A 71,738-nucleotide genomic window follows, 5' to 3' on the forward strand; every position below is an offset into this window, starting at 1 on the left:
AATATTTTTGTGTAATGTTTTTAATAAATGCATATTTTGAACAATATTTTTGCCATAGTGTATTATCACTTTTTTTTACTGAGCGAAGGTCAGAGACCACCCTTCAATTATTTCATTTCATTAATTAATTCATTTATTCATTATTTAATTTAATTAAAGTTATTCACATTCTAGATGACATTTCTGAAAAGATATAAGATAATCCACCTGAATAATGAACGGGAAAGTCAAAGGGAAAGTAAAAACACGTGGGTTTCCAACATTAAACTTCATAAAGTTTATACGTTTGTTAATAGATATAAAGAAAGTGGGACTCCTAACCACCATGCAAGACCATGGTCTCCATCAGATAAACTCTTGCTGTAGATCTAAAAACCCTTTCTTTCCCTCCTTCCACTCCGAGAAGACAGTGCTATGGGTCTAAAAGGACATGTAGCTGTCAAGAAGCCTCACTGAGAAAACTGCTGAATCACATCACCATATCACCTCTCCTGTAAATTATACATAAAAAACATTATAGCTGCTACTGTAATGACTCTCACTGTGCACTTTACGCTGTAATACTGCTGCTTTCTGCCTAATTTATGTCTATTTCTATTTTTTACCTGTGTATATATAAGTTTATGTGCAATTATGTCTTGCTACAAAAACAATTTCCCTTTGGTATCCTATCTATCTATCTATCTATCTATCTATCTATCTATCTATCTATCTATCTATCTATCTATCTATCTATCTATCTATACTCTACAGTACAACTATCTATACTATACAGTACAACTATCTATCTATACTATACAGTACATCTATCTATCTATCTATCTATCTATCTATCTATCTATCTATCTATCTATCTATCTATCTATACTATACAGTACACCTATCTATCTATCTATACTATACAGTACACCTATCTATCTATCTATCTATCTATCTATCTATCTATCTATCTATCTATACTATACAGTACACCTATCTATCTATACTATACAGTACACCTATCTATCTATATATCTATCTGTCTATCTATACTATACAGTACATCTATCTATCTATCTATCTATCTATCTATCTATCTATCTATACTGTACAGTACAACTATCTATCTATCTATCTATACTATACAGTCTATCTATCTATCTATCTATCTATCTATCTATCTATACTATACAGTATATCTATCTATCTATCTATCTATCTATCTATCTGTCTGTCTGTCTGTCTGTCTGTCTGTCTGTCTGTCTGTCTGTCTGTCTGTCTATACTATACAGTACACCTATCTATCTATCTATCTATCTATCTATACTATACTATATCTATCTATATATCTATCTATCTATACTATACAGTACATCTATCTATCTATCTATCTATCTATCTATCTATCTATCTATCTATCTATCTATCTATCTATACTGTACAGTACAACTATCTATCTATCTATCTATCTATACTATACAGTCTATCTATCTATCTATTTATACTATACAGTCTATCTATCTATCTATCTATCTATCTATCTATCTATCTATACTATACAGTACATCTATCTATCTATCTATCTATCTATCTATCTATCTATCTGTCTGTCTGTCTGTCTGTCTGTCTGTCTGTCTATACTATACACCTATCTATCTATCTATACTATACAGTACATCTATCTATCTATCTATCTATCTATCTATCTATCTATCTATCTATCTATCTATACTGTACAGTACAACTATCTATCTATCTATCTATACTATACAGTCTATCTATCTATCTATCTATCTATCTATCTATCTATCTATCTATCAATCTATACTATACAGTCTATCTATCTATCTATCTATCTATCTATCTATCTATCTATCTGTCTGTCTGTCTGTCTGTCTGTCTGTCTGTCTGTCTGTGTCTGTCTATACTATACAGTACATCTATCTATCTATCTATCTGTCTATACTATACAGTACATCTATCTATCTATCTATCTATCTATCTATCTCTATCTATCTGTCTGTCTGTCTGTCTGTCTGTCTGTCTGTCTGTCTGTCTGTCTATACTATACACCTATCTATCTATCTATACTATACAGTATATCTATCTATCTATCTATCTATCTATCTATCTATCTATCTATCTCTATCTATCTGTCTGTCTGTCTGTCTGTCTGTCTGTCTGTCTGTCTGTCTATACTATACACCTATCTATCTATCTATACTATACAGTATATCTATCTATCTATCTATCTATCTATCTATCTATCTATCTATCTATCTATCTAAGAGGAAATAAGGGTGAGGAGATGAACTTCTGCAAATTCAACAAAAGTTGCTGGTGTCCTCTGATCAGTGGACTGGCCACCCCAGAGTCCAGACCTCAACATCACTGAATGTGATCGGAATGGCTTGGATTGTGGTTAGCAGTGCAGACAGTTTTAAAGACGGAAGTGCCTTTCTCCCCCATGTTGAAAAGTGAATTACTTGTACTTAATGCCTTTAAATGGCCACTGATTTTCACACAGCACAGTAGTTTAAATGCTAACTTCATCTCCCATCAGGCTCTAAGATTATTCCATTGTATTTCAGTTCATATGAACGTGTGCACGTCAGTGCTGCCACAGTGTAAGTGTCTGGAAGACGTGCCTCCCTCTCCCCCAGTCCATTTCCACCTGCATTATGCATTCAGCTGTCAGCATACAGAAAGATCCTGGTCTTAATAAGACAACCGCGCTGTTCCATGCAAAACATGCAGCTGTCAGGAAGAAACAATGAAGTGCCAGTTTGCCATCAAGGCTTTGCCTCACAAGTTGTCATGCACGTTTGTGTGCGGGAGGCATCATGAAGACTCGGACACGTCTTGTGTTTTGACTGGGCTGCTTTGTTTTGACAGATTGTCATTGCTTTGTTGGCTGTCCACAAGGGGGCAAGAAGGCCTACTGCGAAACAAAGCTGGTTTTTGGTGATGACATCATTGTTCTGTCAGCATGTAATGTAGGCCTGTGCATAAGAATATATAGGTGTAATTAAGACATTTTGGTGTTTATTCCTATGGTGTAATTCTATTGTATAGGGGCGTTTTTTTCCCTTTTTCTGATAAATATCACTTTTGTGTGGTTTTATGTACCAGAAATTCATTTTTGACTTCTTGTAATTCATTTTTGTAATTCATTTGAGTTTGAAATACACTATATGGCCAAAGGTATGTGGACACCTGACCAAAACACCTGTATAATGCTGCTGTTGGAAGAAAACCTCTCCATTTTTGTTGTTTTTCATTTTTTACATAGTTTAATAAAACCTGTTACTCTTTACATCGTGTGTAAATTTAATGATGAATGGACCAAACGAAACAGCCCAAAGGTACTTGGAAAAACGTCTGGTTCCATTGACTTACATTAGAAGTAAAGTAGGTTTTTTCCTTCTCCTGTAAAGTTACCGTTTTGGAGAAAATAAGGTATTGTTCTAACAACAGCGATAAGCTTGTTGAACAACCTATTCCAAAAACCATAGGTGTTGATGTGGAGTTTCTCCATCCTTCGCAGCAATAACAGCATTCATTTCTCCTTGGATTTTGGAGTCTGTCTGGGAAACGGTGAGGTCAGGTACTGATATGGGACTCGAATGCCTATAAATATTTCATTTCATTTCAAAGGTGTTTTGTGGGGTTCAGCAGACCCCTGGAGTTCCTCCACACCAAACTCTCAAACCATGCCTTTATTGAGCTCACTTTATGCACAGTCATGCTTGAAGAGGAAATCATCACCTTCCCCAAACTGTTGCCACAAAGTTGCTTCTAGAAGCTGTAATGATTGATGCAACAGACCATAGAAAATTTCGACACACTATGGGCCTCATTCTCAGTGAGTTTGTGTGGTCTGCTGCTTCGTGGCTGAGCTGTTGTTGCTCCTAGAAGCTTCCATTTCACTTTAATAGCACTTACTGTTGACTAGGGCAGATCTTGCAGGGTATACATTTCATAAGCTTTCTTGTGCCTGGCAGAAACACCTGAACTCAATCATTTTTAGCTGTTAAGTGCCATTTACTCCCATTCATTGAGGACTCCCTCACAGGCGCCCTCTGCTGTTTACCCGTCTAGTTTTTGATATAACGGGAGGACTAGGACGTGGCCAGGCTCTTCATAAACTGGCTCTGGCACTCTGTGTAACAAACTGTTATTTTGTATAGTGACATTGGAAAAGTAAACTTTAGGCTGTTCAGATCTTCTGGACATTATGACCCACATCTTCAACTCCAATAACTCTGCTACAGTTGCTGTCTCTAGTAACAACACTCCATACAGGAGCCCAAGTCCTGTAGTCTGAATGGGTGATCATATGTAAATGTGCTCATGGTTCTGACATCACAACAATGATGAATTCAAAATGGGCTGTTTTTGCAGCTTCCTTTCCGTTTATGGACTAAGAAGAGCCCTGGAAATCTTTTATTAAATAAAGCAAAGAAAATGAGACAAGTTCACAATACATGACACCTTTATGGTGTCTAAGAATAAACACATTCACTGGAAACACTTTCATTAGTTTAGATTTTAATTAGCAATCTTTCCTTTCGATTCACAGCCAAGAACAGACACAGTGTTGACACAGTGTTTATATATTCTCTTGCCCTTTTTTGACTCGCGGGTTTAGAACTGAATAGTGTCCGGTTGCAGAAAGTGCATTAGTAAAGGTAAAAGCAGGGGTATCTACATCAGCAGAGGTAGATATCAGAAAATCATGCACACAATGTTAGGGCATATGATTCCATCAAGTTAGGAATTTGAAGCTTGCATTTCACTTTTCAGGAGTTTGTTCTGGTTTATAAACATTCTCTACTGAATTTTCCATTAAAGCATCAGCGAAAGATCCACCCATCCCATACCCACTATAAGAAGTTTGATTGCATATTCACTCTCCGCATCAGATTCCTAAGTGCACAAATCTAAGCTCAAGTTGGTCCCAGAACAGAAAGCATTGGCCGTAAATTGTCTAGCATCTACTCAAGACTAGCGTTCAGAAGGTTTGACGCCCTGTCTTTCTCGACTCTTTTGCAGGAGACTTTTAGAGCTCTATAGTGATGGAGCTGCCAGTAACTCTCACTCCATACCAGCCGTCCCAGAATTTGGTGTCCTGACCGCCGTGCTCAAATGTGATGAAGCGCAGGCCTGGGCCATATTCAGAAAACGTGTGGGAGATCTGTGAAGAGGGAACTGTTATCATAATTTTGATTTCATCAAAACACCCAACTGTCCACAATATCATTTCAATTACAATCATTTCAATTTTAAAAGTATAGTATCATACAAAACAGGGCGTGTTAACTTATTTTCACTTAGAAAATCAACAAAATGTCATTTGTCCAGGGGTCTTCACAATTTGAATATAATCAGTCAACCTTTATTTAATCTCGGAGAACACTGAGGGTGACCCTCTTTTACAGTGTTGCCGAGTATGTACAGAGCAAGGGACTAATAATGTGTAAAAACATATCGAATAATAAAAGTAAATTAAAAAAAGACTCAAATCAGGTAAGTATAAAAAAGTGAAACATTAAAAATAAAATACATGAAAATACAATAAAACATATAAAACAATTGAAACAGCTAAAGTGTAAAGGTTAATAAAATCAGATCAACTCAAAATAAAGAGGAGGATCAGATCAAAAAGTAAACAAAAATGTATTAAAATGTCAAATTGTAGTAAAATAATCATAATTGAAATAAGAATAAATAACAAATAAATAAGTCAATAATGAAAGTAAGACAATAATAGTAAAAAATCAGGTAAGACAGTGTCAGGCAGGGTGGAGGTGCTTAGAGAGTAAGAGTTTAAAGTGACAGAGTGACCCAGCGAGCTGAGCTGTAGTGGTTCCTGTAGTGAGGGTCCAGCTCGCTGGTGCTCTGAACTAAAGGCAGATTTTCCCAGTTCAGTAAAAACCCTCGGTACCTCGCATGTGATCTAACCACTGATAAATACTGATAAATACCCTAACAATCAGAGAATTTAATAAGGGTGCAAATCTTCAACATTACATTCACTCTATTTGATTATTTTAATTTTATATAATTTTTAAAGAAATGCTACAATGTATCATGTAATCTGCCAAACCTCAAATACCAAAATATTTTCTCATTATTAGGATTGAAACTAGACTGAGCATTTTTTTTGTGCAAAAAATAAGTGCATGCTTTTTTAAAACTTTTTTTAATCAATATTACATATCGCTGCTGTCGGAACAAATATTCGTATCTCCATTTTTGTGGATTTTCAGTTTTTGTCATAATCTGAAAATACCTGTTGTTCTTTACATTGTCTGTAAATTTCAGATCAAATTGACCAAGCTAAATGGTCAATTCAAAACCAAAAGTTTGGTTCCACTGACTTATATTAAGGGTAGGTTTTTTCCTTCTCCTGTAAAGTTCTGATTTTGGAGATATGAGGTTTTGTTCCAACAACAGCAATATTCAAGAAAACGTGAGGGAAATCTGTGGAAACTATTTTCAGTAAGCAACCAAACACCCAGCACCCAATCGGACATGAATTACTTTCAATTATAATCACTCAAATTTAAAAAATATTTCATAGGGGTGTCAATTAATAACAGTTGATTGAAACAATTCAATGGATCATTTATCACAATTCAATGCAGTAGTAGACTGTAGCCAATAAACGCTACGTTCACATTTGAAAATTCTTGGAATTTCATTCTGCACAAGAAATAAGCACAGGTTTTGTTGAATATTACTATAACTGATTACTATAATTCCAACGTTCCTCTTGCAATCTAATGGTCCAGTCACAATTAGAGGCAGCAGTATCAGGCAAATATCAGTAGAAAGTGCTGGATTGGATATTGCCAAGGAAACCAGAATAAATCCTAATCAATGCTGTAACAAATCTTTCCTGAAATAACCAACCTGCACACTGCCCACTATTCACCAAAGTTAGCTATGGTCAAATCTGATCAGGAAATGATTTCAATCATGCAGACCCAAAGAGTGTGATTCCAAAAAAATATAAACACACAGACTTTCCAACACGGGGGAAAAAACACACTAGACCATGTTTACACCACCCTGAAAGAAGCTTACAAGGCCATTCCCTTCCCCCACCTTGGTGCCTCTGACCACATCACTGTTATGATAATGCCAGCATACAGACCACTGGTTAAAGTCAACAAATCAGTTCAGAAGCAGGTACGAGCGTGGCTTCAGAGACACTTCAAGACTGCTGACACAGTCACTGGCTACATCTCTAAGTGCATTGAGGATGTAACTGTTCTCAAGACCATCACAGTTCGGGCCAATCAGAAGCCATGGCTGACAGGAGAGGTCTACAGGCTACTGGAGGCTAGGAATGCTGCCTTCTCAGCACCAGATGAGGTGGGACTGAGGGCAGCTAGGACCAACCTGTCCCGCAGCATCAGAAAGGCAAAGAGGCAGTACTCCAGGAGGATAGCCCTTCGCTTCAGTGACAGCAGAGATACACGGAGCCTGTGGCGGGGGATACAGACCATCACAGACTACAAGCCCTCTCTGATGAATGAGCTTAACAACTTCTTTACCCGGTTTGAGGCAGACAACAACATGCCTGCACAGAAGATCCCACCCCTGCCTGGAGACCAGGTGCTGATGCTGTGCTCAGTCAATGTGAGGAGATCATTCAGCAAGATCAACGCTTCAAAAGCTCCTGGTCCTGACAACATACCCAGTCATGTGCTGAGAGACTGTGCTGGGGAGCTCACAGATGTCTTTATGATATCTTTAACATCTCGCTGAGTCAGGCTGTTGTTTCCATATGTCTGAAAGCCACCACCATCATCCCTGTCCCAAAGAAAGCATCACCCTCCTGTTTCAATGACTACCGTCTGGTTGCACTCACTCCCATCCTCATGAAGCGCTACGAATGGCTGGTCATGCAACACATCAAGACTATCCTTCCCCCTTTCCTGGACCCCTTCCAGTTTGCATATCGGCATAATCGCTCGGTTGATAATGCCATGCCCACCGCCCTCCACTCAGCTCTCACACATCTGGACAAAAAAGACTCTTATGTCAGAATGCTACTCATAGATTTCAGCTCCGCATTTAACACCATCATCCACCTGCAGCTCGTTCTCAAACTGGACAGGCAGAGGCTGAACACTTTACTGTGCAACTGGCTGCTAGACTTCTTGACAAGAAGACCACAGGCAGTACGGGCCAGCAACAACACATCCCACACCATCACACTTAACACAGGGGCCCCCCAAGGATGTGTACTGAGCCCCCTCCTATTCACTGTAATGTCCCACGACTGCACACCGTCACACAGCTCCAACCTTTTCATCAAGTTCGCGGACAACACGACTATGGTGGGTCTCATCAGCAACAACGATGAGACAAACTACAGGAGCAAGGTCAGCCGCCTGGCCTTGTGCTGTAGACACAACAATCTTCATCGGAACACTGAGAAGATGAAGGAGGCCATTGTGGACTTCAGGAGAATGTGCACCCATCATGCTCCTCTGACTATCAACGGTGTTGATGTGGAGAGGGTGAACAGCACCAAGTTCCTGGGCGTGCACGTCACAAAGGACCTCTCCTGGGCCAACAACACAGCATCACTGGCCAGAAGGGCTCATCAGTGCCTCTACGTCCTCCGCAAACTGAGAAGAGCCAGAGCCCCAGCCCCCATCATGTGCACCTTCTACAGAGGTACCATCAAGAGCATCCTGACCAGCTGCATCACTGTATGGCGCCTGCACCGTGTCCTGCCACAAGACACTCCAGCGCATCGTGAGAGCTGCTGAGAAGATCATTGGCACCTCCCTCCCTTCTCTCCAAGAAAGCCCTCTGCATGGCAGGTGATCACACTCACCCACTACACAGCTTCTTCAGCCTGCTGCCATCAGGGAGAAGACTGCGGATTCTCCAGACCAGGACCAGCAGACTTGGGGACAACTTCATCCACCAGGCTGTCAGGATGCTCAACTAAGTTCCTGACCCCCAATTCTGAACTCTGACATTCTTAGGGACTGTTACGCACTCATCACTTTAACTGCTCCATAAGCTCATTCTAACCGCACTACTGTTTATATTTGCACTACTTATACCCACAGACCTTAATCTGTATGTGCCTTATGTCACTTTAGTGTTCATTTCAGGACCTTCTTATATTTATATTATTTTTATTATTCTATTTTTCTACAATTAATGTTTATTTTTACAATTAGTGTTGTGTTTTTTAGTGTCTATTTAAATTCACACTTTTCCTTTTTACCGTCTATTTAATGTTATTGCTACACCACGGGGTCTGAGAGTAACGCAGGTTCAGTGCACTGCATGTCCTGTACATATTGTAGTATTGACAATAAAGCTGACTTGACTTGACACTTTTCACAGTTAGCAATCCTATTTTATACAACCACGCAAGCTGATTGGTTGAGAGTCATTCTAACCACGCTGTTATTTTGCCATAACATCACAGGCTTTCACAAACACTGCATCACTCCGCTGAGACGCCGTTGCTAAGCGACGACTTTGACAGCTGTAGGAGACGCTCAAACCATTTGAACGTTTTTACTTCTCACTTTGCCACAAACAGAAAACAGACACTGTTAAGATCACATTTGATCCACAGCCAATTTGGTCCAACTCTGAAGATGAGACGGGACTAAATTCCAAACTGTCAGTCGGTCTGTGTGGAGATGGAGAACGAACTGCTGGCTGAGCAGCGAGTGAGCGGAGTTTGTTACTCTGACGTAGGAACAAGCTAGCCAATTTGGAGGAAGGAACTGCCGACTTCAAAACACATTAAGTGACGCGTTCACAACTTAATTTATTTATTTATTACTTCATTTATTTAACTGTTGTATAAAAGCAATAGAACACTCGAGGAACATGTTACTGCGAACATCATCACGGCTATGATTTGGTTGCAGGCATGAGCCAAAGGCGAGAAACAGAGAGTAAAGTTATACTGGCAGTCTGCAGCTCCGTTAGGGGGACGACTGTTTATCACTTGGCCATTACCATTAGCTAAAGTTCTCTAAAGGCCAGCATTGTTCACATCTGTATTAATTAGCTGATGTCGTTTCCCTCCTATGATAAAGAGTTTTTCTCCTCTTTATGCAACAGAATGGGATCCTTTACCCACCCTGGCATGAAGAGCTGGTGGGCTTCTTTGCTTTTAGATGCTTTGAGAGACTCAGAATAGGGGGAGGGGCTGAGTCTGAGATAAATATAAATGTCAGGGAAACTTTGATAGCTTTCCAGCAGTTTCAGTGGGGTCAAGAGTTCAGTGGGAAAATGTATAAAGATCGCAGCCTATTTTATTGACTTTGTCGATGTAAGATTTTTTCTCTTACAATGTAAAAAGAGTCATTTTAGCCATCTTTCATCTCTAGTCACGCCAGAAATTCAGTCCCAAATATGACGGCCACAACTGAAAAAGCACGTGACTGAAACCCTAGGATACACACAGCTAAACAACGTTTTTATATCAAATTCTAACCTTAATAAAACACAAATCTGGCATGGACTGAAAGTTTAGAATCTGCACCTTCAGCAGAATTACCACTTGTTCTATGCTTTTGGTGTCTCCAGTCTTAACTGTGACTCTTATGGTTAACACTGTAGAATATGGCTATTACTAAAACAGGCTAAAGCTCTTCTCTCACCTGTCTCCATGAGCAGTCATCAGTGTCAGGGTCGAGACTCACACCGTCCTGCACAAAGTCCTGCATCACCTCCTGATTCTCATCAAGCAGACACACTCTCAGCTGGTAAATACACCCGCAGTCTGTACGACTACAGTACCTAGAACACACACACGCACACACGGCTACATTCACATTAAAGCCTTGTTGCTCAAATCCGATTTTTTGCTACATCCGATCTCTCTGACACGACGATTCACACTCGTTTAGGTAAGTGATTCAAATCTGTCATTAATGTGATGAACTGGCTCCTGAACTGACCCTCGTGAGCTCCTCCTACTCAGTAACATCACGTGACTGAATCACTGCATCATCAGCACAAACTAACGAGCAGAACGAGCTTCGCTGAGAAGATCATTAACTCTGATCAGCTCTCAGCTTCATCATTAGAGCCAGACGAAGGAGAAAAAGGTGAGATTTGTTTCGTTTCCACCGCTTACAGGCTTTAACTTCTGTTCAGTGCTGCTGCCATGGTAACACTGAATGATGGTCACGCGCAGTGGAAAAAAAGCACATGAATTCCGATGTGAGCGTCACGTTAAGGTCGCATGGCCAGAGAACTTGTAGAGAGGAAATGGTTTCTCAAACGCTAGAGAGCACACCTGAGTGAGTCCAAAATGAACGGGTTAAAATGGAGCATTACAGTAAAATCATAGTTTATAAATGCTTAAACATTTTTAATGTAAAATAATGTGTTCATTTCCTGAACACTGAAACATTTTAAACATTTTTTAAAGCTTTTGAACTCAACTTATAGGAGTGTAAAATGGTGCTTCAAGTACGTCCATGATGTCTGTGAGCGCGAACAGCCAATGAGCTGCTGTTTTTGATATAACAGGGGAAATAGGAAGTGGCTAGGCTCCTCATAAGCCGGCTCTGGCATGGCATAGAATCTGATACCTATCCAACCTAGGACCATATACGAAAAGCTACGTTCACATTACGTGCCTCATTGCTCAAATGGCACACATGCAGTCCACACAGCCCTGAAAACGTCTGAGTCACATTAGAGCAAAAAATCAGATTTGTGCAAGCGCAGGACCAATAAGATCATTAGTACCAATAAGGTCATTATTTTTTGGAGCACAGAAACACAGTGATTACCAGTCCTCCACAGTGACAGGTGGCTGAGTGTCCAGGTCCTCAGGGGTGTAGCCTTCTGCCAGCAGGTCAACCACCTGTCTTTTAAGACACAGCCTAAAGTAATGGACAGTGACAGAGGTTAACATCTCAGTAGCAGTAACTCAAAAAAAAGTAATCAATTACTACTTATATCTTATAACTGTAATGGGACTCCTTTACTGATTACTTCCTAGAAAAGGAAATCTAATTACTCAAGCTGTGTGAGTCTGTAAAACCTAAACAAATAGGAAAAAACGGGAAAGTACAAGGAAAAACCAAACCAGTCTGAGTAAACATCATCAAGGCCTGTCATTGCCGCCTCCGAGCAGGACACAGCCAGCTCTGCATGATTAAAGTTATGAGCGGCTGATTCTGTTTAAATTCTTAGAAACTAGCCACTGAAACTGTCCAAAAGCAGCTGGCGCGAAACAAAATACTGTAAAGCTCACAGAGCTGTTTGTCAATGAAAATCGATTCCGGCCTGTTTTTTAACAGATCGCTCCTGTGCCTGCATCCGCTGCCCACATTCATAAAGTCATGCAGTTTACAAGGAGATTTACAATTTAGATGCATCACATTAATCTTACTGTGACTGAAACTGAGTGTAAAGACTAATGCTTTACTTCATTACTGGAAAAAGTCCTCATATTACTGTGACACATTCATTTGTACTGCGATACCACCAACACGGCTTCCTCTCTCTCTCTCTCTCTCTCTCTCTCTCTCTCTCTCTCTGTCTTTTTCCCTTCATTCTTTGACTTTCTTTTTCTCTTTCATTCCCTCCCTCACTTTCTCTCCCCCCCCCCATTTCTCTTTCTCCCATATTTCTCTTGCTCTCTTTCTCTCCTCCCCATCTGTATCTCTCCCTCTCTCATTTTCCGTCTCTCTCCCACTCTGCCCCTCTCTGTCTCCATTTCCTTCTAATGCTCTCCCTCCTCTCTCTTTCATTTTCTCTTTTTATCATCTCTTTTTATTCCTCTCTCTCTCTGTCTGTTTCTCTTCTCCATCTCTCTCCCTCTCTCTCTTTCTCCCCCTCTATCCTCTGTTTCTTTCCCCATCGCTCTCTCTCTCTTCCCTGTCAGTATCTCTCCCTTTTAACCTTTCTTTCACTTCCTTTCTCTCTTTCCCTTTCTCTCTTCCGCCCTCGCTTCCCCATCTGTATCTCTCCCTTTTAACCTTTCTTTCACTTCCTTTCTCTCTCTTTCCCTTTCTCTACCCCGTCTCTCTCTCTCTCTCTCTCCCTCTCTATCTCTTATTTTCTGTCTTCCTCTCTGCCCCCTTTCTCTTTCTCTCTCTGCCCCTCTCTTTTTCTCCCCCTCTCTTAGTCTCTTTCCCTCTTACTGTCTCTCTCTCTTTCTCTCTCCCCCACCTCTGTGCTGTTTCTCTTCTCCATCGCTCTCCCTCTATCCTCTGTTTCTTTCCCCATCTCTCTCTGTCTTCCCCATCAGTATCTCTCCCTTTTTTACCTTTTTTCACTTTCTCTCCCTCTCTCCCCCTCTCTTTATCTACCCCCCCTCTCTCTCTGGTTCTTTCTGTTTACAGTCAACATAATGAAACTAAGTAAATTCCTTCACTGTTCTTCCCTGTTCCACCCAGTGATCGGGCTGAGAAGGTGGTGGGGGTTGGTGTTCAGAGTGCAGTGAAACCAGTTAAACCAAAAAATCTAACTGACAACTGAACAAGGAAGCTAACACCTTCAGCAGCAGCGAGCAACTCAAAGCCTGAACTACACTTTTGTCCATTTTTGAAGATAAAAGTATGTCAAGCAGTGTCAGAAACCACATAATCAAATGTACTGATGAGATCACTGAACAACTGCATGTGGTTTGAATAAAGTGAAGCCTGCAGTTTGCATGATGCTAACTGGTTGGCATACACTTTATTACTTGTTAGTTACTTTAGCCTCATAACTCACACACACACACACACACATACAGGTTTGGCATCCGCTGTGAGGACCATGACATACTACCAGCCTGTGAGGGCCCCCTGTTCCAGACCTCTGAGCAAAAAAGTACTAACGCAGTTCGCCACTAGATGTCCGTAGGAACTGCAACCCGATTTGTATTTAGCTGCAACTCAACTTTTAAGAACAAGTAGAACGCTAATCGTGCGAGGACCGGCCACTGATTGGTGGATGCTAATTCGCTTTCTCTGATTGGACAGCTGGCAGCTGAGCGCTGCGGAGGGTGGGCGTGGCCAGAATGTAGGCATGACACCGCGGCTACATGGGAAATGTTGTTTTTTAAGCGTGTTGCGTTGAAATACGTCGTTACGTTACGCTACGTGTTACGTTGAAAGTCGTTTTTGAGCCGTTATTTCAAAAAGTGACCGCTCCGTTTTACACAGCGGCTGCAGCGCGCGAGTCACAGCGGAGCTTCCGGGTCTAAATTCCGAAACATTTCATTAAAGCCCCGAATCTTAATCTCGTGTCAGTCAGCTCGCGGGGGTGGGGGGGGGGGGGGGGGGCTGTTTATTGTTTGTTTTTTTTCATGCTCTTTGTATTTTATGCTTTGTTGAACATTATTAGTGAATTCATATATGAATTCAGTTGTAAAGAGCTGTACAAATACGTTTTAGCACCCTGTATTTTGGCCAAAAGTTTGTGGACGGTGCTCTGTTATCCAAATAAAGCATATATTTACATATTAATATTTTAAGTATAAACCTGTAATTTGCAGTCAGCAGTCATTCAATTACATTTTAGCTTCAACACAGCCGTCTGAAACTCACAACAGACGCACAAGATATTTAATAAGAACGACTTCATCTCCAACAAGCTGGTGAGCTCTGTTGAGCTAAGGCTAATGCGGGCAGTACAGCAGTCACTGAGAGCGTCCACTCACACGGTGATGACCTGCTCATTATTTATACAGACAGCTTTACAGTAAACATATACACACTTATACACACTGCTCAGCTCCTCATACACAACACATTCACCACAACAATAACTGCTCACTTCAGCTCCAGTGCTCAACACACACAACACCATTCTATTCATTAACCAACAAACTCAATGTAGTTCTACATTAACAGTAGTGAACAGTCACCTGAACAGTTGTGTAGAGGTAGTTCTACATTAACAGTAGTGTACAGTCACCTGAGCAGTTGTGTAGAGGTAATTCTACATTAACAGTAGTGAACAGTCACCTGAACAGTTGTGTAGAGCTGCACCTCTACATTAACAGTAGTGAACAGTCACCTGAACTGTTGTGTTGAGGTAGTTCTACATTAACAGTAGTGAACAGTCACCTGAACAGTTCTACATTAACAGTAGTGTACAGTCACCTGAACAGTTGTGTTGAGGTAGTTCTACATTAACAGTAGTGTACAGTCACCTGAACAGTTGTGTTGAGGTAGTTCTACATTAACAGTAGTGTACAGTCACCTGAACTGTTGTGTAGAGCTGCACTTCTACATTAACAGTAGTGTACAGTCACCTGAGCAGTTGTGAAGAGGTAGTTCTACATTAACAGTAGTGAACAGTCACCTGAACAGTTGTGTAGAGCTGCACTTCTACATTAACAGTAGTGAACAGTCACCTGAACTGTTGTGTTGAGGTAGTTCTACATTAACAGTAGTGTACAGTCACCTGAACAGTTGTGTAGAGGTAGTTCTACATTAACAGTAGTGTACAGTCACCTGAACAGTTGTGTTGAGGTAGTTCTACATTAACAGTAGTGAACAGTCACCTGAACAGTTGTGTAGAGCTGCACTTCTACATTAACAGTAGTGAACAGTCACCTGAACTGTTGTGTTGAGGTAGTTCTACATTAACAGTAGTGAACCGTCACCTGAACAGTTGTGTTGAGGTAGTTCTACATTAACAGTAGTGTACAGTCACCTGAACAGTTGTGTTGAGGTAGTTCTACATTAACAGTAGTGTACAGTCACCTGAACAGTTGTGTTGAGGTAGTTCTACATTAACAGTAGTGTACAGTCACCTGAACAGTTGTGTAGAGGTAGTTCTACATGAACAGTAGTGAACAGTCACCTGAACAGTTCTACATTAACAGTAGTGTACAGTCACCTGAACAGTTGTGTAGAGCTGCACTTCTACATTAACAGTAGTGTACAGTCACCTGAACAGTTGTGTAGAGCTGCACTTCTACATTAACAGTAGTGTACAGTCACCTGAACAGTTGTGTAGAGGTAGTTCTACATGAACAGTAGTGAACAGTCACCTGAACAGTTCTACATTAACAGTAGTGAACAGTCACCTGAACAGTTGTGTTGAGGTAGTTCTACATTAACAGTAGTGAACCGTCACCTGAACAGTTGTGTTGAGGTAGTTCTACATTAACAGTAGTGTACAGTCACCTGAACAGTTGTGTTGAGGTAGTTCTACATGAACAGTAGTGAACCGTCACCTGAACAGTTGTGTTGAGGTAATTCTACATTAACAGTAGTGTACAGTCACCTGAACTGTTGTGTTGAGGTAGTTCTACATTAACAGTAGTGAACAGTCACCTGAACAGTTCTACATTAACAGTAGTGTACAGTCACCTGAACAGTTGTGTTGAGGTAGTTCTACATTAACAGTAGTGTACAGTCACCTGAACAGTTGTGTTGAGGTAGTTCTACATTAACAGTAGTGTACAGTCACCTGAACAGTTGTGTAGAGCTGCACTTCTACATTAACAGTAGTGTACAGTCACCTGAACAGTTGTGTAGAGCTGCACTTCTACATTAACAGTAGTGTACAGTCACCTGAACAGTTGTGTAGAGCTGCACTTCTACATTAACAGTAGTGTACAGTCACCTGAACTGTTGTGTTGAGGTAGTTCTACATTAACAGTAGTGTACAGTCACCTGAACAGTTGTGTAGAGGTAGTTCTACATTAACAGTAGTGTACAGTCACCTGAACAGTTGTGTAGAGCTGCACTTCTACATTAACAGTAGTGTACAGTCACCTGAACAGTTGTGTAGAGCTGCACTTCTACATTAACAGTAGTGAACAGTCACCTGAACAGTTGTGTTGAGGTAGTTCTACATTAACAGTAGTGAACAGTCACCTGAACAGTTGTGTTGAGGTAGTTCTACATTAACAGTAGTGTACAGTCACCTGAACAGTTGTGTTGAGGTAGTTCTACATTAACAGTAGTGTACAGTCACCTGAACAGTTGTGTTGAGGTAGTTCTACATTAACAGTAGTGTACAGTCACCTGAACAGTTGTGTAGAGGTAGTTCTACATGAACAGTAGTGAACAGTCACCTGAACAGTTCTACATTAACAGTAGTGTACAGTCACCTGAACAGTTGTGTAGAGCTGCACTTCTACATTAACAGTAGTGAACAGTCACCTGAACAGTTGTGTTGAGGTAGTTCTACATTAACAGTAGTGTACAGTCACCTGAACAGTTGTGTAGAGGTAGTTCTACATGAACAGTAGTGTACAGTCACCTGAACAGTTCTACATTAACAGTAGTGAACAGTCACCTGAACAGTTGTGTTGAGGTAGTTCTACATTAACAGTAGTGAACCGTCACCTGAACAGTTGTGTTGAGGTAGTTCTACATTAACAGTAGTGTACAGTCACCTGAACAGTTGTGTTGAGGTAGTTCTACATGAACAGTAGTGAACCGTCACCTGAACAGTTGTGTTGAGGTAATTCTACATTAACAGTAGTGTACAGTCACCTGAACTGTTGTGTTGAGGTAGTTCTACATTAACAGTAGTGAACAGTCACCTGAACAGTTCTACATTAACAGTAGTGTACAGTCACCTGAACAGTTGTGTTGAGGTAGTTCTACATTAACAGTAGTGTACAGTCACCTGAACAGTTGTGTTGAGGTAGTTCTACATTAACAGTAGTGTACAGTCACCTGAACAGTTGTGTAGAGCTGCACTTCTACATTAACAGTAGTGTACAGTCACCTGAACAGTTGTGTAGAGGTAGTTCTACATTAACAGTAGTGTACAGTCACCTGAACAGTTGTGTAGAGCTGCACTTCTACATTAACAGTAGTGTACAGTCACCTGAACTGTTGTGTTGAGGTAGTTCTACATTAACAGTAGTGTACAGTCACCTGAACAGTTGTGTAGAGGTAGTTCTACATTAACAGTAGTGTACAGTCACCTGAACAGTTGTGTTGAGGTAGTTCTACATTAACAGTAGTGTACAGTCACCTGAACAGTTGTGTAGAGCTGCACTTCTACATTAACAGTAGTGTACAGTCACCTGAACAGTTGTGTTGAGGTAGTTCTACATTAACAGTAGTGTACAGTCACCTGAACAGTTGTGTCGAGGTAGTTCTACATTAACAGTAGTGTACAGTCACCTGAACAGTTGTGTTGAGGTAGTTCTACATTAACAGTAGTGAACCGTCACCTGAACAGTTGTGTTGAGGTAGTTCTACATTAACAGTAGTGTACAGTCACCTGAACAGTTGTGTAGAGGTAGTTCTACATGAACAGTAGTGAACAGTCACCTGAACAGTTCTACATTAACAGTAGTGTACAGTCACCTGAACAGTTGTGTAGAGCTGCACTTCTACATTAACAGTAGTGTACAGTCACCTGAACAGTTGTGTTGAGGTAGTTCTACATTAACAGTAGTGTACAGTCACCTGAACAGTTGTGTTGAGGTAGTTCTACATTAACAGTAGTGAACAGTCACCTGAACAGTTCTACATTAACAGTAGTGAACAGTCACCTGAACAGTTGTGTTGAGGTAGTTCTACATTAACAGTAGTGAACCGTCACCTGAACAGTTGTGTTGAGGTAGTTCTACATTAACAGTAGTGTACAGTCACCTGAACAGTTGTGTTGAGGTAGTTCTACATTAACAGTAGTGAACCGTCACCTGAACAGTTGTGTTGAGGTAATTCTACATTAACAGTAGTGTACAGTCACCTGAACTGTTGTGTTGAGGTAGTTCTACATTAACAGTAGTGAACAGTCACCTGAACAGTTCTACATTAACAGTAGTGTACAATCACCTGAACAGTTGTGTTGAGGTAGTTCTACATTACAGTAGTGTACAGTCACCTGAACAGTTCTACATTAACAGTAGTGAACAGTCACCTGAACAGTTGTGTTGAGGTAGTTCTACATTACAGTAGTGTACAGTCACCTGAACAGTTGTGTTGAGGTAGTTCTACATTAACAGTAGTGAACAGTCACCTGAACAGTTGTGTAGAGGTAGTTCTACATTAACAGTAGTGTACAGTCACCTGAACTGTAGTGTGGAGCTGCAGGGTTAACTGGAACAGTGGTGTGCAGCTGCACTGATCTGAACTGTAACTGTACTGTAAAGTGCAAAGTACCTTAAACAGATCTACTGTCTAGGTTTTTGTAATGAGAGAAGCAGCCTTTCGCTTTTCTGTTGTAATACTATTGTAAACAAAATTTTTGATGTCTTTCCATGTTCTTGTCTTCAAAGCAAGCTCTGCTTGGATGCACCGAAGGCAGTCCGCTTTTACTGGAACTTTCTTTAGGGCACGATACTTTGTCAGGTGACGCCACACTGCCTCCTTCTCTCTGTCGGTCCATGGTCGCCTGGGCTGGACTGTGTGTTTACGATCTGAAACAAAAAGCACAGACAGATGCAATGAATTTTAGTTTTTAAAATAAGGTTAATAAATAAAATAGAGGGCATTTTCTCCAGTATTGCAGATACAAAGGATGTCCATACCATGCCAAGCAGATACATATTTACATATCTATCTACAGGTCGACACTCAGTTACAGTGAGATACTCGGTAGAGAGGACTGATAACCTGTGCAGCACGACATGAATGACAGCGAGTACATATATAGCAACGCAGCACACCCACAGTCATATATAAATAAATGGTTTCACTTTACTTGGATGGTTCATTGTAGATGCATCACCGTTGCTCAACTAACATTCAAATGACATTCAACAGAATTTCTATTAAATGCGTCTGAACGCTAAGCTGAACGTAAATAACTCTCTATTGAATATAACCCTAAACTTAACCATACCCCTAACCTCAATCTTTCATGAGTAAGAGCTATGGTTGGGTTTCATTTTAGGTTAAGTAAAAGATTCTGTTTAGGTTTTAGGGTTGATTCAAGGTCAAGGCCTGGGCACTATGGTAAAAATATTAAATCATGATATTTACACATAGTGTTACAGTGAGATTTTGACACACAGATCATTAGTCGCAGCAGATTCTTACAAACTACTACTCAAATACTCTCCCATACTCAGTACGATGAGTAAATATTTAAAATTTGTTGCACTTTTTCCCATTAAACAGCACTAATTACACTCTCTAATGAAACATGCAGTTGGCCAGTGTTTTATGCACTGATGATATCCATATGATTAGAAAAGTATATCATCTATATTGAGAACAAATTTATCATGACACCATAAAATGTCATATTGCCCAGCTCCATTGCCAAGCTTAGGTGTAGGCTTTAGACTTGATTCCAGGTTAAGTTTAGGGTTAGGTATAGTTTGAGATTCTATGGACCATCATTTACATTCAACTTGTATTTAATAACTATTCAGTTGAATGTCACTTGAGCATCTACAATGGACCATCCCAGTAACGTGATCCCAAACAAAAAAGGTTTGTAAGTCAGGTTAACTTGACCAGATGCTAATGATGAGACTACTTTTGAGAATCTGCCCAAGGCCTTTATAAAAAAAGCCAAAGTTGCCTGTTCCACACAACTGTAGATGGACATGATGAAGCTACAATATAGGTGCTTCTAATAAACCAGACACTTGGAAAGGAAATCTCAAAGGGGTTAATTGTTGTAACTTACCTGATTTTCTTGTCTCTACATCTTCAACAAGGTCTGCATTTTGAGTCCTGGAGGAAGGCCTCTTCTTTTGGACAGGGGAACGAACGTTCTCTGGAAAACAAAATAAAAACTGTGTACTGCAAGTCTATACAAAATCATTTTGATCTTGAGTTTGGGTGGTCAAATACACTGGACAGCAGTCACATTAAATTATGTGGTGCCCTCACACCACAAACCCCATCAACATTCTTCATAAAAGCCACAACAACAGGCTTGAGCATTTGAGGCATGGCCTCCACAAGACTTCTAAGTGTTTTATGGTATCTGGCACCAAGACTAACGTTAGCAGCAGATCCTTTAAGCAAGTCCTGCAAGTTGTTAGGTGGGGTCTCCATGGATCAAACTTGTTTGTCCAAAATATTCCCCAGATACTGGATTGGATCAAAACATTGAGCTTGAACTCATTGTTGTGTTCCTAGAACCATTCTGGAATCATCTGCATTGTGGCAGTGTGCACCTTCCTTGGAGAATCTTTGGTAGGTACTGACAGGTATTCACAGCGCTTCAGTTTTTTTCACATTTTATGGTCTTATTCCAAAATGGATTAAATTCATTTATTCCCTCAAAATTCTACATACAGTAGTACCCCATAATGACAAAGTGAAAAAAGTTTGTTTTAATTTATTGCAAATTTATTAAAAATAAAAAACAAAAAACTAAAATCCCATGTACATAAGTATCACAGCCTTTGCTCAATACTTTGTAGAAGCACCTTTGGCAGCAATTACAGCCTCACGTCTTTTTGAGTATGATGCTACAACCTGTGTTTGAGCAGTTTCTCCCATTCTTGAGAGGCAGAACCTCTCAAGCTCCATCAGGTTGGATGGGGAGCGTCGGTGCACAGCCATTTTCAGATCTCTCCAGAGATGTTAAATCAGGTTCAAGTCTGGGCTCTGGATGGGCCAATCCAGAACATTCACAGAGTCGTCCCGAAGCCACTCCTTTGTTATCTTGGCTGTGTGTTTAGGGTTGTTATCCTGTTGGAAGATGAATCTTCGCCCCAGTCTGAGATCCAGAGCACTCTGGAGCAGGTTTTCTTCAAGGATGTCTCTGTACATTTCTGCATTCATCTTTCCCTCGACACTGACTAGTCTCCCAGTTTATGCTGCCAAAAAACAACCCTACATGATACTGCCACCACCATGCTTCACCGTAGGGATCGTATTGGCCAGGTGATGAGCAGTGCCTGGTTTCCTCCAGACATGATGCTTGGCATTCAGGAGTTCAGCTGTGATACTTATGTACATGTGATTTTATTGTTTTTTATTTTAAATAAATTTGCAAAAAATTCAAACAAACTTTTTTCACTTTGTCATTGTGGAGTATTGTGTGTAGAACTTTGAGGGAAAATTTGAATTTTGAATTAGACTGTAACATAACAGAATGTGGAAAAAGTGAAGCGCGGTAAATACTTTCTGAATGCACTGCACAGTGTTGATTCTATTACAACTATACTGCACACTGCAAATTGCACATTGGAAAGCTGAAAACATGACTCTGCTACAATGACATACCTGATTGTTGTTCTGCAGAAGTATCCTTGTCACTTGTCTCCAAATGATCTTCTTGGGATGACGCTCCAGAGGACATCTTTTGCTTCTTTTTGACTGGCGAACATTCACGGTCTGGAATAAAACAAAATATAACAGTTACTAGGAGTCCGATAGAACACATCTGACACATGGCAGAACGGGAGAATCACAGCAAAAAAGTTTTCCTGAAAAATCAGCAGGAGCTGGATATTCCTATCTATATATCTATATGGAAGAAGAAAGTCTGAAGGCAGAGCTGCTAATTTTGAACTGAACTGCATGTCACTGATCTGAACTGTTGGAAAACTGAAAATGTGTCTCTGTACTACTTTCACATACTTGATTTTTCTTCTCCACAAGAATCCTCTTCACATGTTGCTAACTTATCTTTCGGGGATGAAGCCTTTGAGGACCTCTTTTCCTTCTTTTTGCCTGGCAGACATTCACCATCTGGAATAACACAAATAACCAAACACAACATATCAGTTACTAGATCTGAGTCAGACAGAATACAACATTTAACAGAAATGCATTGCGCACACTGGAAAACACTACTCTGATACACTGACATACCTGATTGTTGTTCTCCACAAGAACCCTCGACACCCGTCTCCAAATGATCCTGAGGGGGTGGAGCTCTCGAGGATGTCGTTTGCTTCTTTTCGCCTGGCGGACATTCACCATCTGAAATAAATCAAAACATTGGAAATACAGTTCATCCAGTACATTGGGCAATCGTCTTCATAAGGTCCAGGCTTGTGAGGCCGTTTGCTATATACTGCCCATTGCAGTCACACCACAATGACGTGGCGCCCGATGTCATGGTGTGGTAGGGGTTAGAAAGCTTATTAGCTAACATGTATTTATACTGTTCAGCTAAAACCTACCAATTTGCACAATAAATATTTCTAATTACTTTAATTCAGTTCATATTACAGTTTGAACACATCACATACAAAGTCCCTGTACAAGACAACCATCAAATATACGCCGATACGCTGATATAAACGTGTCCTGACAATCCGTTTGGGAATCACTGTACTACTGACAGTAGGTAACATACCTGATTTTTCTCCATCCAGCTCCAGCTCCTCTAGAGACCGTCCCAGATAAGTGTGATTTCCTTTCTCTATGGCAATCAACAGTTTGCTAATTTTAGCAAGCTGAATGGTGTTTTCAGAGAGTCTGTAATATTCACGGTGGACACGTATATCGTGACCCATGAACTTTGCCACCTGATCCATTTCTGAATTTTTCAAGTTCATCATTTGGCAAAGAGTGTTGGCAAAGAAGCTATGTGCTTCCTTAATCTGGTGGATCTTAAACACTCTGGATGTTTGGCCTGGCATTCCAATGAAAATTGGCGGAGGCAGTCTGACCCTCTCATACGGCTGGTTCCTGAAATTCGGGCAAACACAAAAGGGTTTTCACTGCAGATACCTACTGCAGTTCGGTTGCTTATCAGAATGTCTATCGATGCCTCCATGTCATGTGTGAGGAGCAATGGGACTTTTCGCTCTCTCTTCCCTCGTATCTCCAGTCACGTGAAGTTGTTGACAAGTGACTTTTCAAGTTTGGAAAGGCTCTCGTACACTTCTGGGTGAGCTGGAGCTCTGTTCCGTGTTTGGTATGTTGCCAGGAGTAATTTTGAGGCTTCTCCTTCCCTCCTTCTATTGAAGAGGATTATCTGTGTGAGAAGGCTCTGACAAAGTTTCTTCCAGTCTGAAACACTGGGTGCAACCGAGAGTCCATGCACTGCATCTTTTTCCAGTGCTTTAAGATGTTTCTGCAATTTCATGATATCTTCAGTCAGGGGAATCATTTCATCTTTGTTCCACTTGGCTGTTTTTAGAGTGTTAAGGGCACGTCCTGACACATAGGTGTTCCACTGTGTCTCCATCACCTCAATGAACTTCTTTGCATCCCTCTCTGTTCTAGTGTTTCCACTTATTAGGCACTCCCCTACCAGTATTTCCGCTGCTCTCTTGAGCGAATATCCAATTTTACATGCTAGAGAAGGTGTTCTGTACTCGTTCTGTGAAGCCATAAAGCCACTGACTGTTCTTGTCGCTTCCACAACAGTTTGGAATTTTCCTGGCACAAGGACATCTTGGAGCATACATACATTATCATGGTTATCAATCTCTCTGGCGGCTATCAAAAACCTCCCTAGCTCTCGCATTTTCTGAGCGATGTAGGAATGCTGAAATTTGTTATGTCCGTGTTTTTCAAATAAAACATCTCCAAATTTACAAATGAGAGGGTCATTTCTGACACAAATGCTGATCTCATCTTGATGCATACTATGTAACACATCCTTGCAGCCTGAAGAAACTGAAGATGACACTGGAACTAGGTGGGATGCACGTGACTGAATCCTTTTTGTCTTCTTTAAGTTCTTTGCTTGCCTTACCCTACAGGAAATCTCGTGCTTCCACAGATCTGTTTTAACAAAAAATCCCCAACACTGGGGACATGGCAGGTAATTGTTTGGACTTGCGTTGGCCTTGGGTTGTCGCCAGGTGATCAGCTGCCCATCACCATTCTCAAGAACGTCTATATTGTGCTCAAAGTCCCCTTTGTTTCGAATTTCCTCAAGCAAAGCTGCTCTTCGCTTGGAGCCTTTAGGAAAACTTAGAGCTTGGGCAACCTCCGTTTCTTCACCATGTTTTCTTTCCAAGTGGCGAGCTATTTTACTATTTGGTTTTTTACAGTACAGACAAAAATGTTTCTTGTTCCAGATCCGTTTGCCATTGTCAGTTTTTGTGCTGCATTTTACTGTAATCTTTGATTTTTTTTGTTTTGTTGACATGGACGTACCGTTTTCAACTTCCTTGGACAGGACCGAGCTGGAAGACAGCTGGGTTGAAAGGGAGAGACAACTTTCAGAGTCAGACTCGCTGCCATCAGGTTCATATTCCGAATGTGATGACACCAGATCCTCTTCAGACAAATTAATGGACTCGTCACTCTCTTCCTGCTCAGCCTGTCACAGAAACATTAAAAAACAAGAATAATTAAACAGTCAAATTAAACTGGATTAACTTAAACATAAAAATCTGCCAAAGACACATTTGGAGTCTAAAATTTGCTTCTTGAGTTTAGAACTGCAGCTGTGAGGACTACATCCCATTAGTCCACCAAACAGCCCCAACTGCATTCAATAAAAATCAATCTACAACCCTTTTCTCAACTCATTATAAGTTATAACAATGATCCCACAGACTAGTGGCTGTGCCTCTGGATACAGTAGATACTGAACTAAAAAAAACTTCTGAACTTAACTGGTAAATCAGAGGACTGATCTCAGATCAGACTCTTCCCTATTTACGATCATGGTCACTAAAGCAGATACTAGATCAGCACTCTTACTGGGCAGCGTTTTTGACAACTCATTTCATTTTTATTAACTTTTATGGCCTTAACTAACAAATAGATGCACTTGGAGAAGTTTTGATGATTTTTACACAGTAAAAAGGCCTCGCAGCCTAGATCAACTATAACGAAGCAAAATTCTGACTTCAAACATGTCTCAGCCATCTAGGTTTTATTTTATGCTAAATTATTCCTTAAAATATTCATTTGATGAAAGCTATGCTACATACCTTCTTGTTTGGCCTCACTCGGCCAACAGGCTTTGTGTTCTCCATGCTCTGAAAAGAGAAACAAATCACCACATCATCCATCTACTAAGACACATTTGCAATTCATCAGTAAAGTACTGTAATTATTCTAAGTACAAAGCTTTGCTGTTCAGAGATACTTGTACTACAGCTGTTACACAAAAGGAAATCAACTTCTACTGCACTTCACATTTTGTTGGGTGTAACATGAAATCTCTTCTATCTGAGAGACCAACGCAGCAGGAAACAGCTCGAGCTGGTTAAGCAGTTTAGATCCTGTGTTTTTATGAGTTTAATGGTTTATCTGGTCTACTTGCATGATCGAGCTGACCGAGACAGACCACCAGTATGACCGTGCTTGATTATGCAAGACCGAGCTGGTTGACCAGTATGACCAAATCAAATGTACACCAGTGTTTTTCAGTCCTGGTCCTGGTGTCCCAGCTCCCATCACAACTGATCCAACTAATCAGCTCATTAACAGCCGTCACTGAGTTAAAGTGGCTGTGTTAAACAGGAAGAGCTCTGAAATATGAAGGGCAGTGGGTCCACAGGGCCATGTTTGAAAAGCACTGGACTGTACTATGCTGGTCAGAAGCTACTTAACCAGCTTGCTAATTAGCAAAGGGTATGATTTTACAAGCTGAAACCAGCAACCAGTAAAACTAGTCCTGATCTGGATTTTTCAGCAGGGCATATAAAATACTGGTCTCACCGTTTCATACTATTACAATATCTGGCAACCATTTAAAATATCTAGACCTTTAAACTTGTAGTAGAGATCACTTCCTGCACCCCTACTGCGAATAACTCGTATGAGGAGCTGCTGTTCTGTATCTGAGCTGTGCTGGAATTGAAGAGTAGTTTAATCTTAAAGCGAGTTTGTAACCGGGTCTGTATGTACAGCGGCGGTGGGACTGACCCCTCCGCAGCGAAGCACCAGCTCTGTACTGAACTCAACACGAGATCAACATCTACCACTAAACTCCACCAACCACACACACCAGCTCTGTACTGAACTCAACACGAGAATAACATCTACCACTAAACTCCACCAACCACACACACCAGCTCTGTACTGAACTCAACACGAGATCAACATCTACCACTAAACTCCACCAACCACACACACCAGCTCTGTGCTGAACTCAACACGAGATCAACATCTACCACTAAACTCCACCAACCACACACACCAGCTCTGTACTGAACTCAACACGAGAATAACATCTACCACTAAACTCCACCACCGACACACACCGGCTCTGTACTGAACTCAACACGAGAATAACATCTACCACTAAACTCCACCAACCACACACACCAGCTCTGTACTGAACTCAACACGAGAATAACATCTACCACTAAACTCCACCAACCACACACACCAGCTCTGTACTGAACTCAACACGAGATCAACATCTACCACTAAACTCCACCAACCACACACACCAGCTCTGTACTGAACTCAACACGAGATCAACATCTACCACTAAACTCCACCAACCACACACACCAGCTCTGTACTGAACTCAACACGAGAATAACATCTACCACTAAACTCCACCAACCACACACACCAGCTCTGTACTGAACTCAACACGAGAATAACATCTACCACTAAACTCCACCAACCACACACACCAGCTCTGTGCTGAACTCAACACGAGATCAACATCTACCACTAAACTCCACCAACCACACACACCAGCTCTGTACTGAACTCAACATGAGATCAACATCTACCACTAAACTCCACCAACCACACACACCAGCTCTGTGCTGAACTCAACACCAGCTCTGTACTGAACTCAACACGAGATCAACATCTACCACTAAACTCCACCAACCACACACACCAGCTCTGTGCTGAACTCAACACGAGATCAACATCTACCACTAAACTCCACCAACCACACACACCAGCTCTGTGCTGAACTCAACACGAGATCAACATCTACCACTAAACTCCACCAACCACACACACACCGGCTCTGTACTGAACTCAACACGAGATCAACATCTACCACTAAACTCCACCAACCACACACACCAGCTCTGTGCTGAACTCAACACCAGCTCTGTACTGAACTCAACACGAGATCAACATCTACCACTAAACTCCACCAACCACACACACCAGCTCTGTGCTGAACTCAACACGAGATCAACATCTACCACTAAACTCCACCAACCACACACACCAGCTCTGTGCTGAACTCAACACGAGATCAACATCTACCACTAAACTCCACCAACCACACACACCAGCTCTGTGCTGAACTCAACACGAGATCAACATCTACCACTAAACTCCACCAACCACACACACCAGCTCTGTACTGAACTCAACACCAACACCAGCTCTGTACTGAACTCAACACCAACACCAGTTCTGTACTGAACTCAACACCAACACCAGCTCTGTACTGAACTCAACACCAGCTCTGTACTGAACTCAACACCAGCTCTGTACTGAACTCAACACCAGCTCTGTACTGAACTCAACACGAGATCAACATCTACCACTAAACTCCACCAACCACACACACCAGCTCTGTGCTGAACTCAACACGAGATCAACATCTACCACTAAACTCCACCAACCACACACACACCGGCTCTGTACTGAACTCAACACGAGATCAACATCTACCACTAAACTCCACCAACCACACACACCAGCTCTGTGCTGAACTCAACACCAGCTCTGTACTGAACTCAACACGAGATCAACATCTACCACTAAACTCCACCAACCACACACACCAGCTCTGTGCTGAACTCAACACGAGATCAACATCTACCACTAAACTCCACCAACCACACACACCAGCTCTGTGCTGAACTCAACACGAGATCAACATCTACCACTAAACTCCACCAACCACACACACCAGCTCTGTGCTGAACTCAACACGAGATCAACATCTACCACTAAACTCCACCAACCACACACACCAGCTCTGTGCTGAACTCAACACGAGATCAACATCTACCACTAAACTCCACCAACCACACACACCAGCTCTGTACTGAACTCAACACCAACACCAGCTCTGTACTGAACTCAACACCAACACCAGCTCTGTACTGAACTCAACACCAACACCAGCTCTGTACTGAACTCAACACCAACACCAGCTCTGTACTGAACTCAACACCAGCTCTGTACTGAACTCAACACGAGATCAACATCTACCACTAAACTCCACCAACCACACACACCAGCTCTGTGCTGAACTCAACACCAGCTCTGTGCTGAACTCAACACGAGATCAACATCTACCACTTAACTCCACCAACCACACACACCAGCTCTGTGCTGAACTCAACACGAGATCAACATCTACCACTAAACTCCACCAACCACACACACCAGCTCTGTACTGAACTCAACACGAGATCAACATCTACCACTAAACTCCACCAACCACACACACCAGCTCTGTGCTGAACTCAACACGAGATCAACATCTACCACTAAACTCCACCAACCACACACACCAGCTCTGTACTGAACTCAACACGAGATCAACATCTACCACTAAACTCCACCACCGACACACACCAGCTCTGTACTGAACTCAACACGAGATCAACATCTACCACTAAACTCCACCACCGACACACACCAGCTCTGTACTGAACTCAACACGAGATCAACATCTACCACTAAACTCCACCACCGACACACACCAGCTCTGTACTGAACTCAACACGAGATCAACATCTACCACTAAACTCCACCAACCACACACACCAGCTCTGTACTGAACTCAACACGAGATCAACATCTACCACTAAACTCCACCACCGACACACACCAGCTCTGTACTGAACTCAACACGAGATCAACATCTACCACTAAACTCCACCACCGACACACACCAGCTCTGTACTGAACTCAACACGAGATCAACATCTACCACTAAACTCCACCACCGACACACACGGCGCTGAATAATCACCGAATATAAACCAACATATAAACGAGCTGCTGTACCAGAGACGCTCCGGCCGGACAGTCAACGCTATAGCAGCTAGCGCTAGCTAACTAGCTCACTACTGCTAGCTAACTAACTTTCTCCTCATTCCACTCAAACCGCACATTTCCCCCGAAATCCGCCCCACAGAGACCCGGTTCCTCAGCAGAAGCTGCTTACACTGTCAGATACATGTACAGATGTTTGTACTTACACCACGCGTGTGCGACTGCAGTGCCGAGCCGAGCCGAACCGAACCGCTGAACTGTGAACGCGCACGAGCCGAACAGCCGTTAGATACACGAGCACGAGCTGCTGAACCGACACGCGCTGAACCGGCACGTGCTGTATGGCGTCTGAGCGGTTTAATGAACTGAAGTGTTTAAATTGTGAAATAAATAAAGCGAGTTAAAGAGCGACTCTCTGCTCTAACACTGAACTTCATCCACTACAGTTAAACAGTATAACCGAGTCACGCGACTCATCTAAATATCAGCTACTTATTTCAGACATGGAGCCCAAGTAGGTTCATTAGAAGGTTTACCTGAGATTCTCTTACCTTGTTCAGCAGCTCTAAAGTCTTCTGCTGCTCCTTTTCCTGCTGGTTGAGGATGTGCTGATACTTCTCCTCCTGCTTCTTGTGATGCTCACGAAGTTTCTTTAATCGCGTTATAAAACGATCCATTCAGAAACAGAGTGACTGTAGGCCTTGTGTACTGTTCACCCCTCACACTGAGAATTACTGACCTTAAAGCCGTTCTGCAGAATCTTTACTGCCAGTGTCTACTACACAATCATTACATCACGTTTATCTGTACTGAGAAGAGAACAGGAGACGCTTAACATAGAAACCAACAGGCCTTTACAGAAACTCCTGCCCTTTAAATATTATTATAGATTTTAAAGTAGACTGAACTGTTGTTAAATAGTATATGTACACTTTTTACACTTACTACTGTTTCTATACTCAAAACAAACAGTTAATGCACCAAAACCTTTCACGACCAGAACGACCAGCAGTGGGTTTATATTAAAGTAGGGAAGAGAACTAGTTTGGCGTTGAGAAGTGTCAGCAGGTGCGGTCACAGGGAGATTCATAGAATAGATTTACACAATAAGCTAATAGATCACCCACACACAATCAAATGGACCTGCTTACACCAAGCCACTTCATGTAATTAGCATCTGGACTGTATCCTGATCAGGATAGACATGGATCTTTATTAGAACTTCAAACATAACTCAGACCTTCTTGTTCCTCTGCCTGGTCAGGGATTCAACCCTGTATCCACAGAGCCTTAAACTGTAGAGCGCAGATTTAAATTAAGGTACCACAGAAAAGTATTTACACATAACACTGGACTACTCACAGCATGGTTCTAGCATGGTTTCTTGTGATTTGTGTACAACTGAACACTCTGATGGTGGGCCTCATGAACATGATTTGTGAGTCACTCACGCACCTTAATACAAAGCTTTGGTAGCAATGTTGGACAAATGCCTGTAGATGCCAAGCTATCACTGAGGTAGTGATGTTGGATGAGGCTGAGAGCTGACATGCCATCACTACAAATATTGACACATATTAATGCCATGGTATGTCTTATCACTTCCCTTTACAGTAATATTTACAGGAAGGAGACACAACATCAGCTACCCTAAGATTACATCTCTTCTCGGGAGCACAGATACTTGTCATCCATGGCTGTGCATCAGGTTTTAGTCACATGCATGTATACGGGGAAGTGACATGCATCTCCAGTTATGTAGACTGGAATCCAGTCACTGTGTGGGGCAGAATATGTATATTCCCTCATTGTGAGGCCATTATAACTGGTGTTCTGGTTGTACATGGGGGGCTGTTGAATGTGTCTTGGATATACTACTTGCCACACAATATTAAGCGTCAGATGGAGTGCCATAAAGCACACTGCAACTGGAGCAGTACAAATTGTTTTCTGGTATGATGAATCATTGCCTAACCAGCCGACAGTCTGATGGACAAATATGGATTTGGCGCTAGCCAGTAAAATGCGTCTTCACTGAATACGCTCTGCCAAGACTAAAGTTTGATGAAGGACAAATAACAGTCTGGGACACGTGCATAGAAACAACAAATATATACTTCAAACTTTGTGTCAACATATTTGTTATGACTGTTTCCTGCGCACAAAGCAAGCTCCATAAAGACCGCTCTGACTGACCTGCACAGGGCCCCGACCTCAGCCACTTCCTGTACTTGTGGAATGAACTGAATCACTAAATGAGAAAGAGGCCTTGTTCCCACACATAAACATCTGTCCCCACAACTGAGCATTTCAGTCTCTACCATTAAGACAAAGAAAAACAACAGGAGATGTGAAGCATGTCACCTGAAACATTAGCATGTCTTGTAGTCACTGCCTGATTTATGAAGGTCAACAACTGTTTGTCTCACTTCATTCTTTGATCTTAGCCAATTAATAATGCATATGTGAGTGTCTAGTCTGCATACCTCCTCATATGGATAGGACAGTGAAACAGAAAGGCGTAAACTATTGCTTGCTGTGTTTAAACATGTAGCTGAAATAAGAACAACCACATACAGACGGCTAACAGCGAGACCAGGCAGTCCAGGTTTTGCTGCACCACCATCGGCTACGTAGAATCATTAATGGCATTTCAACAACTGGAAGTTTGAGACTGACGTATCTTTTTTAGAACTTCAAACATAACTCAGACCTTCTTGTTCCTCTGCCTGGTCAGGGATTCAACCCTGTATCCACAGAGCCTTAAACTGTAGAGCGCAGATTTAAATTAAGGTACCACAGAAAAGTATTTACACATAACACTGGACTACTCACAGCATGGTTCTAGCATGATTTCTTGTGATTTGTGTACAACTGAACACTCTGATGGTGGGCCTCATGAACATGATTTGTGAGTCACTCATGCACCTTAATACAAAGCTTTGGTAGCAATGTTGGACAAATGCCTGTAGATGCCAAGATATCACTGAGGTAGTGATGTTGGATGAGGCTGAGAGCTGACATGCCATCACTACAAATATTGACACATATTAATGCCATGGTATGTCTTATCACTTCCCTTTACAGTAATATTTACAGGAAGGAGACACAACATCAGCTACCCTAAGATTACATCTCTTCTCGGGAGCACAGATACTTGTCATCCATAGCTGTGCATGTGCATTTCAACAAAAGTGATCAGTCAGTCAGTAAGAGAACACAAAGTCTTTGGGAGGCACTGAATCACCCCAGCAGCCAGAGCACATGTGATATTCAAGTGATATTCAGTTTAGATTTTTTTGGATCTATGCATTGACCTATTCTATGAACTGGAGATATGACGGTGGTAGAGATAGACAATATACACTGCTCAAAAAAATAAAGGGAACACTTAAACAACACAATATAACAAAACTAAATCAAACTTCTGTGAAATCAAACTGTCCACTTAGGAAGCAACACTGACTGACAATCAGTTTCACAGCTGTTGTGCAAATGGAACAGACAACAGGTGGAAATTACTGGTGATTAGCAAGACATGCTCAATAAAGGAGTGGTCCTGCAGGTGGGACCACAGACCACTTCTCAGTACCTTTCTGCTTTCTGGCTGATGTTTTGGTCACTTTTGAATGTTGGTGGTGTTTTCACACTCATGGTAGCAGGAGACGGACTCTACAACCCACACAAGTGGCTCAGGTAGTGCAGCTCATCCAGGATGGCACATCAACGCGAGCTGTGGCAAGAAGGTTTGCTGTGTCTGTCAGCATAGTGTCCAGAGGCTGGAGGCGCCACCAGGAGACAGGCCAGTACACCAGGAGACGTGTAGGAGGCCGTAGGAGGGCAACACCCAGCAGCAGGACCACTACCTCCGCCTTTGTGATAGGAGGGGCAGGAGGAGCCAGAGCCCTGCAGAATGACCTCCAGCAGGCCACAAACGTGCATGTGTCTGCACAAACGGTTAGAAACCGACTCCATGAGGATGGTATGAGGGCCCGACGTCCACAGATGGGGGTTGTGCTCACAGCCCAACACCGTGCAGGACGCTTGGCATTTGCCAGAGAACACCAGGATTGGCAAATTGGCCACTGGCACCCTGTGATCTTCACAGATGAAAGCAGGTTTACACTGAGCACATGTGACAGACGTGACAGAGTCTGGAGACGCTGTGGAGAGCGATCTGCTGCCTGCCACATCCTTCAGCATGACAAGTTTGGCAGTGGGTCAGTAATATTGTGGGGTGGCATTTCTTTGGAGGGCCGCTCAGCCCTCCATGTGCTCGCCAGAGGTAGCCTGACTGCCATTAGGTACCGAGATGAGATCCTCAGACCCCTTGTGAGATCATATGCTGGTGCAGTTGGCCCTGGGTTCCTCCTAATGCAGGACAATGCTAGACCTCATGTGGGTGGAGTGTGTCAGCAGTTCCTGCAAGATGAAGGCATTGAAGCTATGGACTGGCCCACCCGTTCCCCAGACCTGAATCCGATTGAGCACATCTGAGACATCATGTCTCGCTCCATCCACCAACACCATGTTGCACTGTCCAGGAGTTGGCGGATGCTTTAGTCCAGGTCTGGGAGGAGATACCTCAGGAGACCATGCGCCACCTCATCAGGAGCTGCCCAGGCATTGTAGGGAGGTCATACAGGCACGTGGAGGCCACACACAATACTGAGCCTAATTTTGACCTGTTTTAAGGACATTACATCAAAGTTGGATCAGCCTGTCGTGTGTTTTTCCACTTTAATTTTGTGTGTGACTCCAAATCCAGGCCTCCATTGGTGAATAAATTTGATTTCCAATGATGATTTTTGTGTGATTTTGTTGTCAGCACATTCAACTTTGTACAGAACAAAGTGTTCAATGAGAATATTCCATTCACTCAGATCTAGGATGTGTTATTTGAGTGTTCCCTTTATTTTTTTGAGCAGTGTACATATTAATAAGTACAAAGTCCAGTAGATGTTCAACTGGACTGATATCTGGTGATTAAGAAGGCCATAGCATGTGGTTTACACATCATTTCATCTTTACTCAACCATTCAGTGATGCTTCTTTTCAGAATAAAAATTTATTGAAAGCATGCATGGAATGCATATGCTACATTGCAGAAGACTGTTATAAAGATAAATGACCATCAGAGTGGTCAGTTGTATCCAAATCACAAGAAACCATGCTTGAACCATCCAGTGAGAAGTCCAGTGATTCCCTTTAGAGGGAAGGGACACTGCAGAACAGTACAAAGAGCAGATGTATCAGCTTTGGTTAGATTAAAATGAACCCTAGTGAACCTGTTAGTGTGGTTCCTTAGCGTAAGTGTGAACACTGCCCACTGAACTGAGCAAGTGGGTCTCAATAGTTAATTTGTTCATTTGAATTTTGGACACAACAATACAAACCAAAGTTATCTAAACACACCAAGCAGAGCTGTGCAAGGGCACAGGGTCACTCCTGCCCGCAAAACCTAGTATCAACCCTGCCTGCTCCGCCAACATCATTCCCTCTGCATCTCCATGAGGATGGTATGAGGGCCCGACGTCCACAGATGGGGGTTGTGCTCACAGCCCAACACCGTGCAGGACGCTTGGCATTTGCCAGAGAACACCAGGATTGGCAAATTGGCCACTGGCGCCCTGTGATCTTCACAGATGAAAGCAGGTTCACACTGAGCACATGTGACAGACGTGACAGAGTCTGGAGACGCCGTGGAGAGCGATCTGCTGCCTGCAACATCCTTCAGCATGACAAGTTTGGCAGTGGTCAGTAATGGTGTGGGGTGGCATTTCTTTGGAGGGCTGCACAGCCCTCCATGTGCTCGCCAGAGGTAGCCTGACTGCCATTAGGTACCGAGATGAGATCCTCAGACCCCTTGTGAGACCATATGCTGGTGCAGTTGGCCCTGGGTTCCTCCTAATGCAGGACAGTGCTAGACCTCATGTGGCTGGAGTGTGTCAGCAGTTCCTGCAAGATGAAGGCATTGAAGCTATGGACTGGCCCGCCCGTTCTCCAGACCTGAATCCGATTGAGCACATCTGAGACATCATGTCTCCTCTATATGCATGCTTGTGTCACATATACGTCACTAAGTGTAGCTACGTAATGATTTACTCCAGTGAGGTCATGTCGGCCTTATGGCCTTATATCCCTTTCTCTGTGTTAATGTAGTGAAATCTCTGTCAGTGTGAACTGGACCTGCAGTACAGGCTGAACACAGCGCTGTGTATTTTATATGGAGAACTCTCTCTGAGAGGCTGCAGGACTCAGTTTCTTACTCTGAGAGCCGCTCAGGTTAAAAGTTCAGCTCAACTAGTTAACTGTTCACCCCTCCCCCACACCCCCAACATCATTCCCTCTGCATCTCCTCTATATGCATGCTTGTGTCACGTATACATCACTAAGTGTAGCTATGTAATGATTTACTCCAGTGAGGTCATGTTGGCCTTATATCCCTTCCTCTGTGTTACTGTAGTGAAATCTCTGTCAGTGTGAACTGGACCAGCAGTACAGGCTGAACACCACGCTGTGTATTTTATATGGAGAACTCTCTCTGAGAGGCTGCAGGACTCAGTTTGTTACTCTGAGAGCCGCTCAGGTTAAAAGTTCAGCTCAACTAGTTAACTGTTCACCCCTCCCCCACCCCCCCACTGAGGGGCACCTCTGCTGCGCCTTTAAGAACAGACTCCACCCACAGCGCCAATATTCAATAAGCAGGCGTTCTCTGCGAACCAATAGAAAACAGGCACTAAAGCAGTGGAGTGTGTCCACCAGGGGCAGTAAGGAGCACGCCGAAAACACAGATTTCTAAATTTTCTATTCCAGTGAGGACCACCACGAAACTCGCTCAGCTGATGTCACATGACCTTTGGGGGCCGTTACTAGCAAAATCAAGTGAGGACCGGGATTTTGGTCCTCACTCGCCAAAATGTCCTCACAAGAAGGCCGTTTATCTTATGGTGGTCCTCACAAGAATAGCAAGACAAGTACACACACACACACACACACACACACACACACACACACACACACACAAATGTTCTATGCCGCTTAGCCTCCTGGGTCATTGGTGGTGCTGGATCTTATCCCAGAGGTCACTGGGTGAATTGCCGGCAGGGAATAATTATTTTATAACTGTGTGTATTCATTTTTAACTGCACTATCACTTTAACTGACTTACTGAGAGGCACAGTGAACCAAAGTTTGTCCTTCCCTTAACACAGTTTACACACACACACACACACACACACACACACACACACACACACACACACACACACATTAAGCAACTGTCTCACTCAAAAGAGGTGGCGAAGTATTTGCTTGCGGCCCCATCACTGAAGTTATGTCCACAATCTCCAGGCATGTCCTCCACCCGCCACTGGCTGCCTCCGTTCTCCGTCAACTCCCAGAATTCCATGTCCTCTGGCATAGAAACAAGCAAAACTCTGCTGTTCAGAAGCCTGTATTAGTCCACATTTCAGTTCCCTACTCTTATTACTACATAACATACAGTAGTTACTGAATAATATATAGTAGTTACTGGATAAAAAGTCTTAGGATTAGTAACTGTACAATACAGTCACATGCAAAAGTTTGTTCACCCTTGGTCAAATGCCTTCTAACCAGCGCTATCACAATATTTGCATACAACTGTAAGCCTGCAGTTTAAGAAGTTAAGGTATTTTAGCATTTGTGGAATTTTATTAGATATCAAACACAGAGAAATATTGGCCTTACCGTCTCCATTTGGATTTTTCAGAAGATTCCTCATTGCCATTTTATCTTTTATGAACAGTCACCTTCACCTGAAAACAGGGCAAAAAGCAAAAAGGATGTGATAAGAAAAAGACCATCAGATCTAGAACTCCCTTCCTCATGATAAAATCACTGCGCTGCACGGCCTCGAGTGGCTTATTGCTTTTATAAAAGTACACATGAAAGTACACAATATTTTAGATAATTGTTGTATCTGCCAAGATGTTGCCCTGACCCTACCACCTCACCTAATGAGAGAACATATGTATTTTTATAGTTTGTATAATTACTAGATTCTTATTTTCCTTTTTTAAAGTGAATTTGAAGTATTTTAATAGTACAATATAATAACATTACAAAAAAATACATTTTTAAAAACTCACCTACCTGCCTACTTGACTTGTGTACTATTTTGTGTTTTTCACCCTCGGCTCTTTGGAAATATTACACTTTGACCCCAAAAACTTTGAGCACCCCTTTCTAAGACGATGTGTCAGATGTCTGGTGCCCTTGAACACTCTGCATAGCACAGAGAACGGGCAGGCTTACGGCAATGTCAGCCTGATGTGGCCTAGATTCGGAGACCATTCATCACCCAACAACCCCTCTTAAAAGCATGCATAAATTACAGGCTCTACTGTAAATGACTGTGTTTACACAATGTATCAGATACCCTTACAAAGTACTGGTTAGACTGCTATGCCCATAAAGCAACTGTAACTGTACAAATCAGAAGGGTCACTCCACATTAACAACGCTGTTGTCTCTGTTTCCTGCTCTCGGTGTACAGCTCAGTCTGCATACTGTGTTTTATTATTCATTTCTTTATACAACAGTTAGTTCACACACATAAAATCCATCCATCCATCCATCCATCCATCATCTAAGCCGCTTCTCCGTCAGGGTCGCGGGGGGATGCTGGAGCCTATCCCAGCAGTCTTCGGGCGGAAGGCAGGATACACCCTGGACAGGCCGCCAGTCCATCGCAGGGCACACATAAAATCATACAATTTTATTCTAATTACCCACCGTTCTGTTCTAACACATCCAGAATATGGCCTTGTGTTCTCATGTTAAAATAAAGATGGGTATTTCTGATAAAGATGGGATCTAGAAGTCAGCATATGTTCCTTCAAAATGTGCTTTCACAAATTTTGTCAAAAAACTTTCACAGATGTGCAAGATATCCTAACATCACCCCCCAACCATGACAAACCCTGGCTTTTGAACTTTACACTGGTAACAATCTGGATTGTCCTTTTCTTCTTTGGCCCAAAGAACAAAACCTCCATATTTTACATACAATCGATCAGAAGCAAATCCTTGTAAATATTTAAAATCTGAATATTTAATATTTAAGGTCTGAATATTTTTTTTTGGGACAACAGTTTGAACTTACTGGGCAGAAGAGTCTGTATAAGGTGAGCTACTGCTAAGACAAACTTGAGAGTGACTCTTCAGTAAAGCTAAATCTGATTCTGATACACTTCTATTTCCTCTGCTTCCCAACGTTTAGTGAAAATGTCTGGGCTTTCTGAGCTCTGCCGGAGCGGATATTGCCTTCGTAGTAAAAAAAAAAAGCCTCTCACTGCAGGAGGCTGCCAAATGGAAGCTGCAGACACAGCAGCAGGACACATGCTTTCTCGGACTGGACCGGGCCAGCTGCTGTAGAAAACTGCACACATATTGATTTGTGAGCCTCCCTGCAGCAAACACAGTCATCCTTCTCTCCGCTGAACTGAAATGAACTGGATGTGTATTTAATCCACATGCTGTGTGTTCATATTAAGCCACAGACCAACTTTTCACTGGTTGTAGAGATCCATGTCTATGCTATGTGCTCTTTCCCCTCTGCACAGTTTCAGCCTGGGAGCTGCCATGCTAACACTACTTTAGCTGAAACAGCAGCCTTGTTTTCTTCACTGGAATACAGAACATGGACATGGCAGGACATTCAGTGCAATGAATTAATCACTGTACACATACGAGACAGAAATAGCAGACAACGTAAAGCTCAGTACTTACAGAGAGAAGAGCTGCACAGCTGAGTCACTCTCCTAGGTCTTTCAGTGGTATGTGTGTGTGTGTGTGTGTGTGTGTGTGAGTGTGTGTGTGATCTCACTGACACATGATCTTCCTGTACCCATGTGGTCTAACAAGCACACAATGGGCAGTATCACGTAAGCTCTCTCTCTCTCTCTCTTTCTATCTCTACCTGTCTCTCTCTGTCTCTCTCACTCTGTTGCTGTTTGTTTTATGAAGTACAGTAATAATACAGTAACCTTCAGCAGTAATGTCATTCAATATATTCCAAGACAGAAGAATAAAAAGGGAAAAGATGACGCCACAGAGAAAGGAACTGATACAGAAACCATCAAGCAATTGATCAGCAGGTTTAAACTGGACATTCACCAGTATTCGTGGTACATATGGTGGCGATCTGATATTGGGTATCAGTATCAGGCCAATATCAGGTGAAAGTGGATATTGGAGGGATAAAAACAACAAATCCAACTCAGTTTATAGTCTGAATAAATGGATGTTAAAGCTTACAGGGGGAAGTCTGTCTGAAAGTATTTTTGTTTATATTATATTAGATACTGAGACTCATTTTCAAGCAGATTAAAATGTTACACTGATAAAATGGATATAAAATGCTGTGGCTCCCAAGGTAGTTTGACTTTTGCTGGAATGGGGCAAAATGGCTCTTCCTGACATCTGGGTTGCCGCCCCCTGGCCTAGACGACGCATTACTCCACCTATTTTTTATTTCGCTGAAATTAGTTTGAGAAAATCCGATAAAACGACCTTTCAAACTCTCCAATTTTTGTGAAAAGACAAAAAAAAACTTAAACCTGCAAGGGATCCATGCACAGAGACTATCTTTGCTGCTTGTCAGCTTGATAGTACTGTTGTACATGCCTTTTGTATTTTTATTTTTATTCATTCTATCTATATCTTATATTTGCATAGAGTATTTATTATGTGGACTTAATTTTGCATGCCTATTACTACTTGTTTTTATGTTGCACCTTCATGCCGAAACAAATTCCTAGTCTGTGAATCCTGTTCATTGACAATGGCAATAAAACTTCTTCAAACTTCAAACTTCAAAAACTTGATATCACACTGAGATTATGAGAAGTGGGTGCCTTCTTTTGGAGAGATGAATAAAACGCGTCAGGCTGTTGACACCTGCTTCGACTTTGGCAATTTCACTTCAAATTTACAAAATAAAGTATTTTGAGCAGCGCAAAAAGAAAAGGCTTCAACAGTAGATATGCAAAGCATCTGCCGCGGTCCTAAGCGCAGCCGAATGAGGTGAAGATTAGCGATTGTGACGCTCGCCGCGGTCTGGGACTCGTCGACTGTGACGTCGCGACGCAGAGCGGTAGATGCTTCTCTTCGTCGTCTTGGCTCTTTTTTTTTCCCCTCTTGCGGGACCCGCTCGGTTTTTAGTTCAGAAACAAGTGAGAGAATTTGTCTTTCCGCTAAATCGCGTGTATAAAAAGCGGCCTGTCTTTCGGTTAATAAACGTGCTTGGGCTTCCGAGTTTGTCGTTAGTTTTGCAGCGTGTTTGGTTTGCAGTTGCTCAGCGTGTCCCGACTGTCACGTCCATCCCTATGACAAGTTGCATATAACATTAGGAGCTCACTGCTGCTTTATCGCCACCTCGTCAAAGGTAAGAATACAAGACGAATCTTTTCGAGGTGTAACTTTTTTTTAAACCCGCGGGCTAACCTAGCGGTCGCTATCTGGCTGAACAGCAAGCAGCAACCTCCGTCGCTAATGCTAACGCTCCGTGCTAACCTCTGGTTACGACCACGTAAATTAACTAGCAGTTTGGCGAGTACGTTGACCTTGTAGACGGTTTTTCTAAACGCGTCTGAAGCGCAGCGGTTGTCCTTTTTGCACAAACGCGCTGTCAACGGCGTGTTTAGCGACATTGCTCTGCTATCGGCGTTTGCCGTACGTAAACACTAACGTTACTAACTAGCCTAGCCACCGCGAAACACCCCGCATCTTCACTCGGGAATAAAGTTCAGTTAGCTAGCGCTGTCCGGCTCCGTGCGAGCCGGGGATTCGCGCTGTTCAACCTTAAATCTTCGTTTCTTTGCACTGCCTGTCTGGTAACGCGACTCAAAGGGCAGCTTATTGAATTAAGCCGAAGTTAGTCCGTCGTTCGCGGCGCATCACTTGACGGAAAAGCTGTTTGGGTTAGCATTAGCGTTAGCTGATGTGGCTACACTGGCGTGTTGGGTCTGGCTGCTTAGCGTTAACTAACATCGCCCAGCTGACAATAATACCACGCAGTCAGGCTACAAGACGAGATTAAACTGTCTAACTTTATATAATCTTTTTTTAAAAAATAACGTCTAATTACCACAGCCAAGCTAACCCAAGTTGGCTAACAGTTGAACGTGAGCAGCTAAGCTAACGCTAACTACGTTGTTATTAACGCTTAATAAACGCAGTTTATCGACCGTTGTTTTTGCGATAACGTTAGCTGCTTTGATGGCTGTCGGCGTGCGTTTGTGGCTGATGTGGATAACCAAGAGCGTCGTTTGTGCAGATGTGACAGCATGTGTGTGGGTTTTTTTTGTGTCATTGCTGTGATATGAGTCCATCCCCCCGCCGCGGACTGCAGCGCTCAGCTACTAACCACTTCTTTCCCTTCACAGAAATGGACAACGGCAACGTCACGACAACGTCCGCGTTTGGTTCGCAGGTAAAAGGCTTCTTTTTCCACACTCCTAAACAGATAAATGTGCCCACTGACGAGATGTGAAACGTGTGTTTTTTATACGTCACTCTTAGCCGTGTGTCCAGCTGCACCCCCCCCCCTTAAGTTAGCCAGCTGGCTAATGTTAAATAACCGCCACCGGGTTTAACGCGAGCAAGACCGCTGTCTTGTGTCGTGGCGTGCGCGAAAGCGTGTTCACTCGATGCCCAGTGGGGTATTTAACACTAACGGGTTGTATAGGAGGGGGGGGGTCCGCACAAACTTCGACAGCGCGTCTGATCGCGGTCACAGCCACAGCCACAACACAAAACGTCTAGCGTTGGCTTCTGCCAGTGTTTGCCTCAGCGGCCGGCCGCGGATTCGCTGACGTTCATTCAGCCTGCAGCGTCTTGCGCTTCGGAAAACGCTCATGTTGTTTGTTGTCGTGTAGTTTAATCGACCGGCCGGGTGGGCTTTCCCCAAGCGAGCCAGCCGTGGACGCGTTTGCTGCGCTTTTGTGACCCAGCTGTCGAGTGGGTGTCAGCTGGGTTCAGGTGACCCGCGTTAGCCGCCTCCTCGCTCCCTGACTCGGCGCCAGAGCGCGGCCAAGTTATTTGTTTTAATCAGCGCCCCGGATTTCTGTGTAACTTTCTGCGAGGGGTTAACATGAAAAAAGGCAAATGTGGTTTGTGTTTGGAGGTCAAACTCTGCCTTGTCGTCGACCGTTTAGCACCTTTGACAGGTTTACTCTCTAAGGGCGGGGGCGGGCCATCAGAATCCTTTATTGATCCCAGAGGGACATTGCAGTTGTTACAGTTGCAACCATTTATGTAAAAGAGTAAAGACTTTAATAATTTAAAACAAAGATAAAGAGAAATTTGCAATATGTACACGAGATTTAAGTGCTTATGAATATAGTAAAGTGGCGGTGCCTGTGATAGTAAATATGAAACCTCTAGTATAAGGCAGTTCAAATTATTTAAATTATTGTCCCTCTGAGTTTTTGCACACAATTATTATTGTTACACATATAAACTGTTAGGTATTGAGTTTTGCACAGATGTACCATGCTTAGTGAATCATACGCTGAGGGAGGAGTTATAGTTTGATGGCCACAGGTAAGAATGACCTCCTGTGGCACTCTGTGGTCATTTTGGTAAATGAGTCTTGCACTGAATGAGCTGCTGTGCCTCATCACCGTGTCGCAGAGTGGGTGGGAGCCATTGTCCATAATGGCCTGCAGCTTAGACAGCATCCCTCTCCAACACGGCCGTCAGCGAGTCCAGCTCTACACCCACAACATCACCGGACTTGCGGTTCAGTTTGTTGAGTCTGTTGGCGTCTGCCACCCTCAGCCTGATTCCCCACCATGCAACAGCATAGAGGATCGCACTCGCCACCACCGACTCATAGAAGATCTTGAGCATAGTCCAGCAGATGTTGAAGGACCTCAGGCGCCTCAGAAAATAGACGACCTTGGCCCTTCCTGTAGAGGGCGTCATTGTTCTTATCCCAGTCCAGTTTGTCAATATACACACCCAGATATTTGTAATCCTCCACAGTGTCCACACTGACCCACCCCGATGGACACAGGGGTCACCGGTGCCTTGTCCCTCCTCAGGTCCACCACCAGTTCCTTTGTCTTTGTCACACTGAGCTGCAGGTGCTTCCGCTCGCACCATACGACAAAGTCCTTCATCCAGTAAATGTGGAAAGTGAAGCCCTGGATTCAACACTTTATATTTAAACCCTTCCAACTTTACATAAGAGCATGTAAATGCGCTGATCAAAATACTGACAAAATCTGATTTTCTCCAGTTATTGGATTAAGTGCATGTAAACACTCACACACACACATATATATATATATATATATATATATATATATATATATATATATATATATATATATATATATATATATATAATCTCAGAAGGAAAGTTTGATGAGCAGGTGTGTACAAACGTGGATATGTAGTATACTTCTGAATGGATTGGACTCAGAACATCTGAACAGAAGTGCATGTAAACACTCACACACACACACATATATATATATATATATATATATATATATATATAAAATCTCAGAAGGAAAGTTTGATGAGCAGGTGTGTACAAACGTGGATATGTAGTATACTTCTGAATGGATTGGACTCAGAACATCTGAACAGAAGTTATGTCATTTGGGCTAGTTTAAGTGTTTAAAATACACTGTTCTTAGAAAAACATTTTTTTTCTTGGAATGAAAGATTTTACAACCAACTCACGAGTGCAAACTCTTTCTTGATTGGCAGGGCTATAGTCCAACCTACAAAAGGAAAAGGACGGTGGAAGATTTCAACAAGTTTTGCACATTTGTGCTGGCATACGCAGGTTATATTCCATATCCCCAGGAGGTGAGTGAGAATTCAATTTTTTCTGTGTAAAGTGTGTGTGTGAGTGGAATAAACCTTCACATGTCTTGTAGGATGTACTGTTAAACAATTCCAACCCCACTGTGTAGTATCAGACCTGTCTTCACTACCCATTCAGTATGATGTGCTCTGTGGTTTGGGAATTTTTGGAATGCCACCAGATGTATTAACTCCAGAGTACCTTTGCACACAGTCTGACCCACTTGTTTTCACCGTCTCTCCTCAGGGACTTGAGGGATTTCTCTCACACACGCACATACACACACACACACACGCACGCACGTACACACACACACACACACACACCTCCTGAGGTTTACTTTCACATCACTTGCCCAGCACTGAGTGGTGTTGGAGTCTGTGTTTGGGTCTCATTCCTTTCTCGCCCTGTGAGCTACTTTGCTTGCTGATGCTCTGTTTGATCCACAGAATTGGTGGTGGCTCTGTGGGCAGCTGTTCTGTTGCATTTCCCCCCATGCTGCCCTGCCACTGAGGGACCCCCTCCCCAAAAAACCTCAGCCCTCCCTTCCAGGGTAAGAGGGCAACTCCAGTCTCCTCCATGCTCATCTCAGACCCTGTCTTTTAATGCCATACATCACTGCAGCAGTGCACATCAAAACGCTTTCGTTTCAGGTTCTCCGTTCGGCGGAACCTCAGAGCACATCGAGGCTAGACCATGGCCTGGGCACCTTGTATGCTTATATGGTCTTGTGGGGGTAGGGATAGAGTTGTTGGGTGGGGTTAGAGGTCAGCCTTATAATTTAAAGCCTGGTCATTTGTGAATGTCTGTGCTTATTGTGAGTGAGACTGCACAATTTAACCAATGTTACGCATCAATCACAGTTTTTACCTCTGCAGTTATCTAATCATGAACGGTTGCGGTTAAAGCAGTTGGTATAATATCCCTGCATCATATTCAGGCATTTCTAATTTCAAAGTGGGCTTATCAAGCTTTCACCACACTAACCAACGTCCGTTGGTCCTTTGGAGAATTGTGAACGTTGTGGCAAATCACATCTGTTTGTGTGGGTCGCACCCTGACTGTGTACAATTAAAATGTGTTTTTCTTGACTATTCATTTTTATAAAATATATATATAATACATCAGCTGCCAAAGAAATCAATCATAACCACACACCCCTAATTTTTAGTGTTTATTTTGATTAGGAAGATTTTTCTTTGTGGATCATAATTTTCTGTCAAACATCAGTTAGGACAAAAATCAAGTAGCCCGAAAGCAAATGTCAGCAAGGTTAGATGGGTTCTTCCACAGATCTCTTTGGTCAGTGAATACCTTTGCTTTCTGAAACCACAGTGTATCTCCTGCACCCTGGGAAAACCTCCAAAAATTTATTTTCAGACGAAAATGGCTCCCAGAAACATTTAAATTAGTCCGAGGAATAGGAATAGGGTAAAATGGTGCTTAAAGCGGATCATGTTTTGGCAGTTTTCCCCCTGTGGTTTATCCTCACACCCAGCAATTTCATCTGGTTTCTACCAGTTAAGCTGAGATTCTTGGATTTCTGCTGTCCTTTTAAGTTTTGTAAGCTTTCTTACAACTGCACCCTGTTTTAGATCCTCACATCAGAGTTGCTTAGTTTGTCTTGGGCATCCAGGTTACTTGGTTTGTCTTTGTCTTTATGAAGCTGCTTAAGAAGTGCCTTCATTTGATGTTAGACATTCTCATCATGCTCCAGTGTGGTCTGCATTTGTTGTGATAAATATTGTTCCATACACAGCAGGTTTTATGGGAGATTAAACTGTTCTGTTCATTCACGCCATCATCAGTCAGCACACAATTTGCAGTGAGTCACGTAACTTATTGATGAAGCTGTTTAAAACAGCAACGTCGAGCCCATTCGTAAACGAGATTCTGAAGCCAGTTCTGAAAGTCTTGGTAAAGGGGGTGTAAATATGTAATTCCACAATTTGATATGATCAAAAGAATTTTAGAAACCTTAGATTTCATTACGATTCAGTTTTTAAATATTTAAAAAATAAAATTATATGAAAAAATGCAACTGATTAGAAAAAACCTTCCCCAGTAGTTTGTTGAATATATACAGAAAAGTTAATACACTAAGGTATTGAGGATTAAGCTGTTTGAAAATGGCCCCTGTGCATGCTTTACCTAATATTACAGTACCATTTAAAAATGATCTGGTTTAATGTGTTCCCTTCAGATCAGTGTATCAATGCATTTTTTTTTTTTTTACATTCCTTGGTGGTAGAAAACCGATGAGCAGGTGAGTTTAGGTGTGCCCAAGTGAACATGTTGATTTAAACCCTGGTCCATCCTTGTCTGCAGGAGACACCCCTGAGGAGTAGCTCCAGTCCACCTAACAGCACAGGCAGCACTGCGGACAGCGATGGATGGGACAGTTCGCGCCTTGGCTGTGGCCTTCCCTCACCAGACGAGCCTCCGCCGAAAAGCCGCAAGAGTTTCACCGGGTTCAAGAGGCCGGCGGTCGAGGAACCTGAGCTCCAGAAATGGCCCAAATCAGCGGGCCTCCTCCTCGAGGGATGCAAGAAAGCTGACAAGGTCAAGAAGAAGAAAAAGAAGCCAGGGAAAAGCAAGGGTGACGAATCCGAGAACTTGTTCCCACCATTTCCTTCTGGCGCCGGAGTAGAAATGTCCGGCATTGGCCGGCCCATCAAGGAGGAGCCGGAGGATTACCTCAGCATCCCCACGCCGTCTCTGTACATGGACATCAAGCGCTCAGCTCATTCCGCCGTAAGCCGTCCGCCAGGTTCAAGCTCACAGGGCACCGTGCCCTGCAAAGAGGAGCCAGAGGCGGAGCACCCCTGCTGGCATTCGCCTGACAGCTCAGGTGCAGAGTTCAGGAGCGAAAGCAGGGAAAGGTCAGTGGTCCCTGAGGGCGAGGCAGTGGTGATGAAGCTGGAGGGCCTACCTGGCACAAGGACGGTGATCCGCCAGGGAAAGCAGGTAGTGTTCCGCGATGAAGATGGCTCTGCAGACGATGAAGATATCATGGTTGATTCAGGCAAGTTCTCAGATCCATGTGCAATGTTGGAATAAGATGAGTGAAGAAAATGTTTACATGCGTTGTGTTCCTACTTCAGTCACATTGCCCTGAAAATACATATGTTGAATCTGTTATCGTTCTTCGTTTGCAGATGATGACTCCTGGGATCTGGTGACATGTTTTTGTATGAAGCCCTTTGCAGGAAGAGCAATGATCGAGTGTAACCAGTGCAACACTTGGATCCACCTGTCCTGTGCCAAAATACGCAAGTCCAACGTTCCTGAGACGTACACCTGCCAACGGTGCAAAGACTCAAAGTTTGACATTCGACGCTCCAACCGTTCGCGCATGGGGTCTCGAAAACATCTTCTAGACTGACCCCACCCCTGCCCCTCCCCAAGTACAGACTCTATTAAAGACATGAGACGTACAGCAGAGGAAGGGCTCTTTGATTGTGCTCTTAAACTTTGTCTTTGAGTTTTTATATATATATATATATATATATAATTAGTCCACCTTCCTAACTGTCTGCGTAAGGCAATCAAAGCCCGGATAATGCATTAAAGAGAAGAGATTCGTACGGCTAAGACTTGAGACAGTTTGAAGTGGACTTTGGAGTCTCAGCGGTACACGCCTCAACACATTACAGAACAGGTGTCATATTGGGAGTTGGAGAGACTGGTGGATTGCACTTTTTTTTTAAAGAAAAGGGAGAGTCGGAGAGACCCTTTTATATCCATAGCTTTCAAAAGTATGTCTGTTTTGTCAAAGTGTTAAGTTAGACTTGTTAAACTTGTATTTCCTTGTGGAACTTTCTCGAGTACCCAAAACTCTGAGGAGTAGAGCACTATAGAAAATAGTGAAAATATGCTAATTTGAGGTACAGAATCTGTACTTGAGTAGTTTTTGGACCTTTGGAATGAATCATCAAACACCCCCCCAACCCCCCCCCCCCCCCCCCCCCCCCCCCCCTTGTCCTTCGTGAGTGCTGTCCTTCGCAAGTTCATTAAGAAGGCAGTATTTCAAAAAAGCTACGCCTACTACTTTATACTTCACCAGCCTTTCAAGTAGAAATTGTTTTAGCACAATCCACATCGTTACCTTCAGGTGTCTCCCCTAAGAGCTTTGACGCCCAAAGATGCCTGGGATACTTAGTTTGCTCAACACTTTCAGTGACTTTTTTTTTTTGCTTTATTAACAAAGCCTTTCACCATTGACTGCCATACTATTTTTTTTTTTTTAAATCAAAGTGTCTTTTTTCCATGTTGTTTGCATGCTTTATCTAGAGAAAACAGCCTTTTTTCTGTGATAATCAAAACATTTCATTGTTTTTCTCGTGTTGGAAATGGTAAAAGTCTGTGTTTAATCTTCTAACACAACATTTTGATGACTAGCTCTCTCAAAAGGTTCAAATTTGGTCACTGGAGTGCTTGGCAAATATTTGCGTAGATGCCCAGGATCAGGGCTTTGCTCAGTAAAGGTTTTATTTTGCACCATTCAAGTACAGCTACATTTTATAGCTTATCTTACATGGCAGTACGTGAAGCTACGTTGCTCTCCTAATATTATTTCTGTTCTGCAACGTTTTTCTGCTGGATGTAGCCCAGCTGTTGGGATCGAAGGGGACTAGAGCTTGTTCTCACTGCAAAGGGAAGAACGTTTTGCCGGCATATGCCAAATCCTATTCAGCTCACTCACTTCCACTCACATTCCTCAAGTATTTGCTGGTCGTGGCCATATGAAATCTCAGAAGGGGAGCACAGTTTCTAGCTTGATTATATTTGGGCCGTGCATGTCCAGCTCGTGCAGCATGGACATACAGACTCGTTTGAAAACTTTCTGTAGTCTTTTAATTGCACTATGGTCAACATTGTTTTGGAGACTCTGAAGAAGAATCGTAACCCTGCATGTTTTTAAAGTTACTTTAACTTTTTTCCACGAAGAACGTGGTTTATGTTGGGCATTAAACTCCAGTCTTAGACGGCTAAAGCGTAAATGCACCCGACTCAGTTTATTAGTAGATTGGCAAGCTATTGACAAGTCGAGCTCATGTTAGATGACATGCACTCCAGGTACTGGAGCTTTACACTGAGTTTTTGATGGCAACTGTCAGTCAAGACGTTTGCATTGCCTGTAATGGCCAGGCATCGTCTTATTTTCAGCTGTAATGTTTTCATTGCTAACTGATGCCTGTTGAATGTGAATGGGTAAAGTAGGTAATGAGCAAACCACCTGGAGTCCAACTTAACCGATTTGGGTTTGGGTGTGAACTCGGAATTGTTCTGGAGAAATACAGTACGGACTTTAGACGTGTGATGTTGTTCCCCGGTTCTGGACCGTGCATTAAAATGCACAACATGAAAGTTATCCAAGAGTATAGGCTACCACAGTATGTAAAGAAACCACTCTTTCATTGAGACTTTCTTCAAAGTTTTAATCAACACCTGCAGTACATGTGATTTCAATGTACGTATGTGCGTTTCCCTCACCAGTGCTCCTTACATCGACCATGATGTCCAATGTTTTTATGATTGTCTCTTTGTAACAAGTGGAATAACGTCATTCCACAGTGGTCAGAGCATGTACTTCTGGAAAATGGTCTTCTGTAAAGACACTTTAATTTATTTACGTTTAGTATGCTCTAGCTACCTTTCTGTAGCTTGGTTCTTGGGGGGGGGAGGTTGACTCATGTTTAAGTATAATTTCTTGTATTAATAAGCTTTCATTTGCTAACCATTTGTCCAATATTGGATTTTTGCTGATATCAAGGGTTTTAAGTGTAATGGTTGATTTACACTTGGTTTTATTTTGTACAATCATAATGTGTTCTGTTGGTGTATTATGTCTTGGGTAGTTCAAGGCTGTTCACCCCTTTGGTTCTGTGGGGGGATTTGTCAGAATTGATAGATTTCAATGGGACTTACTGTGTTAAGCTTGGAGAAGGGAGCACTAGGGCCAGAGAGAGCAAGAGAGAGAAAATGTTTCTGTGAAACTGATGTAAATAAAGAGCTAATGAGAATTTAATGGTAATTCAGTTTGATGTACGGAGCAGATTGTTTTCAAAAGGACCTTTTGAAATGCAAAAACTAAAATGTCAGCTTGAAAAGGATGTAAAATCATTCGCCAGACAACGTGCAATTTTTCATATTTTAATGTTTAACTTAAATACTAAGTCTATAACAGCTCTATACGTGATTTTTTTTTCTCAAGTTTGCCATACAGGAATGTTAACACAGAGGTGGAATAAATTAAACCTCACTCACATGAACATGACCTACACAGAAGACGGGAGGATGGATGCATGCAAGGAGAACTTTTCTCTCAAGGAGAGTTTTCCCAAAGGAATGAATTACCTTGGTCTTCAGTACCACTTTTAGCTTAAGAATTACTCCACTGGACTTTAGGGGCTGGTTTCCAAATATAGATTAACCTTCTTCTTGGCTTTGCACTCTAGGACCATTTTCAGTGACTATACACCAATCAGGCATAACATTATGACCAGCTCCTTGTTTCTACGCTCATTGTCCACTTTATCAGCTCCACTTACTGTATAGCTGCACTTTGTAGTTCTACAGTTACAGACTGTAGTCCATCTGTTTCTCTGATACTCTGTTACCCTGTTCTTCAGTGGTCAGGACCCCCCTGGACCCTCACAGAGCAGGTACTATTTGGGTGGTGGATCATTCTCAGGGTGTGTTGTGCTGGTCTGAGTGGATCAGACACAGCAGGGCCGCTGGACTAAGAATAGTCCACCAACCAAAAGTATCCAGCCAGCAGTGTCCTGTGACCACTGATGAAGGACTAGAGGATGACCAACACAAACTGCAGCAGCAGATGAGCTGTCGTCTCTGACTTTACATCTACAAGGTGGACCGACAAGGTAGGAGTGTCTAATAGAGTGGACAGTGAGTGGACGCCGTGTTTAAAAACTCCAGCAGCACTGCTGTGTCTGATCCACTCGTACCAGCACAACACACACTAACACACCACCACTACATCAGTGATACTGCAGTGCTGAGAATGATCCACTCTGCTCTGTGAGGGTCCATGGGGGTCCTGACCACTGAAGAACAGGGTAACAGAGTATCAGAGAAACAGATGGACTACAGTCTGTAACTGTAGAACTACAGAGTGCAGCTATACAGTAAGTGGAGCTGATAAAGTGGACAATGAGAGTAGAAACAAGGAGGTGGTCAGAATGTTATGCCTGATCGGTGTACATCAAGTCCAGTACAAGGACTGGAAAACCATTCCCACCAGTTTTAGGGTGTAACAGTTTATGAGCAAGTCTGGAACCTAAAAGGGAGCCATGGCCTACTTTTTCAAGGTTTATTGCACTGGCTGACTCTGGGTAATGCTAATAGCATTAAAAGAAACAATTATAGACATGTTTATGCTCAGTCAGAGAAACACAAATGCTCATTTCTGTCGGTAAGGAAAGCAAAGCATAAACTACAGTTCTGTCCTCGTGGGCAGTCGGCCCAGCTTCGTTTCACAGTTATTACAAGAAGTTATAAGCAGATAACATAACTACAGATCCAGTCATGCTTGATAAAAACAAATATGGTACTGGAAAGTAAAAAAAAAAAAACAGCTAAAATACCAGATGAACTGAGGAATGGCACATTTACATTACATTATACATATGCAAGTCACATTTAGAACCAAAATATAAACATTTCAACTAAATGAAATGAAACTGTTAGAATGCCACTTTATTTTCTGGTGCTCTCAGCTTCATGTTCATTCACTGTGTCTGTAAACGCTATACGAACCAACAAACTATTCCGAAGGTTTTCAGTTCCTTCACTCCAGCTCTATTTGTGCAACACTGAGATAGTCTCGAAACATACGATGACTCCGATCAAGTTTTAGTCTAGGGAAAAGTACTGGTTTGAAACAATAACACCCTAAAGTAACCAGAAATGACAGGCCCTCCTGTACTTCTGTTGAATTAACTGTAGTTTAATTTTAACTCCTCATGCATTTTGCTGTCGAAACTGACAAATGACGATACAACAGGGCAAGTGGATAATTAGGACAAGCCTCGCAATATCCAAGATTCTATAACAGTATGATTTTGTTGTTGTCGGACGAAAACCTTGTATCTCCACAATGAAACTTTACAGGAGAAGGAAAAAACGTTCTTTACTTTGAATGTAAGTGAATGGAACCAGATGTTTTTCCAAGTCATTTTGGATCGTTTCTTTTGTTCCACTGATCATGAAATTTACGGACAATGTAAAGAGCAGCAGGCGTTTTCAAATGATGTCAAAAACTGAAAAACGCCAAAAATGGAGATACAAGGTTTTCTTCCGACAGCAGTGATTTCTTATTCTTTATGCCGACTACTGGGTTCTGCACAGTTTCAGGCTTTATCACGATGTTTTTTACTGTGTGCTGTGAGCCAGTTAGTTCCAGATCTGTGTTTTCATGTAAACACTATTTTGGTAAAAATGATGCAGGCTAACTCGCATGGACCAGTTTCTCAGACCCAGATTAAGTCTAAGCCTAGACTAAAAGGTAATTCGCCACTGACACGGGGGATGCATGTTGATACCAGAATCATATTTTTATTTTATATCATACTTGGAATGCACTTTGTAGTTCTACAGTTACAGACTGTAGTCCATCTGTTTCTCTGATACTCTGTTACCCTGTTCTTCAGTGCTCAGGACCCCCATAGACCCTCACAGAGCAGGTATTATTTGGGTGGTCGTTCATTCTCAGCACTGCAGTAACACTGACATGGTGGTGTGTTAGTGTGTGTTGCGCTGGTCTGAGTGGATCAGACACAGCAGTGCTGCTGGAGTTTTTAAACACCTCAGTGTCGCTGCTGGACTGAGAATAGTCCACCAACCAAAAACATCCAAATACTACCTGCTCTGTGAGGGTCCATGGGGGTCCTGACCACTGAAGAACAGGGTAACAGAGTATCAGAGAAACAGATGGACTACAGTCTGTAACTGTAGAACTACAGAGTGCAGCTATACAGTAAGTGGACTGATAAAATGGACAATGAGCGTATTAAGTGGTCATAATGTAATGCCTGGTCGGTCTATCTGCATCTGGTACTGGCATCAGCATCAGCAAACGTGAAAAATATCAGATACTGACATCCAATACGGGTGCATCCCAAATTGGTACTGCAGTTTAGTCCAGAGACAGGCTTTATCCATGTCCATGGAGCCGGCCCACAGGTCACATTACAGGTAGAGCCGAGCGTATTTAGTATATCATAATATGTAGTAAAATAGCCTCAATACTAGTCTCAGTACAAGTGTTTCAATTGTGTGCATCCCTAATACCAACACAGTCTCTGACATGGCCCAAAATATGTAGTGTTATTGGTGCTACAGTACTGAGAGGCACGGTGAACCAAAGTTTGTCCTTCCCTTAACACAGTTTACACACACGCACGCACGCACGCACGCACACACACACACACACACACACACAAATAAATAAATGTCAGTTATGGCCTGTGATCATATTAGAAGCTATGCAATCTTCCACAACCAGAATCCTCTAGGTGCTAGTATACATATCTGAATCTGAGGGTTCCCTTTATGCATAGCATTATTACTGTACAGCATGATACGGCCTCTTATCGTGTTTTGGATGACCTACTATAGGCCACGCTACTAGATCATAGTTATTTGCACATAGCACTCATTTTTACATCACTCCCACTGAGGAGGCCGCAAAAGACCAAAGTGGTCCGTTTGCCAGACAGTACAACGAGCAGGGAGCAAACAAAGAGGAAGCATTGCTCCACACTCCACAGCCTGGAACGTACAATAACTTAACTGAAACTCCCAGAATTGTGCGCTGAATGATACCCTATGATCTACTGACGGTGGATCTGTCGTGGGATATAGGGAAAAGAAAAAAGGGGGGCTGGGGTTACACATACTCAACGACATCAGATGAAACGGACAACCCTCAGATTTCTCTTCACTTTGACGTCCTTCTGTCCCTTCACATCTGTCCCTTTATGGTTTCTTGAGTCTGTCCGTGTTGCAGCGAAGACTTCTACGTCTCTGCATCTATTCTATGTGCTGTGTTGTGAAGAGGAAAATAAAAGGAAAATGAGAGCACTCCAAAAGCAGTGCTAGAACGAGAATGTTCTGGTAACAGGGGTGCATGGTGACACATAACGATAAGCTTTTCTGGGCGTATGCTCTCAGCACAAGAACACTGACACTGATCAAACATTAGAAAAAGAACATTTTCATGACATACTAAAGCAATAAGCCACGGGAGGCAGTGGGTTACTGCGATTTTATCACGGGGAAGGGTGTTCTTTGCCTAAAACCCCCCTCCCCGTGATAAAGTCACAGTAACCTATGGCCTGTCGTGGCTCATTGCTTTCATAAAACAGCGGCCGACATAAAATATATTAAAATACACAATGTTTCAGATAACTATTTAAGTTATTATTAATAATAATCAAGTATTCTGCCAAGAAATGTAGTTGCTAAGCAACCATGAACCACTGAATGAGGAGAAGAACGTTCAGTCGCAGATCACTGTAAACTGCAGACATTTCATGATGTTTTGAAACTTTTTTTGGAATAACAGTGAACATATGATGGCACAGCACTGTTCACTGTTCAGCACCGTCTTCTGCCAGGCTGACGACGCCACTTTTCTCACGCTGGGGCTGAATCTCAAACAGCTCCCTGCTCCCTACATAGTGCACTACGTAGGAATTTAAACACGGACTCCTGCAGCCTTACAGTGCAAAATGTCTCTAAAATTGCTCATTTGGGATTCATCCAAATTCATCCTCACACAAGCAGTGCAGTATTTGACAACAGAAGCAATAATTTAATGTTACACAACACTATTTAGCTCGGGAGCCTAGAGCCCTTTGGGATTCAGTCTGGGTTTGACGTGATTTCTGACTGAAACGCAGACATTTGAAGTCATTCAGGTGACATTCCTTAGACTTTCATATTGACGTTTTTCAGTGAATCTGCTTTATCGAGTACTTTAATTCAAGCCTGTGATACTGATGGGGTTTTTTTTTAGCACGTTTGCTATCTTTCAGCCTGTTCGCTAGCTGACCAGCCTAGTTCTAGTAAAGAAAAGTTTTCAGACCCTCAGTTTAAACAAAAACGGGTTCTTACTCGGCGCTCCACGTGATAAGCGTTAGAGTCTAAGATTAATCCATTAACAGCAGAAGGGTTTTTTGTGCCGTGGCGCAGTGACAGAGTTGTTGTGAGGCAGCTCAGCCAATCAGATTTTAGGACCTGAACTATCTGCTTTATAAATCACAGTATTTCATGACATTATATCTTTGCCACATTGTGCACTCAAATTTCGGAAGCTTTGCTATACTCACATTGCTTGGGTATCCTAAGAGCTTCGGTGTCTCCGGACAGCACTTGGTGCAAGACGCCCCGGAACTGGTACAGCAGCTTCAGGCTCTTTTCCTCACCGACACATGGGTCGTAGAATCCAGGCAAACCAGCCTGTGAGGCAAGAGATAAGACCTGTTGTAAGCTACACAGGCTGATAGTATTAGTGTGACTACATGATCAAACAGTACTGTGATGGACAAAATGCTTGTCATATGCCTGACCTTTGAAGCCTCAGTGAGGATGAGCTTGGAATCCTTCACCAGGCACTGCAGAGGCACCGTCACATCAATGACCTTTGCCCGCTCCTGTTTCTGGCTGTTGTCGGTCACAAATTTGCCATACCAGGCATTTAAGATGATAAGACCTGTGAAGAAAGCACGCAGTAAATTACAGACAATTTTTTTTTAATTACTCTGCTTCACTGAGAGCTCTATTACGTTTCCCCTTGTTTGCTTCATGGTTCTCAGCTCACCACAGCTGATACTTTATTAAGTGACCATGAATTCATGTTTGCGCTGTAGTTATGGTGGAAGTTCCAGAACATCATAACAAAGACATAAACAGACACAACCAAACAATGATCCACATTTATGAAACTTCTTGGAGTAATAATAATGACTTAGGATCAGTTTATGCTTTTTTATGTAACACTGAATAAAATTCCATGATGTGATGAGACCAGATCTTAAATTAAGCAACAGAACATGAGAGGGAGTATGTTGTCGCGCAATAACATCACGGCTGTGATTTGGCCGACAGCAGAGATGTTACAGTGATAACTCACTCCTCGAGAGTTCTATTGCTTTTCTAGAACAGTTAAATCAATACAGTAAGAAATGAATAAACTGGCCGTGAACGCGGCGTTTAATGTGTTTTAATGTTCAGTTCCTTCCTCCTAATTATAGCTCCTTAACGAGCAGCTTGATGCTACGTCAGAGTAACGAGCTCCGCCCACTCGCTGCACAGCCGGCAGTTCGTTCTCCAGCTCCTTACACTAAATTCCCAAACTGTCGTCAACACTGAGCAGCTTTTCAGTCGGCAGCTGTGACAGAAGAACAGCTGAACAACCTGGAATCAGCCAGAAATGAACCCAACACCATTCGCCAGACGTGTCTGATCTTCAGAGTCGGACCAAATCAGACTGAGCCATGAAGCTGACCCAATATCAGGTTCAGCTCAGTTTGGTCAGTTTCTCCAGATCAGTATTAATGTTGTTTTGTTCCAGCCGGTCTGTAAAGCTTCTTACAGCCCGTTTAGTTTGACGATTGGTGTTGGGTTCATTTCTGTCTGATTCCAGGTTGTTCAGCTGTTCTTCTGTCACAGCTGCCGACTGAAGAGCTGCTCAGTGGTGACGACAGTTTGGGAATTTAGTGTCGTCTCGTCTTCAGAGTCGGACCAAATCGGCTGTCGGTCAGATGTGATTTTAACAGTGTCCGTTTTCTGTTTGTGGCAAAGCAAGAAGTAAAAACGTTCAAATGGCTCGAGCGTCTCCTACAGCTATCTGTCAAAGTCGTTGCTTAGCAACAGCGTCTCAGCGGAGTGATACTGTGAAAAAACGTGATGTTATGATGAAGTAACAGCACGGTTAGAATGCTTCTCAACCAATCAGCTTGCATGGCCGAAACTAACTGTTGTATAATCAGTGTCCTAACTCTGAGATGCCTCATAAATGTGGCCACTGCTACAAAATTTCATTTCACAGGAATTTAACCCAAAAATTAGAAGCTTTTATGGACCCAAAAACCTCTCTGCACATATCATACCCATTTTGGACTCCTCTGCTTCAATGATTCTTCTCACCGACTCTTGCATTAACACCAGCTAGAAATAATAAACAAAAAACAAAATATAGTTTAATAATTCTGCAAAAGCTCAACACTGTAACCGTTATCTTAACAACAACTCACTGCAGATTCGGCCTCGTTCTTCTTCTTGGCAATATCTGAAGCAGAGTCGACTCTTTGCTTCTCCAGCTCCCTAGACACAGTCAAAGTAACATGTAAATGATTTCCCAACTGAGACAAATTCCATTATCAGTACAAAAGATATGATTATGGCACAGTGCCTGAAAGTAAACTTACTGCTCCTTTTGGGCGCGTACATAAGGTGTGATTATAAGTTTCTGGACTGCTAAATAGACGACAAGAGGGCCCACAGTGGCATAAAATACAGCGCTGGGTAAAATTTGGTCTGTCAGGTGGATGGGGAAGAGGTAGGTTTGACTGGCCCGATTCAACCTGGGGAGTGCAAAGAATATATAACAACTCAGTAAGTCAGAGATTCTGACCACACTCTAAGTAGAACCAAAGGGTTAGAATTTGTCAGCCAGGCTATTTTAAAGCAGGTTTCAGCTCAAAACTCTTCACTTCCTTATGTAACCACATGAACAATACTTATTAATGGGAGGAAAGATGACCCTTTAGCAAAGGTGGACGAAGTGCACAAACCATGTACTTGAGTTAAAGCAGAGATACCCAAGGTAAAATATCACTCCAGTAAAAGTAGAAGTTCCTCCCTTTAGACCTCCACTTGAGTAGAAGTACTAAAGTATTTGCCTTCAAATGTACTTAAGTATAAAGTAAAAGTACTAAAAGAGTAATTCTGGCTCTGATCTGGTCCTGTTATCATTTTTATAACCAGACTGGCTTCATGAACTCATTTCAGGTGAAAGTCCTCCAGCGTCTCTCTTGGTAAACCAGTCTTTTAATAGAACGTCATTAATTAGTGACGCTGACGTCTATTAAAATGATCAGAAGCACAAAACACTGAAGGTAAACAGTTTCCATCAGGGAGAACCGAGTGGCTCTGAAATCACTTTTTACACACAAGCAAAGTTTCAGTTTCAGATTTATTTACAACTTAGTTCCAAGTTTAAGTTTAATAAACACTGGCTTTAAACTCAGGATCACAGATGAGCTCCTTTACTATGTTGATCTGTAGGCCTCTGTTCATAAACATAAACCAGCCCAAACTCATTTACTATAAAATGAAATGGTGTTTGTAGAAATTCAGAAAAAAGCCGCGTCAGTCTCGACTGCATATGTGGACATATTTCTATATTGAGTTCTATTTACACAAAGTTAGGTTAGTTCATCATTTATGTTGAACAGACTCTCCCAAAGTTTTACGCTGCTGCGCTGACGTTGAACCGCGTGCTGCACTGGGTCGGTATGACCAACAGGTCAAAACCAGCTCTAAACAAAGTGACCGCTGGGCCCTGATTGGTGCTCTGGCTTTGCGCTTCTTTCGTTTTGACATGTTACGTTTTTATACACACAGAAACCAAAAGGAACGACAGATTTCTCAAAATGTAGGAGGAAAAAGTCGGATATTAGACTCTGAAATGTAGTGGAGTGAAAGGAAAAAGTCGCCCAGAAATGGAAAAACTTCAGTACAGATGCACCAAAAATACTAAAGTACAGAAACTAATTACATTTACTTTGGTACTGTCCACCACTTCCATTTAGGAATGAGGTCAAATGAATTTTCTTCGTCTTGCAAGTTGTGGATGACAGGCATGATGGGGAAATTTGATTAAATACACCCTTAATTCATAAGTAAATAGAATCTTCTTCTTCTTTCGGCTGCTCCCATTAGGGGTCTCCACAGCGGATCATCTGCCTCCATCTTGCCCTATCCACTGCCTCCTCTACTTTCACACCAACCATCTCCATGTCCACCTTCACTACATCCATAAACCTTCTCTGAGGTCTACCTCTTCTCCTTCTACCCGGCAGCTCCATCTCCAACATTCTTTGCCCAATATATCCACTATTCCTCCTCAACACATGTCCAAACCATCTCAACCTGGCCTCTCTGGCTTTATCTCCAAACTGCTCCACCTTCACTGTCCCTCTGATCTGCTCATTTCTAATCTTGTCCAGCCTGGTCACTCCCAACGAAAATCTCAGCATCTTCATCTCCGCCACCTCCAGCTCAGCCTCCTGTCTTTTAGACAGAGCCACAGTCTCCAAACCAAACATCATAGCTGGACGCACTGCTGTCTTGTAGACCTTCCCTTTCACTCTTGCTGCTATCCTTCTGTCACACATCAGCCCTGACACCCGTCTCCACCCACTCCATCCTGCCTGCACCCTCTTCTTCACCTCTTTTCTACACTGTCCATTGCTCTGGATGGTTGACCCAAGATATTTGAAATCATCCACCTTTACGACCTCTACTTCTTGCATCTTCACCTTTCCACCTGCCTCCCTCTCATTCTCACACATGTATTCCGTCTTGTCTCTACTGACCTTCATTCCTCTCCTCTCCAATGCAAACCTCCACCTCTCCAGATTCTTTTCCACCTGCTCTCTACTCTCACCACAGATTACAATGTCATCTGCAAACATCATGGTCCATGGAGCCTCCTGCCTGACCTCATCTGTCAACCTTTCCATCACCACTGCAAACAAGAAGGGGCTCAAAGCTGATCCCTGATGTAACCTTCACCTTGAAACCATGCGTCACTCCAACTGCACACCTCACCACTGTCTCACTATCCTCATACATGTCCTGCACCACCCTAACATACGTAAATAGAATATGTAATCAAAAATCAAATAGTTAAGAATTGGCTTAAAGGGAATATTAATGTCTCACTAAGAGGCACTATAGGATGCATTAGGCCACAGTCTGCCCGTTTGGGGGGTTTCCAAAGTAGATGAACTTAGATGACCTTACTTGCAGGTGCACTCTCAGAACTCACATGAGTCCATATGATATATGGTTCAGTGGGGCCAGGTAGGATGAGATAAACTGGGACAAACTGGCTTAAACCAGACCCCTGATGTTGGGGTTTAGTATGTAATGGGACCAAATGGAACACTGAAAAACGGATAAGAAGGGAGTGGCGATGTGAAATCTTTGTCAGAATACTGTATTAGGCCAGACCCTGTGCCATCGGATGCTGGAATAAAGCAGAAGCCCTTTTCCCTCTTTCCACAAACTCAGCATCTGAAGCCTTTTTTCTTTTCCACATCTTCTGAGAACTTAGAATTAAAGGCGTTATTAGTGTTCAGCCAGTATTAAAGATTTCTTTTTTTAATTTAAAAACATTATGTTGTATGTATGGAATTTTATCATTAACGTCCAGGTGGACAGCTCATGGCATTGCAGTTATTTAAACACGGACAGAGAGCATCAGTAGACAATACAGTAGCCCAACCTGATTTTAAGGGAGACTCCTTGGGGTACCCCAATGCTGACTGTTGCTGACAGCACACTATGCCTGCTGATCTTCCTCTCTGCACCGTATTCCACCACAGTCCCAAAGAAGCCAGTTCTGAAGCAGGAAAGCATGATGGTCAGAAAAGCATTAGATACTGTATTCTTACATTTCGGCTTTTAATACTTAGTTTATATCAGTGGCCCCAACCCTGATCTTGGAGTATTACTGACACACATATTTTAGTGTTTGCCCTGCTCTAACATGCCTGATCTAACAACTCGGCTAATTAAAAGGTCATTTCTGAGCTGAAGCTGGTGTGTTAAAGCAGAGAAACCATCAGAGAGAAAGCAGAGAACAGAGGTTCAACAGCACTAGGGCTATGAACACAACATTTTTCGTGAAACAATCAGAGTGGATGAAGCTTACTTGACAGAACCCTTGACCTTGGTCTGGTCTTCATCTTGGAATTTGTACTGGTAGCTCATCATCAAGTACGAATGGGGCACTCCAAGCTGTGCAACAGAAAGAACAGGGGAGTGGGGCATTTTCTCATCTGCTTTCAGCAACAGCCTTTCGCTTTCTTCAGCTATGTCACAGTGTGCATGTCTCACCTGTAGGGCCAGGGTGAAATGGCTGGTCTTGGTGTCTCGTACAATGCTGGTGGTCATGGCTGATTCACTGCCCCAACGCCACTGCAGGTAGCCCATTGTATTCTGGTCCAAGTGCCGAGCCATCATAGTGCTGGCGCTGGGCCGTACACCACGTGAGGAAAACTGCATACCACACTGAGCGGTCACAAAGCTAGCAGGCACATAAACATGACAGAACATAAAGGAAAAAATGTGTATATTAATGTGCATGCTAACACAAATAAATAAACCATACTATTTAATAAACAATTTGGGAAACATACAAAGTTCACAGTTTTCCTCCATCATCGCAAATATAGCCAAGACATGTTTGGAGTTCAGAGGTTTGCTTTTTGGTTTTGCACCAGAGCTGCAAGGCTAATGTAGCTGATAAGTACCTGCATGCCTCAAAATAGACCGAAGCAATCTCAAAAACAACTGCTTGTGAAGTACAGAGGTCACTAATAGACGGACTACGGTCCAAGTCCAGACCCAGACGCTGTCCTATGCGGACCTGGACCTATAACTGATAAACTAGAGAGAACTATTACATTTCGATGGGGTTTTACTGTTTTAATCGCCGTAGCTTTTCTAGCCTGGGAGACTCACAGACCAATCAAATATCACGTGACGCTGCTCAGCCAATCAGAACTGTGCATTACCATGAGCCCTGAGACTGAGTGAGTGCCGCACACACAGCGGAGGGACGAGGTGTCAGAGGTGTCAGAAGTTATTTCATATGTTGTGATCTAAAAAGAGAAAACTGATAATAAATGCTGTTGAAATGTGACTGAATTGGACTTTTTTTGATTTGACATTCAGTTGTTGAGCACACAAGATGTTGATATACCTACTAGGCCACTTCAGTTAACAGTGCATGGCACTGAATCATGATGCAAGTTAGACATCATGATGTTTCGGACCTTTACATGGGAAATTCTCTCTAACTGGACCTTACTGAATTTTAATTAAACACCCCTGATGTAATATGTTCAATTGGGGGCGGTCATGGGCTGGAGGTTAGGGAACCAGCTCAAGGACTGAGGTGTCCTTGAGCAAGACACCCAACCCCCAACTGCTCCCCGGGCGCTGCGGATTGGGCTGCCCACCGCTCCAGGCAAGTGTGCTCACTGCCCCCTAAGGTGTGTGTGTGCTCACTAGAGTGTATGTGGTGTTTCACTTTCACTGATTTTCACGGATGGGTTAAATGCGGAGGTGAAAGTTCCCCATTGTGGGACTAATAAGGGTCACTTAATCTTAATTGAAAAAAAAGTACATTGTACAGCTAAAAAAAAAAGTAGTTACCACATTGCATTAGACTTGCTTATAATTTTATAATGAATGCTAATTGATGGAGCATAATGTTTGATTACTTGGCAGCTGCTTTAGCCTCATTGCTCAAGTGGAACACCAAAGAAGCAACCAATATGTCTTGGCTGATCAACTACTGTATGTATGGGGTAAGAAGAAAACGGCAAAAACCTGACTGTTCCATTAGGATTTACACAACATGTCCCTTTCACACTTACAAAAAACATGCTCACTAACCAGCGTGCGGTCACATTCCGGAAGACCTTCATTCCAAAAAGAGGTCCTCGAATGTCTCCTGCCCCAAACTCCAGCTGAACACATAGCCATGAAAGAGAGGGAAAATAGAGATAAGTCAGACAACATAAGATAACAGTTCTTATCTTCAAGTGAAATATGAATGTGATAGAATCCTACCTCTCCCCAACCCCTTGTAGAGGTGACCCGTCGCAAACACAGGTTGATATTACCTCCGCCATTACCGTTGTGTGTGGTCAGAGAGCCTGAGAGGACAGCTGTGTCTGTGGTGGTTAAGGGGGCCTAGAACATATAAACACAGTGTACTCTATAATAAAAACAAGGTCATTCTGTACTCTATAATAAGAGCATAGCTCAACACCCATCCATGTGTAAGTACACAGGGTGGTCATAAGGCTTCATTTACCTCAATAGACTGCGATATGTGCATCCTGTTAATCTCAATGTGTGGGAACCCTCCTCCCGGCATTTCCTCAAAATCCTCCTCGTAGTGGTCAAACAGGTCTGTGGCATCTATGCCCACACTTATGGTCCCCTAAATAAACAAAAAGTAGTTACATACACTCTCAGAAAAACTGTCTCTGGCTCAGTGCCCCTCTCGTCACTGGGGTGGTTCCCTAAAGGGTCCATCTCAGTACCTTTAGTCAGGGAAGATAACTGAACCATAATCCACTGAAATTATGTTTTCTAAGCTGTACTGACTCCACACACCCTGCCTCGCCTCCAGGCTTTTATTCTACTGCTCTGTTTTAAAACATTTGGTTATGAAAAGGAACAAATACCAACTTTTCACCTGGAGGAACCGATTTAAGGATCACAATCAGACCTTAAAACCACTGCTGGAGCTTTGAGGGAACATTTAAACTGTTTGTACCATGAAGAAGTGACAGAGATTTTGAATAAATATTCCCTTAATCAGTAATCAAATAGATTAGATATTGTAATCAATAACCAAATAGGTAGTATTGGCTAACAGAGAATATTAATAATCTCACAAAGGGTCGGTCTACACATGAGATTCCAGACACTAGGTATGCCCCTGGGTTCACAGAGCGGCCTGTGTGTACCTCCTGACCCAGTGAAGAGAGGGGCAAGTTGACCTTGAAAGGTAAAGCAGGCTGGTAAAAACCTGCTGATGCCAGTTTTTGGGAGTGAGCTCATCATGCGATGGCCAAAATGACGGACGAAGAGACGCACCGAATATAGAATGAGCTAATATCAAAATTTGAGAAGTAAGGCAAATCAAACTACCCCAGATAAGTGGTATATAAACTGGTGTTTGGAACACTGTATTTGCACAGTTGGGGTCTCTCAAGACCCTGTGCCACTTGATGATGAAACAAAGGAGAAGCCTTTTTTCCTCTTCCACAAACCCAGCATCTGAAGACTCTTTCCTTCTTGACATCTTTTGAGAACTTAAGACTTAAAACATTTATTAGGGAAAGTGTTACGCTGGTTTGAAAAGATCTCTTTTTTATTCCCAACATTATGTTGGAGGCCAGGGGTTGAAGGGGATAGCCTTCAGAAAGGAAGGAAAAACGCACCTGCACAGAGGTTTGAGTCATCATGAGGGAGAAAGCAAACAAACTCAATATCTCAGTATATCAGCTACTAGTCCATGTTCCATTACTTTAGAACATTTTATCATTACAGACGTCCTGATGTGATCTAAAAGAAAGCCGATCAATAAATTTAATCTATCGGTATTGGCTATATTAAGATCAAATTCAGATCCCCTTTTTAAGGCTTTTTTACTCCCTAGTGTACCATTTACACCACTGTTATAGAGGTTCCATAAACAGACATTATCCACTGAGGCACATTTCCAGATGTTTACAAGCACTTTAAATGTCTGCAGTGTGGAACTATTTTAACGGGGAAAATAAAAACTTCTGCAACGCAATGATGTAACTCTAGTTAAGGCCGCTGCCTTCGTCAAAACCTGGATAAACTAGCCAGACAGAAAACATGAGCGTATCTGATACGTTCAGTACAAAGAGCAGCAGGTAACAGCAGGATCGAAGGCAAGAGAATCTGAGCTATAAAATCACTGAATTCAGAACACCACAAAAGCCTAGGCCATAAACGCAGAACATATCACTTCAAAGTGTGTCACTGCGCAGTTATGAAAATGAGATGATCTCACCGGAGAGCTTTTTTTAAAGTAATTGGCAACCTAGTATATTTTACCTAAACTAGATTGGTTTGTCTAATGTAGATGAAGTGCACAATTTGTGTCAGTATATGCAGATATTCAATATAAAAGGGCCCATATCCTACTTTTATTTTGTTTTTTCTCCCGCTGTGCCTTGTATGGTTTCTGTACCAAAAACAGTTATAATTCATCTTTACATATCCATTTTCCAACCTCTCGTTTTTCTCTTACAATTAAACAGGCTGTTTTTATTACTGTACTTTTAACTGTTTTTGTTTAACTGTGCCTAAAGTATGTAAAACAATCTCATTCAAAAAGTAATTTGAGCTGAAACACTTTTACAACATCATCTTTGATTTACTGGGATACAGGTATATGATGGGAGGTACAGGTATAAGATGGGGGTACAGGTATATGATGGGGGTACAGGTATAAGATGGGGGTACAGGTATAAGTTGGTTGGATACAGGTATATGATGGGGGTACAGGTATAAGATGGGGGATACAGTTATAAACTGGGGGATACAGGTATAATCTGAGGGATACAGATATAATCTGAGAGATATAAGTATAAAATGGGGGGTACAGGTATAATCTGAGGGATACAGGTATAATCTGAGGGATATAGGTATAAAATGGGGGGTACAGGTATAATCTGAGGGATACAGGTAAAAGATGGGGGATATAGGTAAAAGATGGGGGACAAAGGTATAAACTGAGGGATACAGATATAATCTGAGGGATATAGGTATAAAATGGGGGGTACAGGTATAATCTGAGGGATACAGGTATAATCTGAGGGATACAGGAAAAAGATGGGGGATATAGGTAAAAGATGGGGATACAGGTATAAAATGGGGGGTACAGGTATAATCTGAGGGATACAGGTATAATCTGAGGGATATAGGTATAAAATGGGGGGTACAGGTATAATCTGAGGGATATAGGTATAATCTGAGGGATATAGGTATAAAATGGGGGGTACAGGTATAATCTGAGGGATATAGGTATAAAATGGGGGGTACAGGTATAATCTGAGGGATACAGGTATAATCTGAGGGATATAGGTATAAAATGGGGGGTACAGGTATAATCTGGGGGATAAAGGTATAAAATGGGGGGTACAGGTATAATCTGAGGGATGCAGGTAAAAGATGGGGGATATAGGTAAAAGATGGGGGACAAAGGTATAAACTGAGGGATACAGATATAATCTGAGGGATATAGGTATAAAATGGGGGGTACAGGTATAATCTGAGGGATACAGGTATAATCTGAGGGATACAGGAAAAAGATGGGGGTTATAGGTATAAGATAGGAGACACAAGTATAAACTGGGGGATACAGGTATAATCTGAGGGATATAGGTATAAGATGAGGGGTATAGGTATAAAATGAGGGTTATAGGTATAATCTGGGGGATAAAGGTATAATCTTGGGATCTAGGTATAACTGGGGGTTATAGGTAAATGCACTCGTTTTCATGACATCACAGAAGCAATGGATTCAAAGTCGTCTGTTTTAAAGCTTAATTTCCATGTATGGACTACACATACTAGGGAATGAATAGAAATATGTTTTGACACTTTAGAAATGTTTACATACTACATCAATGTAAACATGGTCAAATGGGACTAAAGGCAAATAAATCCAATAAAGGCTTATCCATAGCTGGCCTAACACAGATCTCTGATGTTGCTGTAATTAGATCTCCAGAGTAGCCTTTCAATGTTTGTTTGACCACTATTTATTAAATGTAGTTTAACATGTACAGAATGTGTTATTTAATGCACTTCTGTGTCTTGTAGTGACATTTTAGTAAACCAGAGCTTCGAAACTTGAATCGGCTGGCCGTGGTGACTGCTACTGCCACGTGACAATGAAACATCAAACCAGGGACACTGCTTTTAAACGAGCTCATCCCCTCCGGGTCACCAGCTTGATCATTAATTGATCTCTTCGAAACCACTAGCAAACTAGTGCCATTTCCAAGTGAACTCTGTTGTGCCACAGGCCCAACTGTGAAATGCTTTAATCAAAGCAGAGCAGCGTGAGCTACCTTGGGATTAGTTCTCTGCTGTAGCCTCCTCTCGTCCCTCTCCCTCTGCAGGCGCTCGTACTCCTCCCTGATCTCTGCAGGGGTTCTTTTCCTCTCCACGATCTAAAAATAACAAAGACTCCTTAATCTGCCATTCGCAGCTATTCACAACACTGTTCACAAGTTTGCATCCCATATTTTCAGCAATGCAGAAAAAATAATTGTCGCAAATAAACGTAGAAAACTATTCTAATATGTTTCAAGTTTCAAATGATCATGAGGAAATAAATAAATAAAAGTAAATAACTAAAGTAAATAAATCAAAAGATGAGATGTCCAGTGTCTAGAAGGATGTAGAAAGCTGTAAATGATTCTAAATATTACTTAAGCAACAGAACATGAGAGGGCGGGCGTTATCGCGAAATAACATCGCGGCTGTGATTTGGTCGCCGTAGATCATCACAGCCGTGATGTTATAGCGCTAAAACGCAACCTCGAGTGTTCTACTGCTTTTATAGAACAGTTAAATCAATACAGTAAGAAATGAATAAACTGGCCGTGAACGCGGTGTTTAATGTGTTTTAATGTTCAGTTTCTTCCTTCAAATTATAGCTCCTTAATGAGCAGCTCGTCAGAGTAACAAGCTCCGCCCACTCGCTGCACAGCCGGCAGTTCGTTCTCCAGCTCCTTACACTAAATTCCCAAACTGTCGTCACCACTGAGCAGCTTTTCAGTCGGCAGCTGTGACAGAAGAACAGCTGAACAACATGGAATCAGCCAGAAATGATCCCAACACCATTCGCCAGACGCGTCTGATCTTCAGAGTCAGACCAAATCAGACTGAGCCATAAAACTGACCCAATATCAGGTTCAGCTCAGTTTGGTCAGTTTTTCCAGATCAGTATTAATGTTGTTTTGTTCCAGCCGGTCTGTAAAGCTTCTTACAGCCCGTTTAGTTTGGCGAATGGTATTGGGTTAATTTCTGGCTGATTCCTGATTGTTTAGCTGTTCTTCTGTCACAGCTGCCGACTGAAAAGCTGCTCAGTGGTGACGACAGTTTGGGAATTTAGTGTCGTCTCGTCTTCAGAGTCTGACCAATTTGGCTGCCGGTCAAATGTGATCTTTAAAGTGTCCGTTTTCTGTTTGCGACAAAGTGAGAAGTAAAAACGTTCAAATGGCTCGAGCGTCTCCTACAGATGTCAAACTCAGCAGAATGATACGGTGTTTGTGAAAAAAACCTGACGTTATTGCGAGCATCAAATTAAGCATCAGTGATATTTGGCCTTCAGATCTTACCTCCCATCCTTCCACTTCCAGTCCTTTCTTCCCAAAAATGTCATATATGGCTCGAGACTGTGGGTCACTAAGGACTAAGCAGAGTGAAGATGCATAGCGTAGATTTGAAAGGCAATATAATTCAGTTCCAGCACCCGAGGGCTTACATCAACAGTCTAAGTGTATAAAGTGCAGTAAAAGTGCAGTGTGATTAACCTTCATAAGCTCTGTGAACGAGGTTGAACAGCTGCTCGGCCTGCCTCTTGAGCTCAGGGTCTCTGTGCTTGTCTGGGTGGTACAGCATGCAGAGGCGCCGGTAGGAGGACTTCAACTCCTCCTGGCTCGCCTGGGGATCAACATCACAGCAGCTTTAAGAGAACAACTTACAAAGCCTACAAAAACAGAAGAGGTTAAGGATCACCCACCAACACTCAAGCTCTCGGATGCAACCTGAGCAAGCATACACGTCCTAGTTAAGCCTGCTTTTATAGCTCTGCTGTTTAAAACTGCTTAAAACTTAAAATGCTCATCTTGCAGACTCCATTGGTTGAAGTCTACTAAATATTTTGAAAGGGGTAAAAAAGGGGCTTGTTTCTAAGGTGATTTCAATACAGAAAAAAAAGAAAAAATAAACGGTTGAAACTGTTACTGTTATGTTAATGTTTTCAATGTAATACAGCATCCAGTAACATAATAGTACAATATGTGATAATGACATGCGAGCCATGAGCTCCTACTCTCTCACAAAGAGCGTGCTCTCCTCCCTGCTCTTGATTCGGAGGTGAGGAGGACTACTTTCAGAGGAGCGATGACGTGCCCTCATTGTGGGCTTGTTTGTTTAACTTTTCTCATGCAATATAATCATACTGAGCTCTTCGTTTGCTCCAGTCACAACGTATTGCGCAATGCCTCTCAGGGATATTATTTATTATTTATCCAAAACTGAATCAAAAATAAAAGCGATAAAAAAATTCACCCCTTAACTGTAACATAAATAAAAAATACAAAACCTACATCAAAACTATAACATCCACTACAAAAGTTTGGAAGGGGAGCCCTTCTGTGTTTGGCTGGACCACGATGATCAGATACCTCCCTTCACAGTGTTCAATCCTCACACGGAAAACTGCAACTAGATGAAACTTAAACTATACTCTTCAGAAAAAAGTCAATAAATTATATAATAATAAAACTGTTAATGTGCCCTCGAAACGAACTAACCCGAAAATGAAAGCCAAAATGAAAAAGTAAACGAAAATAAAAACGAATTAAATTTTTTAAACTATAACATCCCCGATGTCTGTGAAAAGTGAGAGACGCGTACTGAGGTACAATACGGTATGTTGAACTATTACAGTAGGACCGCTGCTGTTCTGTTTACAGCAGCCGAACTGCATTTATCCCGATTGTGCACCCGGATGCGCTGCTTTAAATCTCGCTTTGAAATCAAACCGATCTGCGCAGCACATTAAAGCCAGAGAAGACATTTCTGACAAAGAAAACTCTGAAAACTGAAGAATGAAAAATCACCCAAAATCTGAAAATGTGTATCTTTACACCTCTAAAAAATGACTGACCCCCTCGGACATCTTTCAGCACTCGGAAATATTCACCGGTTAAATTTGAGTAAATATTATAAACACTAACTGTATGGTAAATAGAAATATTATAAAGATTATAAACATTGAATATAACACGTATATTACCGTATTATAGTTAGTAATAGTGTCTCACTGTGACTGTTATTTAACCTCTTTAACTCCTCGGGACCACCAGTGGGTCCAAACCGCACTCGGTCATGTTCTTCATAACGTTCATTTTCCATAAGCTCCATTCAGAAGCTGGGCGTCGTGTGAGGCTGTAGCTCTTCTCTCCAGTCTAATAGGCGGTGATGTCATTTTAAACCCTTATAATAAAAGAAGCTGAACTTTGTTTTTCTACTGAAAGTCGACCCGTTTTTCCCCAAATCTGGGCTCTAAACTATAAACAGACGGCGTCTCTTCAGTGATCTGCTCTGGAAACATCACTTTTAGAAAACAACACAAAGAGCGGCGGAGATTTTTTTGGCTTTCAGCAGTAAATTGTGAGCTTATAGTGATATGTGTGATCATAAAACACACGTTCTGTTCATCCGAGGGGAGTTTTTACACAATAAATAAATAAATAAATAAATATCATGTATTTCATGCAGTTACTGAATAATTGGCCTTACAGTTTTGGTTCATGAAATCTCAGATGGACAAACCACAAGTATGCCCTGGAGAATAAGAGGTTAAAGAGGTTAAAGCACATTTAAAAGGTACAACAAAGCGTGCAGGATGGTCTTCAGGACGTTCTGGACAGCGCAGACCAGCCGAATGACCATAACGGTTTATTTATCATGCGCCAGAAGATGAAATCCGACAACGGCTTTACACGAACACTTTAAAAAAGGCTTTAACAGCGTCTGCGGAGCACAGCGGCGAGATCCGGACACGGGCAGCAGCTTATAGGTTACAGTGGCCGCTGTGATCTGAAGGGTCAGCACTCATCTGAGCTTTATGAAGCTTCCGTCACGCAATTTCGCAGCCGCAGGCGCCGGACTGTCCGCGGTAGAAGACGCAGGAACGGGCGCGACCTCACCTCTCTCCTCACATTCAGGAGGGAATAATAATCCTCGTTCTCTATTTCTAATTCATTTTCCAAGGCAGCTGCCATGTTTGCGCCGCTCGCCCGCTCGCCCCCTCGCCCCGCCTGGAGAGGCGCTCTGACGCGGCGCTGCTGCCACCGTGCGCCTCGGAGGGGGCGAGTAGTCACGTCGGCGGGCTGTTAGTTACTGCACGTTTCGCTGAGCTGCCGAGCTCAGCTTCACGCATATTTGTTTAGCAGTGCGGGATTTCTATCGCTGCCTCCCTCCATGGAGTCGCACACACAGACGCCGCG

The 71,738-nt window shown here is 42.4% G+C and overlaps 5 protein-coding genes across 10 annotated transcripts in view; 2 read left to right on the top strand and 3 right to left on the bottom strand.

Moving 5' to 3' along the window:
- Positions 1-46, top strand: part of LOC108437626 (small vasohibin binding protein) — a 3,571-nt gene extending 3,525 nt beyond the window's left edge. Inside the window, exon 3 of the mRNA XM_017714836.2 lies at positions 1-46. This exon is cut by the window's left edge and continues 895 nt beyond it. The gene's annotated coding sequence lies outside the window, so the exon portion shown is untranslated.
- Positions 47-4,513: 4,467 nt separating this feature from the next.
- On the bottom strand, positions 4,514-42,250 carry fbxo2 (F-box protein 2). 2 transcript variants are annotated; one of them, XM_017714826.2, is made up of 6 exons: positions 42,151-42,250; positions 37,470-37,537; positions 37,028-37,154; positions 11,784-11,876; positions 10,641-10,779; positions 4,514-5,176 (listed from the first exon to the last, which is right to left on the bottom strand). In XM_017714826.2, the coding sequence occupies exons 2-6, from the start codon at positions 37,507-37,509 to the stop codon at positions 5,042-5,044; spliced, it is 534 nt and encodes a 177-aa protein (XP_017570315.1). In that variant the 5' UTR covers positions 37,510-37,537; positions 42,151-42,250; the 3' UTR covers positions 4,514-5,041. The 2 variants fall into 2 exon arrangements, with proteins under 2 accessions (XP_017570315.1, XP_017570314.1); XM_017714825.2 differs by lacking the exon at positions 42,151-42,250 and adding an exon at positions 39,513-39,663.
- LOC119261921 (claspin-like) lies at positions 18,942-30,814 on the bottom strand. Of its 2 annotated transcripts, XM_037532202.1 has the most exons (8): positions 29,945-30,814; positions 25,727-25,774; positions 24,942-25,107; positions 22,695-22,805; positions 22,461-22,571; positions 22,104-22,214; positions 20,551-20,640; positions 18,942-19,330 (listed from the first exon to the last, which is right to left on the bottom strand). In XM_037532202.1, exons 2-8 carry the CDS (start codon positions 25,769-25,771, stop codon positions 19,092-19,094), a joined length of 873 nt encoding a protein of 290 aa, XP_037388099.1. In that variant the 5' UTR covers positions 25,772-25,774; positions 29,945-30,814; the 3' UTR covers positions 18,942-19,091. The 2 variants fall into 2 exon arrangements, with proteins under 2 accessions (XP_037388099.1, XP_037388097.1); XM_037532200.1 differs by lacking the exon at positions 29,945-30,814 and having other exon boundaries at positions 25,727-26,120.
- phf13 (PHD finger protein 13) lies at positions 40,616-50,638 on the top strand. 4 transcript variants are annotated; one of them, XM_017714824.2, is made up of 5 exons: positions 40,616-40,957; positions 42,170-42,216; positions 44,508-44,609; positions 46,936-47,632; positions 47,766-50,638. In XM_017714824.2, the coding sequence occupies exons 2-5, from the start codon at positions 42,172-42,174 to the stop codon at positions 47,990-47,992; spliced, it is 1,071 nt and encodes a 356-aa protein (XP_017570313.1). In that variant the 5' UTR covers positions 40,616-40,957; positions 42,170-42,171; the 3' UTR covers positions 47,993-50,638. The 4 variants fall into 4 exon arrangements, with proteins under 4 accessions (XP_017570313.1, XP_017570312.1, XP_037388095.1 ...); XM_017714823.2 differs by having other exon boundaries at positions 40,619-41,169; XM_037532198.1 differs by lacking the exon at positions 40,616-40,957 and adding an exon at positions 41,315-41,337.
- Positions 50,639-53,523: 2,885 nt separating this feature from the next.
- Positions 53,524-71,513, bottom strand: LOC108437621 (dnaJ homolog subfamily C member 11). Its single transcript, XM_017714827.2, has 16 exons — positions 71,439-71,513; positions 69,033-69,162; positions 68,838-68,911; positions 67,563-67,664; positions 63,755-63,883; positions 63,508-63,630; positions 63,331-63,404; positions 61,765-61,954; positions 61,580-61,665; positions 61,151-61,267; positions 58,065-58,220; positions 57,891-57,960; positions 57,747-57,804; positions 56,205-56,347; positions 55,965-56,094; positions 53,524-54,675 (listed from the first exon to the last, which is right to left on the bottom strand). The coding sequence occupies exons 1-16, from the start codon at positions 71,511-71,513 to the stop codon at positions 54,650-54,652; spliced, it is 1,683 nt and encodes a 560-aa protein (XP_017570316.1). The 3' UTR covers positions 53,524-54,649.
- Between the last annotated feature and the right edge of the window lie 225 nt (positions 71,514-71,738).

The sequence above is a fragment of the Pygocentrus nattereri genome, chromosome 21 (genome assembly GCF_015220715.1).
Source record: "Pygocentrus nattereri isolate fPygNat1 chromosome 21, fPygNat1.pri, whole genome shotgun sequence".
NCBI classification, from domain to species: Eukaryota; Metazoa; Chordata; class Actinopteri; order Characiformes; family Serrasalmidae; genus Pygocentrus; species Pygocentrus nattereri.

Bases quoted from the DNA above. Each gene is read 5' to 3' on its own strand.
- LOC119261921 (XM_037532200.1), bottom strand. From the start codon at position 25,807: ATGGATGATGTGGTGATTTGTTTCTCTTTTCAGAGCATGGAGAACACA. The intron at 25,108-25,726 runs GTATGTAGCATA...TTTCTGTGACAG, and splicing joins GAGTGAGGCCAAACAAGAAG to GCTGAGCAGGAAGAGAGTGA. The intron at 19,331-20,550 runs GTAAGTTACAAC...TTTTTGTTTCAG, and splicing joins TGTAGAGACAAGAAAATCAG to ATCGTAAACACACAGTCCAG.
- fbxo2 (XM_017714826.2), bottom strand. From the start codon at position 37,509: ATGGCAATGAGGAATCTTCTGAAAAATCCAAATGGAGACG. The intron at 11,877-37,027 runs GTGAGACAGTTG...CCATTACTTTAG, and splicing joins TACTTCGCCACCTCTTTTGA to GCTGTGTCTTAAAAGACAGG. The intron at 10,780-11,783 runs GTAATCACTGTG...TGTGTGTTCTAG, and splicing joins CCTGTCACTGTGGAGGACTG to GTACTGTAGTCGTACAGACT.
- phf13 (XM_017714824.2), top strand. From the start codon at position 42,172: ATGGACAACGGCAACGTCACGACAACGTCCGCGTTTGGTTCGCAG. The intron at 42,217-44,507 runs GTAAAAGGCTTC...CTTGATTGGCAG, and splicing joins CGTCCGCGTTTGGTTCGCAG to GGCTATAGTCCAACCTACAA. The intron at 44,610-46,935 runs GTGAGTGAGAAT...CCTTGTCTGCAG, and splicing joins ATATTCCATATCCCCAGGAG to GAGACACCCCTGAGGAGTAG.
- LOC108437621 (XM_017714827.2), bottom strand. From the start codon at position 71,513: ATGGCAGCTGCCTTGGAAAATGAATTAGAAATAGAGAACGAGGATTAT. The intron at 56,348-57,746 runs GTATGATATGTG...CTTTCTTCACAG, and splicing joins AGCAGAGGAGTCCAAAATGG to GTCTTATCATCTTAAATGCC. The intron at 54,676-55,964 runs GTGAGTATAGCA...TTCACAACACAG, and splicing joins TCTTAGGATACCCAAGCAAT to CACATAGAATAGATGCAGAG.